Genomic DNA, 72,089 nt, shown 5'->3' on the forward strand with positions numbered 1-72,089 from the left:
CAGAAGATAAAACTTTACAGATCGGTGAGCATGTGACGGTTCCATGCGAAGGTGTGCTGTATCCCAGAAGCGGGTTCTCAACTTTTGGTGGAACTCTGAAATCGGAGAATGCTGTAAAGATTGCTTCCAGGCCAGAAGGCGCAGTCAGCGAAATAGAAACCGATCTGGATACAAGCAGTTACGCCGTACTTATGAATACATGGTTCATCAAACGATTGTCTCATCATCTCATACATTTTATAGTGGGAACAGTAAAACGCGAATCGACTATATTCTCATAAGACGCCGATATTTTACCATTGTCACTGATTGCAAAGCCGTTCCCTATGAGACCATCGCACCTCAACATCGGCCATTGATTGCACATAAATAAAACCGCGTAAGGAACGCACTGGCCCGCGGCGCATTAAATGGTGGCGATTTGGTGAGAAGAAAAAAGAAACGATTTCACTCATACGATTGCCGACCATTACGAATGTGGAAGAATCATGGAACCAAATGAAACACACGATCCACAAAGCGGCCTCTGCAGCCCTCGGGGTCATCAAGCCGGGTAAGCGGTACATCAATCGAGATACTTGGCTTTCGAATGATTATGTTAAAATGAAGGTCCGTGAAAGGAAACGCCTCCACCGCATATTTCTCGACGATAAACCCTTGCTAAATGGTAAATTCATAAGAATGCCAACCGGGAAGCAAAGAAAGCCGTCGCTGTCACCCGAGCGAACCATTACAAAAATCTTTACGATAAACTGGACACTCGGGATGGCGAGAGAGATCTGTATCGACTTGCTAAAAGCCGTAATGAACGTACACAGGATATCGAACACTTCTGTTGCGTTAATGACAACAACGGTACTTACCAACCGTCGAGCAGCAACGGATAGATGGCGACAATACTTCGAGCAGATTTCACCTGAAGAATTTGCTCATCCTCACTTCCGCAATCATTGCCGATATTTGGAGCAGTTCCACTTGTCAGCGCAACTGGTGCTCAGAGGTGGCGGCGAGGAAGATGGGGCGACAACCCTATCGGCCAAACCAAAACCAAGTGGCCGAGGAGAACCTCCATAGTGGTAGCACCGGGAGACGCTGTAATCACTTTGGTTTGCCGGCCGTGATTCAGTAGGCGAATACTCCAAAGGCCCAATCAGGGCGATCAGACCCGAGTCTGCACGGGGACTCATCGGAAGTGGCAAATTGGTCACGAAACCTTACCAGGGGTATACTGGTACCATGAGAACCGGGAAAGCCCCTGGACTCACATACTTAGGGTGAACTCCTGTTGTATGTGAGGACAGCTCGGTTATTTGCGGTTGCGTATCTCGTCCAGTAGTCCAGTAGAATGTTCAGATTACCGTCCGATCCGGTTACTTTCCCATACCATAAAGATTTTTGAACGCATTCTTGACAACCGTATTCGCGAAATCGTTAAAATAACTGTGAATTAAGCCGGATTTGTCAAAAACTGCGGAACTACTGACGCAATACACACTGCGCGGTTACTCATCCGAAAAGTAAAGTTCAAAGTATGGCGGGTGTATCAAAACCGCTTCGTGTCTCTGCTGGTGTTCATCAAGGAAGCGCCCTCTCACCACTCCTCTTTGTTCTTGTTATGGACACCGTCACACGGGATATCCAATGTCCAGCGCCCTACACACTGCTTTATGTAGATGATGTTTTCCTAGCATCTGATAGCAAAAATGATCTCGAGCAACTTGTCCAAAAATGGAATGATCGCCTCATGCAACACGGTCTCAGATTGAATTTAAACAAAACTGAATTTTTGACGACCGATCCCCATAAAACAGGCACAATCACTGTCAGCGGCTGTGATTTGCCCAGAACTGAGCGATTTAAATACCTCGGGTCAACGCTATCAGCCAATGGAGAAATGCGTTATGAAATTGCTTCACACATTAACGCAACCTGGATGAAGTTGCGTTCCACAACTCGTGTTCTTTGTGATCGACGTATCAACGAACGTCTTAAATCTAAAATTTACCGCAACGTCGTCCGTCCTGTCGCTCTCTATGGTTCTGAGTGTTGGCCAACTATCATCATCAACGGCGCAACAACCGGTATCCGGTCTAGGCCTGCCTTAATAAGGAACTCCAGACATCCCGGTTTTGCGCCGAGGTCCACCAATTCGATATCCCTAAAAGCTGTCTGGCGTCCTGGCCCACGCCATCGCTCCATCTTAGGCAGGGTCTGCCTCGTCTTCTTTTCCTACCATAGATATTGCCCTTATAGACTTTCCGGGTGGGATCATCTTCATCCATACGGATTAAGTGACCCGCCCACCGTAACCTATTGAGCCGGATTTTATCCACAACCGGACGGTCATGGTATCGCTCATAGATTTCGTCATTGTGTAGGCTACGGAATCGTCCATCCTCATGTAGGGGGCCAAAAATTCTTCGGAGGATTCTTCTCTCTAACGCGGCCAAGAGTTCGCAATTTTTCTTGCTAAGAACCCAAGTTTCCGAGGAATACATGAGGACTGGCAAGATCATAGTCTTGTACAGTAAGAGCTTTGACCCTATGGTGAGACGTTTCGAGCGGAACAGTCTTTGTAAGCTGAAGTAGGCTCTGTTGGCTGACAACAACCGTGCGCGGATTTCATCATCGTAGTTGTTATCGGTTGTGATTTTCGACCCTAGATAGGAGAAATTGTCAACGGTCTCAAAGTTGTATTCTCCTATCCTTATTCTTGTTCGTGTTTGTGTTTGACCAGTGCGGTTTGATGTTGTTGGTTGATTCGTCTTCGGTGCTGACGTTGCCACCATGTATTTTGTCTTGCCTTCATTGATGTGCAGCCCAAGATCTCGCGCCGCCTGCTCGATCTGGATGAAGGCAGTTTGAACGTCTCGGGTGGTTCTTCCCATGATGTCGATATCGTCAGCATAGGCCAGTAGTTGGGTGGACTTGAAGAGGATCGTACCTCTCGCATTCACCTCAGCATCACGGATCACTTTCTCGAGGGCCAGGTTAAAGAGGACGCATGATAGCGCATCCCCTTGTCGTAGACCGTTGTTGATGTCGAATGGTCTTGAGAGTGATCCTGCTGCTTTTATCTGGCCTCGCACATTGGTCAGGGTCAGCCTAGTCAGTCTTATTAATTTCGTCGGGATACCGAATGTACAGTTTTACCCTGGCTATGCTATCATAGGCGGCTTTAAAGTCGATGAACAGATGGTGCAACTGTTGTCCATATTCCAACAGTTTTTCCATCGCCTGCCGCAGAGAGAAAATCTGATCTGTTGCTGATTTGCCTGGAGTGAAGCCTCTTTGGTATGGGCCAATGATGTTCTGGGCGTATGGGGCTATCCGGCCTAGCAAGATAGTGGAGAATATCTTATAGATGGTACTCAGCAACGTGATACCTCTATAATTGCTGCACTGTGTGATATCTCCCTTTTTATGTATGAGACAGATTATGCCTCGCTGCCAATCGTCAGGCATTGATTCGCTGTCCCATACCTTGAGCACAAGTTGATGAACCACTTGGTGTAACTGGTCGCCTCAATATTTAACCAATTCGGCTGTAATTCCATCGGCTCCTGGCGACTTATGATTTTTTAGCCGATGAATTGCACGGACTGTTTCTCCTAAACTTGGTGGTGGCAGTATTTGTCCGTCGTCTTCAGTTGGCGGGACCTCCAACTCGCCGATGTTCTGGTTGTTCAGTAGCTCATCAAAGTACTCAACCCATCGCTCTAATATGCCCATTCTGTCGGAAATCAGATTTCCCTCTTTGTCTCGGCAGGATGAGCATCGAGGTGTATAAGGCTTCATCCTGCTGACTTGTTGGTAAAACTTCCGCGCCTGGTGCGGTTGCTCCCTGTACTTTTCTAGTTCACGGACTTGTTGGTTCTCCCAGGCTTCCTTTTTCCGTCTGTGAAGTCGCTTCTCCGCTCGACGGAGTTCGTGATAAGTTTCTGCGCGTGCCCGCGTTCTTTGAGAATGCAATATTACTCGGTATGCGGCATTCTTCCGTTCCGTTGCTAGCTTACATTCATCGTCAAACCAGCCGTTCCGACTCCTTTTGCGGCTGGGGCCAAGTATATTTGTGGCCGTATCCATGATAACGTTCTTCAGGTGGTTGTGAAGATCATTAGTTGATGCTTCATCTCCAGGTCCTCTATTGACTGCGGTTATTGCGGCATCCATTTCCCTCTTATAGGTGTCGCGGAGGGTTGTGTTGTGGATGGCTTCAGTGTTCACTCTCACCTGATTGTCAGAGGGGATTCTAGGTGGTATTGTTATTCGAGCTCGGAGCACCATGCCAACGAGATAGTGATCCGAGTCTATATTGGCCCCCCTATATGTTCTGACATTCATCAAGGCTGAGAGGTGGCGGCGTTCGATCAACACGTGGTCAATTTGGTTGAAAGTGGTCCCGTCTGGAGAGGCCCACGTATGTTTGTGGACCGCTTTCCGCGCAAACCAGGTACTTCCAACAACCATTTCGTGTGACCCTGCTAATTGAATAGTCCGCAGTCCGTTATCATTTGTTTTTTCGTGTAAGCTATGGGAGCCAACGTATCGCCTGAATACGGGCTCCTTCCCTACTTGGCTGTTAAAATCCCCAAGTATGATTTTGATATCATATCTGGGACAGGCTTCGAGGGTTCTTTCTACTGCCTCGTAGAAGGTATCCTTCTCCGACTCTGCAGTCTCCTCTGTAGGGGCGTGAACGTTTATGACCAACTATATGGCCAACTATAAAAGACAATAAACGGCGTTTTGCGGTAATGGGGACGAAGATGTTACGTTGGACTAGTGGTGTCACACGTTTTGATCACATCCGAAATGAGCATATCCGCAATCGTTATGGGCTTGTACCGATCGTGGAAAACTTGCCAGAGAGGCATCTTCGATGGTATGGTCACGCAATTCGTGCTAACGAGAATTCACTTGCCAAGATTGGTCTGAACATCGAAGTCGATGGTAAACGACCAAAAGACAGGCCTAAAAAACGGTAGCTGAATACGCTGGATCATCATCATCATCAACGGCGCAACAACCGGTATCCGGTCTAGGCCTGCCTTAATAAGGAACTCCAGACATCCCGGTTTTGCGCCGAGGTCCACCAATTCGATATCCCTAAAAGCTGTCTGGCGTCCTGGCCCACGCCATCGCTCCATCTTAGGCAGGGTCTGCCTCGTCTTCTTTTCCTACCATAGATGGGAATTTAAAAACCTCGAGATTGCACCCAGATCAGGCATTCGATAGAGTCAAATGTGAATGGGACAAAGATTGAAGAAAAAGGAAAAGACTTGGGTTCTTAGCAAGAAAAGAAAGATTGTGGATAAAATCCGGCTCAATAGGTTACGGTGGGTGGGTCATTTAATTCGTATGGATGAAGATGATCCAGCCCGGAAAATCTATAAAAACAATATCTATGGTAGAAAAAGAAGACTAGGTGGACCTTGCCTGAGATGGAGCGATGGCACAGGTCACGACACCAGACAGCTTTTAGGGATATCGAATTAGTGGACCTCGGCGCAAAACTGGGATGTCTGGAGTTCCTTATTAAGGCAGGCATAGACCGGATATCGGTTGTTGCGCCGTTGATGATGATGGTGTAAAGAAGCTGACACGGACCCCTGGGGTAGAGGGGGTCCTCTAAATTGCGGAAAAAATAGTTGAAAATAAAGCACCTGGCTTGCATAGCATCCCCAATAAAGCCCTCAAGGCAGCAATGAAAATAGCTCCAAATATGTTTACCGAACCACATGCCTTAAAAAAGGAGCATTCCCTATACAATGGAAAAAGCAGAAATTAATATTAATCCCCAAGCCAAACAAACCCTTGGGTGAAGTTCTGTCCTACAAGCCGATATAACTTCCAAATAATACTGGCAAACTATTCGAACGAGTAATCTATAACAAATTACTTCTAATTGCCGAAAATGACGGCGGTTTCTCCTGAAATCGGTTCCGTTTTCGAAAGGGGAGGTCTACAACGGAGGCAGTTGTTCTGGTGGCAGCTAAGGCCGCACTTGACGAGGACAAATGTTGTCCAGTGATCACACTCGACGTGAAGAACGTTTTCAATTTCGGCAAATGGGCCAAGATACTTGAGTCCCTAATCAACTTAAGCGTGCCAAGTTACCTGCTGCGTATCGTTGCCGACTTCCTATATCGATAGACTTCTGTGCTGCGAATCAGATGAAGGAATGAAATTATACCAAATGACATGCCGAGTTCCACAAGGGTCTGTCCTAGGGCTACTCTTGTGGATTATTATGTATAATGGAGTACTGACACTAGACGTTCCTACTGATGTGGCCTCCATTGGTTTCGCGGATGATATTGGTGTGACAGTTGTTATACGCCTCCTCGAAGAAGTCGAACTTTATGCAAATGAAGCAGTCTATGAGATTAAATCCTGGTTAGAGAATGTTGGTCTATAGCTTGCAGAACATAAGACGGAAGTAGTACTTATTACCGAGCACAGAAAGTGCCCTTCCATGATCAAAGTTGGAACACAAACAATTCATTCCCAGCCTACGCTTAAGTACTTAGGCGTTATGATTGAGCAGAGGCTAAACTTCACATAGCGTATGGAGGGTGCAGCAACCAAGGCATATAATATCGGAGCACTGATTGCGAGAATGTTACCAAATATAGGTAGCCGAAGGCCGAGCCGTCGACTCCTTATTTCGAAAGTGTCAGTTCGATCCTACTGTATGCAGCCCCAATATGGGTAGATGTACTGAAAAGTACAGCAAATAAGAGAAAGATTGGAGCTTCGTATCGCATAAGTGTACTCCAAACATGTTGCGCTTACAGAACAATATCTAATGAAGCAGCTTACGTGATAGCAAGAATGGACCCGATTGAGATTCTGGCGAAAAAAAGACAACGACTTTATGACCGAACGTACCTCATCGGAGAATCTCCTGTCCATCGGCGACAGTTTTCACGAAGTGAAACTGTCGCGGAATGGCAAGGGACGAGACGAGTCAGAAAAAGACCGCTGGAGTCACAAAATCAAATGGGATATCCGGAAATGGGTCGAGCGACCCCACGGCGAAGTAGGTTTCGACCTAACCCAATTTTTGAGCGGACACGAAGGCTATCGAGGTTGTCTGTATCGATTTAGAATATATGGTGAAAGCAAAGGGGATATTGACCGAAGTTGAAAAGGTGATTGCAGCCATCGCTAAGAAGCTTAGGCAGGAAGAACACAATAAACACACAAAACCTTAAAAATGTAGATATCACACAATGTAGCAATTATAGAGGTACAATGTTGCTGAGCACCATTTATAAGAGATGTTCTCTGCTATCTTGCTGGGCCGGATAACACCATACGCTCAAAGAGGCTTCACTCGAAGCAAACTAGGAACAATTCAAATTTTCATCCTGCGGCAAGCGGCGGAAAATTGTTGAAATATGGACCAGTTGCACCATCTTTTCATCGATTTCTAAGCCGCGGATAGCATATCCAGGGTAAAAGTGCACACGGAAATGAGAGAATTCGGTATCCCGATGAAATTGGTAAAACTGAATAGTGATACATCGATGGAATTTTCTTGCTCGCATCCAAGTTTGAAAGTTCAAATTTCAAATTTGGGTCGTCAAACTTCGGCCACGAAGGGGAAATTTATCGAAGTGGCTGCACTGCACCGCTTTGCCTCGCAACGTGGCATGGGATTTTGAAGAGGGAGGGAGTAAGGAAAAAGGGGAAAGAGGAAGGACCAGACAAGAGTTGCAAAATAAAGTGTATAGGCAAATAAAGTGGTCGAATAAATGTAGGGTTCTTAATCTCGCGTCGTAAACCCATACCGTCCTTTTATAAGATGTGTACGCGATTTTGCAATATGATCTATAACATTTGGCCGTCGCTGAAGTTGTGCAAAGTACGCAATAAAGCACCGCGGTTAAAGGAGCTGAGCACTTATTTGGCGAAGCGTTCAAAGGCTTTTGGACGACCTGCTCGATCTTCGTTCATCCTATGGATACGGTATTAATTAATTATTGAAATCATATTACTTCTATCGAGCAATCGCGTATCACAAGACCCATGCAAGGGGCGCAACTATAAACTGGAGCTTTCCTAATGGCGGATGCTTAAAAAAACGGTCTTCAGCAATTTAATTAATTTCAATCTAGCTTTAAGTTGTAATGATCACCTTTCAGAGATTTTTTTTTCAATAAAAATGATTTTCAAGACGAAAAACGTCAAAGAAGCGACAACATCAAATGGCATTGGTCAAATGAGAACCACAGTTAGATACTAGACAGATACCTCACTCCCCCATGCCCCTCAAGGGGGGAAATCAGTACGAGTACACACGATTTCAAATTGTTTTACCCTTGAGCATGAGCGAGATGTACCGAAAACCCGATCAGCTGTGTTTGACATACCGCCCGGACTTGCCAATGTATTGGTGAGATTGGCAGGTTTTTGTTTATGTATAAGTGAATACGTGAAACAACTTTTTGATATGTGGGTGAGCACGCCGTACTACCAGAATAGCAAAAGCTCACCGATCTCTCTCTTACCAATACGATTTGACGAAGATTATGCCTTTTCCTTGTTTAGCGTCTCTGATGTGTACAGATAAGCTTCTGCAAGCACATTTGCAAGTGGGGTCATTTTTGTAAGGGTACTGCCTATAGTAGATCTACTGTGATGAGAACAACAAAGATAGTGGATAAAATCCCGTTCAATAGGTTGTGGTGGGCGGGCATTTAATCCGTATAAGTGGGGATGATCCTGTCCGGAAAGTTTATAAGGACAATATCTATCTTCTTGCCCTTGTTCTGGGAAGGTTGTTACCACAGTACATCTAATTATGTAGATATACTGTGGTTGTAACAGGAGTTTCTCAACTAATGTGCACCCTTTGCTTTTTCTTCCGTGCGTAGATCTATTGTGGAAAAGAGAATTGAATATATTAAAATTGGCTTTCGAGTTTTTCGAAACAGATCCGATAATAACGATTTGCTCGAACTTCAATGTTCCTATGACGGTACCGGCCAACTCCCGATCCAGCATAAACATCAACTTGAAACCTTAGCGACTGCGAACACAACTAGTCACGCCGTTATTTCTAAACAAATAATGTGTTCCTGTAAATGAACTGATAGTTATACTCGAATACAATAATTGTGGAATTTCTAGGGTGAATTTATGTGGTTGACGGGCGATGTGTGTGGGCCATTGAACGCAACAACTTTCTCCTAGATTGTTTCCAATCGGAGAAGCATAACCGGCTATTACATTTTCATGACTAAGCAACTACTACCCCAGAGTCAGCTGTTTGTACCAAATTCGACGTAAACAGAAGTGTCTGGTCGAATTTGCGTAGTACCGGGCAGTTTGAGTGGAAGCTAATTGAGTGATTGCTCGTAGTGCTGCTTGTCGCGGACTTGAGTGAAAAATTGGTCGTCGCCGTGGTCGCCGTGGAGTGCGTGTCAGTGCCCGTGAAAATAATTTTTTAGGTTTGCCACGCGAGATACTGGCGTATCCTCACACGGAAAATTTGCTGCACGCACTAATCGCAACACTGAAGTATGGCGCAGTGAAGAGTGCGAAGAAAGTTGCGAGAAATTTGTATAACGTGACGTCCCGCAAGTGGGTTTCAGGTCGAGAGTGAAGTTGTGCAGTGAAAGAAAATTTTTGCAGCACATCGCATTTTCTCAAAAAGGTCATAAGCAGACTTCCTCGAGGCCCCGAACGACTTGAAAGCGCAATAAAAATGGATTACGAGCATAGGGAATTATCGCGGAAGACTTAGGTGAGTTCTTGCGGAGCAAAATCACGTCAGGCCCCATCGATTAAACCCTTGGGGCTTCGTTTTGTGTGGGTTGTTAGATTTTCTCCCGTTGCCAGGTGATTTTGGCAGATCAAGCTGTAAATGGTTGAATTGTTTCGGTTGGCATCGTGGAGTGTTTTTTCGGATAGTTTATGCAAGGAGTCGATCAAGCTGTAGCCGCGACTCGGATGCCCTAGTGAAGTTCTGATGGGAATGGCGGCCACCTTTCGAGTGGACAATGGGCCTTTATATATCAACAGTTGACCGAAGACGATGCGAATGTCATTTGCCAGTGATATCATGCGATGCGTTGCATAAGCGCCTACCTCTGCATTTCCATGACAGAAAGCGGATAGAAATTCCTTTTCTTGTTTGGCCTAGCGGCACTTCAAGGTTCCGTGTGCCATTTGCTTGCCACTTTGTGCATTTGTATCTGCGCCGTTGCGCCTTGAAATCTTCGTTGTTCACCTGAATTTGTGGCGTAGATGTCTGGCAGTTATGAAACAGGACTTTCGACGTGCACTCCGAGGAAGCGTTTCCTTGTTTGTCTTTGACTTTGTCTTTGAGGCCATTTCACAATTGGTTACTTGGAAGTTGCCAAAGAGAAATGAACCGCTGTTCGAAAGTATTTAGGGAAATGCATCGTTCAAGGCAAGTGAAGAAAAAAAGAAAAAGTAAAGGAAAACAAAAGGCTTGGAGGCAAGATACAAAGTCTCGCCACATTGCAAAGTGTGCTGGCCCATGCAGATCCCCGATTGCCCGTAACCTCGGTCCAAAACCACAGTGTGATTAAGTTGCTGAACTAAGTGAAGAATAAAGCGAACAGATTAGGCCTTTAGATGGTCTTTATACAAATTCCCTGGTATTGAAACCCTACGATAAAATGATAACGAGGACAATTTGAATATTTCGAAGTCCCTATGTCTGTTTTCAATCTTGCGCCAAGGTGTGAGGTCTTTCCCTCCGGTTGTCCATTGATCATTCTTCCTTGGGAAACAATTAGATCATACTTATGGTGATGAATTCTAGTAATCGAGTTAGCCTAACTAGCAATAGCAAAAGCTATCGCTATCTCTCTCTTACCAATACGATTCGGCAAAGATTATGCCTTGTCTTTGTTTAGCGTCTCTGATCTGTACAGATAAGCTTCTGCAACACATTCGCAAGTCGGGGCATTTTAGTGTGGATACTGCCTATTAGATATAGTGTGGCCACCTTGAGGCTGCGCGCCAATCTCAATCTTTTTGCTCCGGATACCATTTCCGGTCGTTATGGATGTTGGAAACCTTTGGATTTCCTGTACTCCACAAATGAATAAACACGGGACACAATTCAGAAGGTGTTAACGGCCAATGTCGTCTTTGGTATACACTTTAATGTCGTTTTTCGAAACCCTATTTGCATGTTAAAAATAAGAAAACGGATTCAATGCCAAAAAAGTCGACCGCACGCTAAAAGAATCCGTTTCCTATATAACGTGATCAAAAAAGGAAATGAAAAATACAGGTCTCATCAAAATCAATAGGGTCGCTTTTAAAGTGCTCCCTGGGAACATTTTCCATATTCTATTCCCGGTATCAGAGTTTTCTTCTTTTTCAAGTTTTTTTTCTCGACTGTTAAATAGTTTTTGGTCACGGGAAGTGACGGAAACGTCTCATATAGTTCAAATAATATTCCTTGCTAATTGGTTGATTGTTTGCCAGGACCCATTGGTATATTACTCTGGAAATCTTGCATGTTCTTTTAGTTTCATTCGGTGCCTTTGTTCGTTCAACTGATATTTAGTTTGAGTGCACCAGGTCTCGTCTCAAGAAGATTACAGGAGATTCGTCTCACCGCTCATTGATTGAATTTGTACGGTAGAAGAAAAGTATTGCACGTGCTCGACGTTCTTCAATTACTTGCGCATGAAGAGTTCTACGCATCGTTTTGACGGTGTTGGTGTCGTGTATTTGATGCATGGAATGAGGAAACATATACAAGAAAACCATCTCGACATACGCACCACCGCCAAGAAACTCCATTTGTGCCTCCTGTATATAGTCTTCTTGTTTCGTCTCTATTTATGATGCGCTTGATATTTGTTGGGTGGAATTCAGCCTCGAAAATCACATCGATCTAATTAAAGATTAGTAGTATGGAATTAAAAAAATTCTATAGTTCGCTACAACATAACAATGGACAAAACTAGTCGAGAAGGGTTGTTGGGTTGAGGCTGTTGTAATGAGGGACATCGAGATTTCGTATGAAATTCTAAAATGTCCAACGTATACAGTCTCAGCGGCTATTTATTACACGATTATTCGGTTTACCTGTTTCGTATCTATTTGTATTATGACTATCAGCGCCAAGCAAATGGGTGGAGCAAATTGCTATTTACCCATGCTTATCATTCCAGCTGATTACGAGATACTACATATTTTGGTTAGAGTGCTGCACGATTCCATGTTGTGTATGCTTTTATTTATCGTTCTGAGTGTCATGGTCTATTTAATTGTTTCTCAAGGCATTCACGAAGCTATTGCCTGTAGCTGTTTGTAAACACACATTTTCTTGCTATCAATGGTTCCCTGTTGAGTGATTTGACGATTTAAAAAATGTCAGGCGATGACGGCTTTACGGTTTCTTACCAGGGCAGAGGCAAATTGTCAGACGCTGCTTCACCTCTGCCCTCATAGCAGCGTGACTGAAGCGGCTCGCGGATGTTTAGCGCTCCTTTATATAATGCGCAGAAGACAACATCCGCCTTATTGACCAAAGCTTGGCTGGGTGCTAAGCCCTAAACGAGGGGTCCGTGAACCAAAAACAGAAGGAGTAAGTTGCTCCCCATTTGGTCCGGCCCGGGATTAAGTTAATGTGGACTTAGTACCCCACAATTCTCAAAAAAAATATTCAAAATAGTTTGCAAATGAAATGATACTGGAAGAATGGCATTTAATGAAAAATTAAGAATTTAAATAAGTCGGACATCGGAAGCTCGGCGCTTTAGGTATTTTGTGACTTTTTCATGTAAGAAAATTTGGGTGCTCGACGGTTTCGTTTGTACATAGCCCAAAGTGTATAAGCATCGAGTATGCCTGACTTATTCACTTCAATGTGATACTTGTCATTTCAGGTGTTAGGTCATCATCATCATCATCAACGGCGCAACAACCGGTATCCGGTCTAGGCCTGCCTTAATAAGGAACTCCAGACATCCCGGTTTTGCGCCGAGGTCCACCAATTCGATATCCCTAAAAGCTGTCTGGCGTCCTGGCCCACGCCATCGCTCCATCTTAGGCAGGGTCTGCCTCGTCTTCTTTTCCTACCATAGATATTGCCCTTATAGACTTTCCGGGTGGGATCATCTTCATCCATACGGATTAAGTGACCCGCCCACCGTAACCTATTGAGCCGGATTTTATCCACAACCGGACGGTCATGGTATCGCTCATAGATTTCGTCATTGTGTAGGCTACGGAATCGTCCATCCTCATGTAGGGGGCCAAAAATTCTTCGGAGGATTCTTCTCTCGAACGCGGCCAAGAGTTCGCAATTTTTCTTGCTAAGAACCCAAGTTTCCGAGGAATACATGAGGACTGGCAAGATCATAGTCTTGTACAGTAAGAGCTTTGACCCTATGGTGAGACGTTTCGAGCGGAACAGTCTTTGTAAGCTGAAGTAGGCTCTGTTGGCTGACAACAACCGTGCGCGGATTTCATCATCGTAGTTGTTATCGGTTGTGATTTTCGACCCTAGATAGGAGAAATTGTCAACGGTCTCAAAGTTGTATTCCCCTATCCTTATCCTTGTTCGTGCTTGTGTTTGACCAGTGCGGTTTGATGTTGTTGGTTGATTCGTCTTCGGTGCTGACGTTGCCACCATGTATTTTGTCTTGCCTTCATTGATGTGCAGCCCAAGATCTCGCGCCGCCTGCTCGATCTGGATGAAGGCAGTTTGAACGTCTCGGGTGGTTCTTCCCATGATGTCGATATCGTCAGCATAGGCCAGTAGTTGGGTGGACTTGAAGAGGATCGTACCTCTTGCATTCACCTCAGCATCACGGATCACCTTCTCGAGGGCCAGGTTAAAGAGGACGCATGATAGCGCATCCCCTTGTCGTAGACCGTTGTTGATGTCAAATGGTCTTGAGAGTGATCCTGCTGCTTTTATCTGGCCTCGCACATTGGTCAGGGTCAGCCTAGTCAGTCTTATTAGTTTCGTCGGGATACCGAATTCCCTCATGGCCGTGTACAGTTTTACCCTGGCTATGCTATCATAGGCGGCTTTAAAGTCGATGAACAGATGGTGCAACTGTTGTCCATATTCCAACAGTTTTTCCATCGCCTGCCGCAGAGAGAAAATCTGATCTGTTGCTGATTTGCCTGGAGTGAAGCCTCTTTGGTATGGGCCAATGATGTTCTGGGCGTATGGGGCTATCCGGCCTAGCAAGATAGTGGAGAATATCTTATAGATGGTACTCAGCAACGTGATACCTCTATAATTGCTGCACTGTGTGATATCTCCCTTTTTATGTATGAGACAGATTATGCCTCGCTGCCAATCGTCAGGCATTGATTCGCTGTCCCATACCTTGAGCACAAGTTGATGAACCACTTGGTGTAACTGGTCGCCTCCATATTTAACCAATTCGGCTGTAATTCCATCGGCTCCTGGCGACTTATGATTTTTTAGCCGATGAATTGCACGGACTGTTTCTCCTAAACTTGGTGGTGGCAGTATTTGTCCGTCGTCTTCAGTTGGCGGGACCTCCAACTCGCCGATGTTCTGGTTGTTCAGTAGCTCATCAAAGTACTCAACCCATCGCTCTAATATGCCCATTCTGTCGGAAATCAGATTTCCCTCTTTGTCTCGGCAGGATGAGCATCGAGGTGTATAAGGCTTCATCCTGCTGACTTGTTGGTAAAACTTCCGCGCCTGGTGCGGTTGCTCCCTGTACTTTTCTAGTTCACAGACTTGTTGGTTCTCCCAGGCTTCCTTTTTCCGTCTGTGAAGTCGCTTCTCCGCTCGACGGAGTTCGTGATAAGTCTCTGCGCGTGCCCGCGTTCTTTGAGAATGCAACATTACTCGGTATGCGGCATTCTTACGTTCCGTTGCTAGCTTACATTCATCGTCAAACCAGCCGTTCCGACTCCTTTTGCGGCTGGGGCCAAGTATATTTGTGGCCGTATCCATGATAACGTTCTTCAGGTGGTTGTGAAGATCATTAGTTGATGCTTCATCTCCAGGTCCTCTATTGACTGTGGTTATTGCGGCATCCATTTCCCTCTTATAGGTGTCGCGGAGGGTTGTGTTGTGGATGGCTTCAGTGTTCACTCTCACCTGATTGTCAGAGGGGATTCTAGGTGGTATTGTTATTCGAGCTCGGAGCACCATGCCAACGAGATAGTGATCCGAGTCTATATTGGCCCCCCTATATGTTCTGACATTCATCAAGGCTGAGAGGTGGCGGCGTTCGATCAGCACGTGGTCAATTTGGTTGAAAGTGGTCCCGTCTGGAGAGGCCCACGTATGTTTGTGGACCGCTTTCCGCGCAAACCAGGTACTTCCAACAACCATTTCGTGTGACCCTGCTAATTGAATAGTCCGCAGTCCGTTATCATTTGTTTTTTCGTGTAAGCTATGGGAGCCAACGTACCGCCTGAATACGGGCTCCTTCCCTACTTGGCTGTTAAAATCCCCAAGTATGATTTTGATATCATATCTGGGACAGGCTTCGAGGGTTCTTTCTACTGCCTCGTAGAAGGTATCCTTCTCCCACTCTGCAGTCTCCTCTGTAGGGGCGTGAACGTTTATGAGGCTTATATTTCTAAACTTGCCTCGCAAGCGCAGAGTGCATAGCCGTTCGCTTATACTTTCAAAGCCGATAACAGCAGGTTTCATTTTTTGGCTGACTAAGAAACCTACTCCGAGCACATGGTTTACTGGATGGCCGCTATAATATATGGTGTAGTGGCTCTTCTCCAGGAAACCGGTCCCTGTCCATCGCATCTCTTGCAACGCTGTTACATCAGCCCTATATTGGGACAGGGTATCGGCTAGCTGCTTATCAGCTTCATCTCTGTACAGGGAGCGCACGTTCCATGAGAAAATGCGCAAATCGTTGTTCCTTTTTCGTTGCCGGGTCCGTCGTTTCCATCCTATCCGAGGCTCCTGTTGTGGCTTCGTAACGGTTGTTTTCCGTGTAGGGTTGTCAGCCCTACCCAACCCCCAACCTGGAGGACCAGTTGGTACAATTTGTCCCGTTTTTAGGCGCGGGAGACTCACCTTCATCCTTCTCCGTCTGCAGCTTTTCGTCAAGAAAGAGCTCCCAGCGGTCACCACGTGGAGGTGGAGATAGGGTTTGGTAGTAGAGCTGTTGGTGTTGGTTCAGCAGGCATTTCCCAGGTTTTATGCTCCATCGTGGGTACCAATCCACGTTTCGCCCCGGGACCTATACTACCCTTTGTGCCTATTACAAATTTTTAATAAAATTCGGATTTCTACTTAAGTTGGCAGTATGGCGCCCTATATTATTGTTCATTTTCTTGTTTTTCATAGGAAGGAATACAGTAGTATTCTATTATTAACTTTATTCGAATAGACTTCAAGGTGAACTGTTTTTAGGTCTAGGTGTGGTATACAGGTACCACCCTGTTTTTTTCGAAAGTTTTAAGATTGGAGCGTTGGGCTGTCGTGGCTCAAGTGGTTAGAGCGTTCACTGGTGACAGAGGGCTTTGTTACTTTGACGGGATGTCGGATACCAGTCGACTCAGTTGTGAATGAGTACCTGAGTCAAATCAGGGTAAAAATCTCTGGCAAGACCACATTGCCTCCTACAGGATACTGTAATCCTGTAGTGTATCTTTACGGTCTTGAATGAAGTGTTTCAACACACTTCAAGGCCCTGATCCAATATGGATTTTTGCGCCAACGATTATGATTAACTCCTGAAAATGATTCCTTGAAATAGATGACCCTTTCTAAATATGGCGCTCCTTCCTTTTAGAACTAGTCAAAAGAAAGACTTGATTCATAGAGAACTTCTATTCAAAATCCCACATGACTATATTTGACGAAGAAAAATCTTATATACTTGTTGAAAATTTTGTATATTTCGGATAACCGGGAAGGCGTAAATTACCAACGCCAACAATATACTTTTTTAAAGCTTTAACTCAAATAAATTTATATTTAATGCAGCAAACAGTTTTCCTGTTTCATCTTAGAAGGAAGAAAAAGCTTGGGCCGATAGCTGCATCACATTTTACAAAAAGAGATACATATATTGAAAATAGTTCGTTTTCCAAGCAGTCATAAAAAAAATCCCCGTAAGAATATTTTTTTAAAATTTGCGGACATGGTTATTTGGGCTTCTATTATATTGAATCAAAAATCAACCATTGGTATAAGTTATATCTCCGAAAATCGTAATATTTGATCTGAGTCTATTTGAGTATAGGGCGCAAGACTCAGGACCACTCTATCCTCAGGGGTCGTTTACACTCCTCATCTCTTACGGAACACGAAGAATGGAACAAAATAAAAAACTCCGGGTTAGAACACTCGGAGGATTCGTCGGTATCGATGTGATATAAATATTTCCCATAACCAACATGTTCCGTAAGGAGTTGTGTTTTCGTGATTTCGATTAATCCATTTATTAATACATTTCATCAATGTGTACGTCTAGCGGCCATTTCCGGAGTTATGGCTGCCAACTTCTCTCTAATTACTTACTAACGACTTTTCGAAAGTTTGTAATCACTTCAAATACAGTTGCCTTCTTCCGCAGAGATGTTGACAGTGTTTTTCCTGGAACGGTAATGAGGATCGTCTCCGTCTTTTCGATGGAATGTGTTTTCATTTCCATAATTTGGCTAACAATAACTTTGATCTCCTTAAACAAGTTATTAATAATCATAGTAACGGAACTGATTATTACAATTTTTGATTTATTGCTTAGTTCCTCTGTTTTATTGATAAAAACTTGAATTTCTAATAGTGAGGTTATAATTATGAAACGGTTAAAATTTCGTTTTTCCTATTTTATTTTATATTATACTTTTTTAAAAATTGTTTTCTTCTATTTTTGGCGATTCTGAGGCCTGCAATCGAGAAATTATCTACTATTGCAAGTATTTTTACCAGTTCAATTTTGTGAAAAGGCACTGTAAGTATTTTTACCGGTTCAATTCTCTTCGGCGAAAAGGCGTTTTACTTCTTGTTAGCTTGCTGGGATCCGAAGTACTCACCATTTCTACTTCGTTTATCCGCCTCCCTGCCTACCTTATCTTGAGGACGTGTCACCTCCCAATGTATCTAATGGAAAATCTTTATTATTTCTTTCTCAAACAGATATGAATGAAGATTTTGATTTGAAAATAGTGTAGTAAAGCTTGAAAAAGTGCAAGATTACAGTGAGTGAGGACACAGTTTCAGAAAACAATCCGTCGCTTATCTCTTTTAATTGGACTGCATAATAATGTTCGTATCTAACAGTGAAGTCAGACTCATAATTGCATTTTCAATTTCAAACCCGCCTGTCGTGCACCTTTAAGTGTTTTTCACATAAGAAAACACAAAAGCCTTCGAACTTGATGCCTTCAGTTTCCGGTTTCTTGATATATTCAATTTCTTAATTTATTTCATTAAATAAATTAATATTATATTACGCACCAAGAAAACCATACAAAAAACTTTTTTCAGATCATCAGTCGAAATCATGTAATCTTCTATAGTAAGTTTTGTTACGCTCGCAGATTTTTTCCTTTTAATACGAATTTAGAGTTTCTTATATTCATTTCGGTTGCAAATCATCTCGGCCGACATGAGATTACTGCTGATATTAATTTTTTTGTGGCCGACGGAACAGGAAATAGCTTATACAAGCCTATTCGGTTTCTATGCCAAAAATATTAAAACTCTAGGTAAATTTATATGATTTATTTACTAAGGAATAAACGATTGAAGGGTGAAAAACAATATACCTGGCTGGTCGTTTCAAGCATAACGGCTTTTTCCTTAAAAAATTCCGGGGTAATCTGCATATAGAATCTAGCTGTATACTATATTTGGAATGTAATCATGCCTATCTTAAGTAGTTAAATATGAAGTAGTTGGAAAGTGGAAGTAAATTGTCTTCCTATTATTATATTCTTACTAACTGGCCGACATTCAAGGGGCTTACAAACCAGGATGGTGGTATGAATTTTATTTATTGATTTGCAATATATAGGAGCATCTCTGATTTGACTAATTTAACCTTTCGCTGTAATAATTTAAGACGACTTTACATGCTGTCAGTAACTTGTACCAGACACTGGGCGAGTAATGGGAGCTTGTGTTTGACGGAGTCGTAAAAAATGGAGCCTACACGATAAAATTGATTATGAATGGCTTAGCGCCAAATTCATGCGGTGGACTTTCCACTCTTATTTTTTTGCAAAAATGGGCACTAGATGCAAAAATTCGTTAATCAAAAACTGTTTAAGGGTAGGTGTTGTAAAATAATTATAAATTGTAAATTTTAAATTAAAAATTTAAATATCTTAGCTCCTGTCCCTTTACAATTACAGCTTATTTTGCTTTACAACCTGAACAAAATAACAGCAGTGCAGGCTTGATAATAAGTTCATTTGCAATATTCTTATTATAAATTAAGAAAACAACTAGGTATTGTTCCTTATACTGTACATGTTTTTATTTTCCTTCCGCATACAATTTTTTCGGAGACCACCTGCCTCCTTCCTCAGTGCTAGTACCTAATTAGTTAATCTGTCTTAAACTACCTCTATTTATACCGTAACTTTTAAGGATTTTTTAATGAATGGAAGAAAAAAAATAACTGAATGAATCGCATTTATCCTAGTTTGCGGACCGTAGAAATATGTTCTGAATAAGTCGACAAAATTTCAAAGAATATCGTTGGATCCATTTTGGGCTATGGTGGCAGCAGGTTTCCAATATGCAGTTTTGAGAAAAACGCATTTAAAAAGTAGAATGAAATAAAATCATAACTGCCCATTAATCTGCTATACGTAGTCCATAAACCTTAGGTTTTGTCGAGAAACACATGTACAGCCTTGGCTTCAATTCTTGTCCTTTTAGTGAAGTCATTCGGACCGATAAATACGCGCTTTATTACGGTGATCGACACAAATCTGGCATGTGGCTTATTACATATTTAACACTATAATTCCCGAACGACTACGAATATCAAAAAATCACTTGGCCCATATATTGTACACTATATCTAAATACAATTGATGCAACAAAAAAAATTCTATTCCTCGGATCCGACACACGGGATGACCCCCTTAAGGTTTTTTGTGAAACAAAACCTTATTAGAATCGAGTCGGTGTTTGTCTGTCTGTCACACCCGATTTATTCGGAAGCGGCTAGACGGATTGTGCCGTGTATGTTGTGTACACATACACCGCAACATAACTTTATAAGCAACAAAAACCGCAACATAACTTTCACAATGGAAAAGAAAGATGACCAACGAATAGCGTTTCTGGACCTATCAATAATAAGAAACAACAATAAACTCGAGTTCGACAAATTCAGAAAGAAAAATCACACACAGCGTACCATACCGAGGATGTCAAAACACACATATGGGCAGAAAAAGACGGCTTACTACAGTATGATACATAGATTGCTAGTGACACCATTGACGGAAGAGTGCTTCAAAAAGGAAATAACTTAAGCTTCAAAAAGGAAATAAGTTAAAATTCAAAAGACACAGCGGTGAAAAATGGATAGTAGTAGTAAGGAGGAAATAGACAGAATATTATGTAAAAAGCAAAATAGAATGAATAGGGACCAACTTACAACACTTTACAAACAGGAAAAAAGGGATAATCCACATATCAGAGCGAGCATTACATTTTCATCGTTAACGAGCAAAATGAGAAATACGCTTTCAAAGCACAACATCGAAGTAGTAAGTACAAGCGCTAACAGACAGCTGACGACTAAGCTAGGTTTAACCAAAGACAAATTGAAAAAAGAAGAGATGAGTGGAAGTTATAAGGTCAGCTGCCCAGAATGTGAAAAAGTATATTTTGGTCAGACTAAAAGGCTAGTGACCACAAGATTCGAAGAACACATAAGAGAGTACACCAAACGAAAAAGCGACGACCCTCGAAACATAAAGTCAATGATAGCAAGGCATATGGTGGAAGAGGGACATAGCGTAACGATGGACAATGTGTTTGTTATAAAGCAAGTGCGGAAAACACACCTTTTGGATGCAGCGGAAAGTGTAAGTATATATAAGAAGGGAGCGTGTAACCTTAAATCACGATGAAGGAAACTGCGCAACGACCTTTGTAAAAAAGGTATGCAGCAAGTAATAAAAAATAGGGGAAAAAATGAGAAGGATGGAAAAAATAAACAAGTCGGGAAACCGGAAGCTGGACGCTTCAGGTACGAAAGGTTTTGTGTATTTCTTAGTACGCAGCACGTAATATATCCATATATTATGTGAGAGTATCCACTTTCGGGTGATATTGACTTTGAAGTCTTCAATTTTCAAAGAAGCAACAAATTTGAGGTATAACTTTGTTAGTAATAGTGCGATTTCCACCAAACTTGGTAAGATCATGCTCTATATTATAGCCTATATCACTACCAAATTTCATGGTACTAGGACGAACTTAAGGGGGGTTTCTGACCAATTACAAAAAATTGTAGTAATATATTATTATTAACTTTATTTAAACAGATATCGGCATGGAAGGTATTTCGGAGCCCAGGCACCATATAGTGGCAGCCTCCTGATTTTTTTCAGATTTTTGGGTTTGGTAGTTTCTGAGAATGGCCCCCTTAAAGAAGTGATCACTTTCAACCCCCCGCGCTCCCCACCCTTCCAACGAATGTCAAAACTAAGATCGGCTTTGAAAAGTGCTAATTGAGACCTTTAATTTGATACCCCACATGACTATATTGGGTGAAAAAAAATTTTACACCCCCCTTTTGCATGTATGGGGACCCCCCCTTAAATTCGACGTAAAAGGATGTCATTCACTGTATGCGTGAGCGTTCACAGTTCCCACCTATCTACCAAATTTGGTGTCAATCGCTATAACCGTCTCCGAGAAAAATGCGTGTGACGGACAGACAGACAGATGGACAGAAAGACAGACAGTAAACCGATTTTAATAAGGTTTTGTGTTTACACAAAACCTTAAAAACAATTACAGAGTAATTAGTAGAGTTAATAGTTACGGTATAAATAGGGGTAGTTTAAGATAGATTAACTAATTAGGTACTAGCACTGAGGAAGGAGGCACATGGTCTCTGAAACAATTGTATGCGGAAGGAAAATAAAAACATGTACAGTATAAGGAATAATACCTAGTTCTTTTCTTAATTTATATATTAACTGTAAAAAACATGGACATTAATTTCAAATTAATATTGTTATTGCTGAGCCTATTTTATCCCTATATATTACGTGAGAGTATCCTCTTTCGGATGATAGTGACATTCATAGTCTTCAATTTTCAAAGAAGCAACAACTTTGACATATTATAACTTTGTTAGTAATAGTGTGATTTCCACCAAACTTAGTAAGGTCATGTTCATATTATAGCCTTCATCACTGCAAAATTTCGTGGAGCTAGGATGAACCTGGGGGGGGGGGGGGTTAGCAGCCAATTACTAAAAATTATAGTAATGTACTATTATTAACTTTATTTGAACAGATATCGGTATGGAAAGTATTTCGGAGCCTAGGCACTATATAGTGCCAGCCTCCTGAGATTTAGATTTTTCGGTTTGGTAGTTTCTGAGAATGCCCCCCTTAAAGAAATTATCACTTTCAACTCCCCGCACTCCTCACCTTTCCAACAAATGTCAAAACTAAGACCGGCTTCGGAAAGTACTAACCTAATTTGATACCCTACATGACTATATTTGATGAAAAAAAAATTTACACTACCCCCTCCCTTTTTCATGTATGGGGACCCTCCTTAAATTCAACGTAAAAGGATGTAATTCACCGCATGCGTGAGCGTTCACAGTCCCCACCTTTCAACCAAATTTGGTGCCAATCGCTATAACCACCACCGAGCAAAATGCGTGTGACGGACAGACAGACAGACAGTAAATCGAGCCGTATGTATCTTCAACATCCACACTAAAACGATACATTAACGGCAAGAAGCGTATCTGGTGACAGACAGATCATTTTATTGTTTACAAATGTGCTAAACGAGTTGCGTTTAGTGAGAAGAGAAAATTTCCGTGATGGAATTCAAAGCGATGGTGTGATTGCTTTATATTTGGCTGGAAAATCACAAGTAGCGATTGTTAGAGCCCTACATGTTGTACGTTAATAAATAATTTGTATCTTGAACCATCCATTTGTATCCACCACTATGGAGGTGGTTAGAAAAAATCAGCAACATCGTCAGAAATAGTTCGGAAAGTGAAGAAGCGAATTGAATTAAATCCACGTCACAATGGCAGAAAAATGGCTACTGAGCTTAACATTTTTGCTCGAAGTGTGCCAAGAATATTTCATGACCTTAAACTGGAGCGTTTGAAATTCTAAAAAGCACACAATCTTACACCGCAACAGAAAATAGTAAGAGTGGAACGAGCCAAGGAATTGCGTCGGGCTGAACTACCGAAATTATTTTTTTTCCGATGAAGCGCCATTAACGATTGAGTAGTTTTTGAACAAACAAAATGACCGAGTTTCTTGCCAGAGAGATCTTTCCAAAATTGACACCTTTCAGCCACCAGAAAGCAAGCAGCACCGATGGCGGTGGTGTGGGCTACCGTAACCGCTGATGGACGCTCCCCGCTCGTATTTTTGGACCGTAGTGTCAAGATAAATGCAAAGATCTATCGCGAAACTCGTGTTGGAGGCAGTATGGGGCAGACAAACATTTCGACCGTAGACCGTGGACATTTTAACAAGACTCAGCACCGTCTAACAAAGCACGCGTCAACCAGGCGGGCAAAATACCATAGAACCACTTGCGGACCACAGATGGTTTCATGTGTTCTCAAGGCCATTCTTCGCGCCAAAGGTGGACATATCGAAAATCACTAATGCATTGTTAAATTTCAAGTAACTCTGAAAATTTTGTTGCTTTGGCTCAGTAAAATTGATTAAAAGCGACATATCTCCCTTCTTCAGTACAAAGTTACTAAAAACAATTGCAATTATAAGATTCTTTTATACTTTTTCAGTAATTATTTAAATATTTAAATATTTTTAAATTTTATTTTAATTTTAAATTTATAAACTAATTACTGCTTATTACCACGACAACTCTTTTTAGTTTCGAGAAGCAGTTACCTGAATCCGTGTTTAATATTCGCTTCGCGTCTTCCAAAATTTCTAAACTTTCCCAAAGGTTCAAGTTTGTCGTTCGTTTTGCATGACGCAAGAGCTCTAGATTTTCCCAGTAAATTCCGCAAGGTAGACGATCGACGTGAACCTACAACTTCTAGCTGAAACTTTCAGTTGAATAGGTAGGAATATCGGGTACTTATCCGCTTCGTGGTGACTTCCTTATTTTTCGAAAATAGTGTTGTATAGGCATGCATATTGTGTTGCTTGAATTTCCTTACGATCAGCTTCTCAATAATCTGAGGATTATACCCATTCTTAATAGTACTGTCGTTCCTTATTGAAGCCGTATTCCGAAAGAGGGTATATGATCAGTCGGTGAATCATGTTAACTGTAAATGGTTTTTAAATATTAAGTATTACAATTACATTATAAAATCAGCATTGAAGAAGGACAAATGTTGTGTCCGAAACACGTGTCTGCAATTCTTAAATAAAACTTTTCCTTTTAATAGTTTCACTTAAAACGAACTATATGAAACAAAAGAAGTGCTTTTATCTTCTTCAGCCTTTGTCCCGTTCACAAGCGGGGTCGGCTCGTCGTGATCGGTTTCGCCATTTGGCTCTATCGAATGCCTGATCTGAGTATTCGTTTTGTTCGGACTAACTTGCTGACGTCCTGAAGTCGGCTATGCGTGAAAAACCCTTCCCCATTTCTCGACAGGACCGGGGCCCGTCCTGCCGCGCCGACTAAGGTGGACGCTCTAGCATTTCTCCGAGGCTTGTGCCTCAATCCGATCATCTTGTTTGTAACGACATTGTATGCATTTTCTTGGTCGCCCTGTCGCAGGACTTGTCACCAAGAGAGATCAGTTAGCAGCATAGTGGAATAACTCCCAACTATACTCTATTTATCTCTTTCCCTGATCTCAACATTTTATTTTTGTTTTACTGAGGATAGTACAGAGTACGTTGCCTCAAACCCCTCCTTTACCTGGGCTTGGGACCAGCAGAACTGCTTTTATAAAACTTCTTAAAAAGAAGTGTGCCGTGGAGCCTTATAACTCCGGACTCGAGTGACGCTATCGTGAGGAAAGGTACGGATCGCATCGTCAATCAATACTTCTCCTGTCTCAGACGTTCTTGAGGCGCGATCTTTGGGGTTCCCGCCCTGGCCATAAGACTGGAGGATACCGCTAAAATTTACGAGTGTTACGGGCTAAAGAAGAGGAAGAGAAGAGAGAGTTCTCAAATAAAAAAAAAGGTTTCGCTCCGAATTGTTTCATTATAATTCATTACTAAGGTAGAAGCATCAACTACAGTAAAAAAAAATAATAATTTTAAAAAATATACTGAAACAATAAACTAACAATAAAAGTAAGAAACCTCTCGAGTTGACGATCTGCTACGTGTGAAGCTGGTACTGAAAACGCGTCTTCCGGGAAAAATAAAACAATTATACTATCCTTTCACTGGCTTATGCAATCGGAATATTGTCGTGGATTAAGACCGATCTGGAAAACGTCTAGCGGTGGATACGGATTACTATGTCCAAATTCGTAATGTATGATTCAAACTCTGCCGTAGGGCGGATAAAATTGCCCCGCTATATCGGAGACAAGCGCGTGGCACAACATCACCGTCAAGTCGATTCGCTGCGCGCTTTTTTACAGCAAAATACACGCGAGTCCCTTGCATGCGGCTGGTCGTAAGGCAGAGTGTGGACTGACTCCATTTAACTTGAAGGATCAATCTTCCAATCCTCTGAGTGGAGTGAAGCCAGACCAAGAGCGAAGGTAATTCACGGTAAATACGTGAATTATCTCTAGCAACCATTAGTTGATTTACATTTGTCGAACAGATGGCTGTGTATTGGGAAGCTCTTTGTTGAGACGGATGGAATTATCCATCAAATGCCAAAGTATATTGGCGTTAAAAACGTTGGACCACGTCATTTCTGTCTGTAGTGTTATGGTGCCGATGTATGTAAGGTGATTTAACAAAAGCTTGCATACAAGCATCGCCTGATCATTGGAGATATGTGGAAAAGAAGGCGCACTATGCGCCACTGGCTCGACAAATAAAAGAAATTTAGCGTCCCGAGAGGGTAGTTGCCATAATATTGTTAGCTGCAGGTATTTTACCCAAATCGCTCGCGGCTTCCCTTGATGCCGTGGGAGTCTCATACAGTCTGCTTGACACGATGTAGAAATACATCATTCTGCATACGTGCTCGATGTTGCGGGGAGTTCCCGACGGACTCTCGTATTAACCTACCACCGGCCACCTCCTGTTTTAAGTAGGTAGGATCGTCCGAGCCTTGTGCTAGGTAAAATTCGGTATCTGCCGAGATTGTGACAAGTCGAAAAAAAGAAAGAAAGTTTTTTAATAAAAAACATGAGAATAAGCTTAGAACAATTCGAGAAACCGGAAGCTGGGCGCTTCAGGTATGAAAGGTTATGTGTATTCCTTATATAAAGACATTTGAGTGTGTATTTGCCCCATTAGTACGTAGCATGTAATATATGCATATATTATGTGGGAGTATCCACTTTCGGGTGATATTGACATTCATAGTCTTGAATTTGTAAAGGAGCGACAAATTTGACCTATTATAACTTTGTTAGTAATATTGTGATTTCCATCAAACTTGGTGGGTTCATGCTCTATGTTATAGTCTATATTACTGCATTTCGTGCTGCTAAGATGAACTTAACGATGGTATTGCAGCCAATTACAAAGAATAATAATAATATACTGGCATTAACTTTATTTGAAAGAATATCGGTATGGAGGCTATTTCGGAGCCTAGGCACTATATAGTGGTTGCTTCTTGATTTTTTTTTCAGATTTAGCGGTTGGGTAGTTTCTGAGAATGGGCCCGTAAAAGAAATGATCCTTTTCGATCACTTTGCAATAAATTTTCAAACTAACACGGGTTTCGGAAGGTGCTAATCGAGACCTTTCATTTGATACCCCACATGACTACATTTGGTGAAAAAAAATTGACATCGCCCTTTTGCATGTATGGGGCCCCCCTTAAATTAGATGTAAGAGGATGTAATTCACTGTATGCGTTCGCGTTTACAGTTCCCACCTTTCCACCTCGAAGTAATATGCGCGTGATGGACAGACGGACAGTAAACTGATTTTAATATGATTTTGTTTTACACAAAACCTTAAAAATGAAAGTATATATAAAGCATATTACAAGCAAAAGCTGTCAAGGGTTGGTTTATGGGCACATATCTTATTTATTGTTCATAAATCTTTCTTGCGCCAAAACAACCTACAAATAAAGTTATAAGGGCTAAGTAGCGCTTTAGTCCAAATATACCCAAAACAATGAAATTTCAGGTAATATAAAGTAGTTCGTTTCGTGTCCTAAATGGTATTGATGAAAGTAGACGTTTTTCGACATCACTAGCGAGAAATTTCTTTTTCACGTTTTCGCATTCGCATATACCTCAAATTCCTTCAATAATATACTATTATTAACTTTACTTAAACAGATATCGGCAAGGGATGTATTTTGAGGCCTAAATTTCGTATGGCAGACAGATATCATATCAATTTGAATAAGGCTTTAGTTAAAACAAAACCTTAAAAACCGTCGCTTTTGCATTTATTCCTTTGTCCGAGGGTAAATGCAACAGAGTCCAGCGAAGTTTCAGCTGAATCCGGTGCGGCTTCCTGGAGTACCCTGCTTTGATGTGCGGTCACCCCGGCAACAATAACAAAGACCTTGTGATTTCTGCACGTTCCATGGGAATTCCTATGTTATTCGGCCAAATTTTTCCTCAGAAGAGACGACGTGTTTCTGGCAGATGAAAGATTTCTGGAACCCTTATGTACTCTTATGCGACCCTCACCGGGGGTGGAATTCTAGCATGTTGACCTATTTAACACCACAGCCACCTCGAGTCTAACTTCACCGTTGAGTGCATACGAAGCATGCCTAGACTATTGCTCAACCTCCTAACTCGGTGTAATCGTCCGTTCAATTCCTTTAGGGGCTGAATTCGAAATGCACCTCCAAGCTTGAACAGCTTATACCGTCTCCCGGTAAACTGGTGAAGCGTTCTCCAATCAATTGGAGGTTGTTGTGGCATGCACACATGTGTTGGTGGTTACACACAACGATACCCAAGCCTTGTCAAAACTCACCTTTCTCCCTCAAACCCTCATATATCACTCAGTTAAATCGCGTTATTTTTCTAGCATGTTCGTATCAATACTTAATTTGTGTTCACAGAACCAAATGAATTCAATATGTCAAGCGTAATAGTGCATTAATCTAGCACTTGACATATTACCAACAGCCTCAGCCAGAACATTCGCCTACTGCATCACGGCCAGCAAACCATAGTGAATACAGCGTTTCCCGGTGGCAGCTCGTGGAGGTTTCCTTTTAGGCACTTTGGTGTTGACTCAGCCAACAGGGTTGCTGCCCCGTCTGCCTCATCGCCACCTTAAAGCACCCAGGTAACCGTCATAGTCATATTTCGGGCTGTTAAGTTGCCAGTGGAATGTATTAAACTCTTATGGCTTAGTCTAGGCTCGATTTCTCGGGTCCCTTCTCGCGAAAGATCCCCGCCCCCAATCATGATTAAATTCTTGAATGGTGCACGTGTCAGATATTCGGGATGGTGTCACGCTTCTTGCAAACAAAATAAATCGATTGAAAGGTTGGGAATTGGATTTCACGCCAGTTCTAATAAATTTTTCAAGGAATCTTGACTGTCATCGGAGCTTACCTACACCTAATCGGGAGCGCGGCACTCAATGAGCAGGTGTTTTCGCCGGGATAATCGCGTTGTCGCTAGCAATTTGAAAACTTGTTACGACGTTTATTTCTGAACGTTCTATTCGATGAAAGTTCATGGTTACAAATTTAAAGTAATTTACGAATATATGGTAAAATATTGTTCTTCGATATAAAAACAATAATTATAAATTATAATATATTCAATTAAAGGAGCTTCTGGGCTTACACAATAGCAAAGTAATACATGACTTTGTTGATTGATTTTTGTTGAAAACTTTGGTTTTTATTGCTACTCGAAATTAAAACTGCATATTTTCTTGGCGTTCATAATTCAATGGACAGATACAGTAAAAATGTTGGACGAACCACCCTAGCTACACATAATCTGAGGCTGTATGGCTCTTTGGATGTTGGATATCATCCACCCTAGCGATGCGTTAGTCTTACGGTAGACATAATTTAGATGACCCTTGGAATTGAGCTTCCGGTTTTAAAGTGATGGTACCGCTACCAACCGAAATATTAAGGCTATTCTTTGTTCCATACCTGTGTCTTTTGATCCACTTGTTCGGTCATCTACAGTCACGTTTTTATGGCGGCGATGATCTTATTGCGTACACTTCAATAACTTTAGGATGTTGACGATGATAACTTTAGCAGGGGAAGGATGAGAATGCTATTGTAGATTTATGAGGGAACTCAGCATTGAACCCTGTAGAATTTCTACCATGATGGCGTGTTAATATAAATATATTATATTATATATTGAAAACAATTTTTTGTTACTTCAAAAGTTAGTCTGTTTCAAAAATGCTTAAGTTTCTTCATTTTGTTTGGAAGAATTCTTCAACATTTATTGTTTAAGCGTAGCATATCGTATGCGAAAGCTGGAAGATCCGTTTTAAATGTCCGAAACAGTATTCGCCACTACTAACATAAATGTGCGTTCAGCTCAATGTGCCATTTTGGTCGTGTGTTTCTATGATATGTATATATATATCTATAATATAAATCGAGAGTCAAAGAACATATTCAAATTGTCGATGAATATGAAATATGGTTGTTTGGATAGATATCGCTTAATTAAAAGTAAATTACGTCTTATGAACAAAAAGCTATAATTGATTATAGTGTAGAGAATGAGGATGGCAACATATCGATATATTAATGACGACTTTATATACTTTGGAATTTGTTAAAGTTTGAAATTTTATTATTGATGAAAGCGGAAAGTTAGTGGTGTGGATATGTATAGAGATCAAGTTTTGTAATGTTTGCAAAATGGATAGGTAATATCAGGTATATATCTAAAGCTGAAATTTTTTTTAACAATATCATTCGTTGATAACAATAAGAATTTCCATGTTAAACCGAAATCAGCTTCCCTCACAGTGGGGAAAATCTAAGGCGTTTAACTTCATTTGTGAATATGGATATAATAGGAAAAGGATACCCGAAACTTATTAAATAGTGTTCTTCACAAAAGGCAGTACTATTTGGTCCAATAGAAAGTTTAGCCCGTAAAAAACGGATTACAGAGTTGGTGGAGCTTGGTGTTTCAGCTGCTCATTTCACTCAAATAAAACCCGACAACTTTTAACAGTTCATCTTTACAGTCGCTGTGAAGTCAAAACCTAAACTGAACTATGCGTGTGTGGCAGCCTTGATTGTTTTTAATGTTTTGTACTCCCAATACATGTGAAAAGGAAGTGTATTTTGTTTTCACAAAATATGATCAGGTGGGGTATCAAATGGAAGGGTTGCATTAGTACTTTCCGAAACTGCTGCTTATTTCTGCAATGGTGTCTACCAATTCGATATCCCTAAAAGCTGTCTGTCGTCCTGACCTACGCCATCGCTTCATTGCCATTATAAGCTTTCCGGGCTGGATTATCTACACCCATACGAATAAGATGACGCCCCGCTCACTGCAAACTATTGAGCCAGATTTTATCCACAACCAGACGGTCGTGGTATCGTATTTGTAGTCTATAGTCTCTATTGTCCTATTTTTATTGCTTTGGTTTGATCAGTGAATCAATGCTGTTCGTTCTTTGGCTTTTGGCGCTGACGATGGCACCATATAATTCGTCTGGCTTTCATTAATGTGTAGCTGGAGATCTCGCACCCCTGCTCGATCGTTGAAGGTAGACTGTTCATCTGGGGTTATTCTTCCCATAATATTAATATCGTGAGCGTATGCCAGTAGTTGGGTGAACTTAAAGAGGATGGTACTTCTCGCATTCACATCTGCATAGCGAATCATTTTCTTCAGGACCAGGCTAAAGAGGATGCATTATAGGGTATCCCCTTGACTTAGACGGTTGTTGAAGTTGAATGGTCTTGAGAGTGATCCTCCTGCTTTTATCTGGCCTCGCATAGTCTTATCAATTTCGTCGGGATACTGAATGTTCTCATGGCCGTGTACAGTTTTACAGTGGCTATCCTGTCATAGGCGGCTTTAAAGTCGATGAAAAGACGGTGAAACTGATGGCCATACAGTTTTTCCATTGCATGCCGCAGAGAGAAAATCTGATCTGTTGCTGATCTGACTGGACTGAAGCCTCTTTGATATGGGCCAATGATATTCTGAGCGTATGGAGCTATCCGTCCTAGCAAGATAGCGGAAAATATCTTATAGATTGTACTCAGCAGCGTGATACCTCTATAATTGCTGCACTATGTGATATCTCCCTTTTCTTGTATGGGATAGATAATGCCTCGTTGCCAATCGACAGACATTAATTCGCTGTCCCACACCTTGAGCATCAGTTGATGAACCGCCTGGTGGAGTTGGTCGCCTCCATATTTAAGCAATTAGGCTGTAATTCTATCGGCTCCTGGTGACTTATGGTTTTTAAACCGGTAGATTATACGGACTGTTTCTTCTATCCTTGGCAGTGGCAGCATTTTTCTGTCGTCTTCAGTTTGCGGGACCTCCAATTCGCCGATATTTTGGTTGTTGAGCAGTTCATCAAAATACTCAACCCACCGCTCCAATATGCCCATTCTGTCGGAAATCAAATTTCCTTCTTTGTCTCCGCAGGATGAGAATCGAGGTATATAAGGCTCCATCCTACAGACCCGTTGGTAAATTTTGCGCGCCTGATGCGGTTGCTCCCTGCACTTTGCGTGTTCACAGACCTGTTGGTTCTCCCAGGCTTCCTTTTTCCGTCTGTGAAGTCGCTTCTTCGCTCGCCGGAGTTCGTTATAGGTCTCCGCGCGTGCCCGCATTCTTTGAAAATGCAACATTACTCAGTATGCAGCATTCTTCCGTTCCGTTGCTAGCTTACATCCATCGTCGAACTAGCCGTTCCGACTTTTTTGCATCTGGGATAATGCCCTTCAGGTGGTTGTGAAAATCGTTTGTTGATGCTCCAACTCCTGAACATCTGTTAGCTACGGTTATTGCGGTATTCATTTCCCTCTTATAGGTGTTACGGAGGGCTGTGTTGGGAATGGCTTCGGTATTCTCTCTCATCTGATTGTCCGAGGGAATCAGGTGGTGTTGTAATTCGAGCCCGGAGCACTATCCCAACGAGATAGTGATCCGAGTCTATATTGGCTATTGTCTTCTGACATTCATCAAGGCCGAGAGGTGGCGGCGTTCAATCAGCACGTGGTCAATTTGCTTGAAAGTGGTCCTTATAGAAGCTCAAAAGGCATAGAAGGTCAAAATTGTATTTCACGTAAATGTATTGCACTCTAAGTGGTGTATGACGTCATCATCATATAATATGAACAGCGAAGTTGGAGCTTGGAAATACATCTGCCATTGTCAAATTCTTCTCTTTCTTGCCACACTAATGACACTGTGCTTTTGAATTCTCCTAAGGCAAAGTGTGCTGTCAGAAGCTGATCCGCTTGAGAATATCGATGAGCATTGAGCCACCAGTCTCCGGATAGTTGAGTGGTTAGAACGCAAGGCTGTCGTACGGAAGGTCGCGGTTCAAATCTCACTGGTGGCAGTGGAATTTGTATCGTGATTTGACGTCGGATACCAGCCGATTCAGCTGTGAATGAGTACCTGAGTCAAATCAGGGTAATAATCTCGGGCGAGCGCAATGCTGACCACATTGCCTCCTGCAGTGTACCGTTACGGTCTTGAATGAAGTGCTCTAACACACTTCAAGGCCCTGATCCAACATGGATTGTTGCGCCAACGATTATTATTATTATTGAGCCACCAACAAAACTGCTCTTTTCTCGGGTGCAATTCAGGTAGTCGGCCTCGTCTCGAAGAGGCGCTACATGATCTGGCTAATTGCGGCATCGGTCAATGGAAGGGGTTCTATTGATCGCTACGAGTGATGGCGGGCACGACGTACTCGAATTCCGATACCGTAATGCGGACCGTGACAGAAAGCAATTTGTTATTGCGCTGGTCAGAAAAGCGTCATGTCATGCAATGATTTCAGAAGTGTATACCGTATTAAAAAAGACTGCATGCGGTCGCAAACTTTTTGATGGTCATGTGAATCCCCGATGACGAGCAGCTGGAAGGAACACTTTACCATGGTTCTTAACCGATCGGTGAAGTTCTGCCTCTTGTGGATGAAATGGATAATCACCGTGACACCCAGAAACAGGCTGTACATGTAAACAGAAGGGAAATCATCTCGGCCATCAATGAACTCAAATAAAGTAAAACCACTGAGCTCCCCGCATAGTACCATTGCACCTTCAGTTACTACAGATCTGTCAGTTTTACTTATGTGGAAATGCTGGGAATTCGAGACATTTCCTATAGAGTGCAAGAGGGGAATGATCGTTAAGATTCCGAAGAAGGGAACCCGTCTTGAATGCGATAATTGGAGGTTTTTTACGTACTTCCTGTTGCCTTTACGGGAATAGCTAAAATTATTCTGCAATGCATTAAAGAATATCTCGAAAGCTTAGTCCGCAGAGAGCTAGTTGGTTTCCGCTTTGAATTTCGGAGTTTAGATCTTCGCTTCACCTGCTCTTCGTCGAGTTCGAGAAACCTTTCGACAGCATAAACAGGGAGTGTATCCGACGTGTTCTACGCAGGAGGCACATTCCGAAGAAATTACTATCAATTAGAGAGAGCGACTTATGTTGACGGTTGGCGGAGTATTGTTGCCGATAGTATTTCTTCTTGTTATAGGTGGTTTTAGTGCTGTCTAGCTCGGAGGTCGTGGATGAGTTCAACGGATTATGACATCTTTCGTCAAAGAACTCGAAGTCGGGTCATGGACCTTGGTCAACTGGCTCTGGATTTGGAAAGAGAGGCAAGTAAACACCAACAAAACTAAGGTCTCTAACTGGCTTCCTATTGTAAGTGCCTTGGTATTCAGTTTTTGTTCCGATTCGTTATAAGCATTTTGTGTGTTTATCTGTGTTTGGTGGGGGAGAAGCTATAGCTTCTGAACACTCAGGCCGTGGTGGCCCATTGTACTCGACACCCCCATCTAATGGAATATCCCGGATTCGTTAACATATCGCGGGATTTCCATTATTGGATGTGATGCTACCCGTCGCAACTGGAGAACATCGGCACCGAAAATTTAATATCTGATGTGTCCATAGACGGGGCATTCACATAGAAAATGCTTCGTGAATTCCGCTTCCTCATTACACTTTTCTCATTCCCATCGGCCTTAGCCGATGCTACTGATGTTCCAATTGCTGGTTCTGGTCCTGGCATGGGGGAGATTGAATGCTCGTTTGTAGCAAGCATCCGAGATTTAATTTCCCTCTACACCAGAGTGACCAGGCACCCGGAGTAGTTCCACGGTATTGAATCTAGAGATAGAGTTCAAATGGTTTCTGCATTCTACTCAACGTCTTTAATGCAGTGTGACTCTCACTGCAGATTGCGGTGCGCCTGCCCTTTAACCGCTTGTCACGCACATAGTTTGACACCCTTAGGATTGCATAAACTTCGGCTTGAAAAACCGTTGCATATTGTCCCAAAGGAAAAGCTCAATTCTCGTTTTTGTTCCAGAAGTAGACCCCGGCTCCAGAGCCCTGTTCCGTTTTTGAGCCATTGGTATAAAAGACTTCCGTATATTCCGCCACGCGTTCTTCTGGGATTTGCCAGTTCTCTCGAAGTTTGATGGTAACTTCATATCTTCTACCAAATAGATGAGAATCAGAAGGCATTGTAAGAACTGTATTCAGTACTCCCTATAACTCTTCCAATACTGCGAATATAATGCGCAATACGATTCCAGCTGCCGGCGCTCTTCAGCAACTCTCTGGCAATGTGGCCTGGAGAGAGCTCTCCTGTGTCTGCATAAAGCTGCTGACGAAAGCCGTCCCACCTCTCGCAAGAGAAAAAGGTGTGTTCAGCGTCGCCCGCCACTCCATTGCAGAACACACAATCAGGAGATTGCGCCTTCCCAATCCTGTGCAGGTAAGACTGAAAACCTCCATTCCCGCTTAGAAGTTAGGTAAGGAAGTAGTTAATCTCACCGTGCGTTCGGTTCAACCACGGGTCTAAATTGTCAATGAGCCGCGCAGTCCATCTGCTCCTTGGCTCATTTTGCCAAGAAAGTCACCACTCGGTAAGGGTGCGTTTACGTTCTTCACGGGCTCTTGTCCTTACGGTGGTAGATAACTGCGCTTCTTGGCAAGGATGACAGCGAGGATTACTCCCGTGATCACCGTCACAGCCGGTTCGGAGACGGTGTGGTAAGCAGACGCCACTCGCAAAGCTCTCCGCCTCTGCACTTGAGCAAGGCGCTTACAATGCACCTCCTTGTCAAGGGCATCAGCCCATACCTCCGCGCCATAGAGCAGAACCGACTGTGTTGCTCCCATAAGGAGACGTTTCTTAGTAGATATAGGGCCCCCGACATTCGCCATTAGCCGACTCAAGGCCACGACTTCAGCTGTAGCCCTGTCCGCTGCTGCTTTGATTTGCTCCAAGAAGTTCATCTTCGAGTCGAGCATTAAACCAAGGTGTTTAACCGCTGGTGTTGACTCTATAGTCAAACCGCCGATCAATATGAGACGCAGGGTCGGGATTCTCCTTCTGGTCAAGATTACTACTTCGGTTACCATCCGCTTACCAGTCGCATCAATATGCCAAGTCTGCTTTGTGCCTGTTCAAAAGTGCGTCCGGCAACAAGTGCCGGAACATCGTCTGCATAACCGACCAGGCGCGACTCTTCAAGCATATCGAGCCTCAGCAGACTATCATAAGAAGCGTTCCAGAGCTCCGCCCCTAGGATGGATCCCTGTGCTACTCCCGACGTAATTTTCATCCTCCTTTGGCCCTCTAGCATCTCATAGGGCAGGGAGCGGTCTTTCAGATAATCCTTCAATATCCACAAGAGATAGCTTGGCACGTAAAATGAGTTTTCTAGTGTGCATCCGATTTCTCTGGACATTACCGCATCAAGTATTACAGCCACGTCCATGTCCTCATTCCCAAGGTACTTCATCTTCCTTCGCATTGCCTTTTCTGCCACTGGCTTGAGGCCTTCTCATTTCCACATACCGGCGTTAAACCAGTAACGTCAACGTAAACAGCTTCCCTTTCTTCCGCTCCTCCCGGTAAGGGTGAAGGAGAAGGTTCTGACAGGCAGGATTCAGCCTGTAGTCCTCCCTCCTTAGTGGCTCAAGTTCCCTTCTGCCGGTCCTTTCTTTCCGTTTGCGGGTAGATTTGGGCGGTAGTAATAGAGACGGGCCAGCTTTAGACGAATTTCCAGTTTCTCCCAGGTTTAGAGTTTCCGTAATTTCCTTTCTAGGTGGCTTCGCCGTAGACAGCAAATGCAGAAATCAATCTACAACTTATTTTTTTCTTTGCCATAATTTCAAAATGTTATTAAATATGATTTCCATTTTTATTTGCAGAATGTTGCACGAGATGCAGTTAGCCAGCACATGCGATGGACTGATGATGGGAGCTACTTATTTTAATCGCATCAGTTTGAAAAAATGGAAGCTCTACTTACGTTTTTCTTGATATCGATTTTGCTAAGTACTAAGGTGACGTGGGGCGAATTCCAGCAGAGGGACACCCCATTGATGTCAGTACCATCATGTACCATTACGTTAGCGACATCTGCCGTCAATGCTGTACAGTTTGATTCTAGCAGAAACTTGAAAATCACATGCATAAATACAACATTATCTCAAGTTAATTTTAAATTAGGGACTCTTAGGGATAAAGAAATCTCAGAGTATTCCCTAGACGGGTTGTATAGAAACGAAAATGATCCTACAAAAAAATTAGTGATACATGGAGCGAACATAACGGAGATCCTAGAATGGAGAAATAGTATGGTTGATAGCGGTCAATTAGATCTGCTGGCAGACTACAGTGGAAAATTTATACGTCTTCATATGCTAGATTTGAGTGGAAACTCGATCTCAGTTTTGAAAGCCACTACATTTGAACCACTGGTACGGCTGAAAATACTTAAATTGTCACGTAACCAGCTGAAAAAATGCCAACTAGATGATTTTAGCATGCTAACGAATCTCCAGGAATTAGACTTAGGCGAAAATGAAATCCGAACTTTGGTTGGTTACGATCCAAAGCGAATTGGCGCCGACGCACTTATTACTCATAGTTTAAATGAGTTAGTTAAGTTAAATTTATCTAAGAATCATATTAATGATCTTCCAAGAAGCGCTTTTTTGGGTCTGGAGAGATTGAAAGAGCTTTACCTGGCTCAGAATGAGCTATTTGTTATCCCATTTCAAATATTTAAGAATTTAAAAAATGTTGAAATCTTAGATCTATCACATAATTCTTTAATTTCGTTCCTGGATAATTTTTTCAAAGAAAACAAAAGACTTAGTATTTTACGTTTGAATCACAACAAAATTGAAACTCTATCAAAGCATGCTCTCTTTGGATTAAAGCAATTGAGCCTCTTGGATTTATCCCACAATAATTTAATGTCTATCGATCGGAATGCCTTTGAATCGCTGGTCAATCTGCGTGATCTGAATCTGTTCGGGAATCGACTTTCTGTCTTACCGTCGACTATATTTAACCCACTGGTGAATCTGGAACGACTGAATTTGGGCCAGAATCTATTCAAACGCTTGCCAAACGGAATATTCAGCAATCAACACAGTTTGACTGAGTTACTCATTCAAGAGACTGAAATCGAATCGATTGGAAATTGGATATCTCGCAACAATGAAACTGTGAATAAAGCCACTCTGAAAAACTTAGTAAATGTGACTTTGACTGATAATAAAAGTCTAAGAGAGATCGAGTCTAGCACTTTCAAGAGCACCCCATCAATCCGTAGATTGGATTTGTCTGGCAATGGCTTCAGTCAACTTCCGAAAGAGATTGGCGAATTAACTGAATTGAAATGGCTTGATATATCAAGGAACAGGTTGACATATGTTCCGGAGCAATTAAAACATTTGAAGAAGCTCTTATTCGTAAATTTAGTTGAAAATGACTACGCATGTGATTGTCGCATGTACTGGATCTCGGACTGGCTCGACTCGACTGTAGAGAAGTTGAAGCAATCATCTGAGATGTCGTTAGACAGAGAAATTTTTCTGCATAATCTCTCCATTCTGAAATGCCGCTATGGCTATCCCGGTGATTTAGTAGCGGTTCTCAAGATTCTGCAATGCATCAAGCCTGTCATTATAAAGTCATCTGATAGTAAAATGCATTTGCTCAAGTCAACTGCCACGTTGGAATGCGTGTTTACCGGAAATCCACCACCAGATATTCTATGGATTACACCCTCGAATGAGATTCTTCGTCACAGTGCCGATCCAGATAAGCGGGTTCAATTACTTCCACCTCAAAAGTTCGAAGAGAGAATTGAAAAAGACTTGCTTAGTGATGAAACACGTGAAGAATTGAACTTGAGTGGGATGTTACCGGAAAAACTAAGAGGCGGAGTGTCCTTATTAGAGAACGGATCGTTGCAAGTTCACAACGTGCAACGGAATGATAGCGGATTGTATACATGTTATGCTTTCAATGTAATGGGCAATGCGACAGCTAATATAAGGTATAGTGAATTTATTTTTTAAATGATCTTGCATTTATTTCCTTTCATTTCAGGTTATACATAGATCCCATTGTTTTCTACAGAGTGAAAATGGGTAGCATTATCTGCGGAATACTTGCTGCAACTGGGTTTCTGTTGTTAACGCTCATAGTGCAAGGAATACGGCGAATACTACAGCGGTATGTATTTGGAGGTTTAATACCTGAAAATTGCTTCAAAAGTATGGAAATATGTAGGTTGAAATCGGAATGTATTGGTTCATGGGCTTGATCTTCAAGGAAATTCGTCATTTGCGCTAATTTCTACTTTTCTACTCTTTCTTCGCCACATTTGTTTGTCATAAAATTGAAATGCGTACTATTTTGCAATACGCATTCAAGAAAGTTGAGGGTTGGGAGCCAACAAAGATCATTTCATCTTGTGAAATTTTCCACTGAGGTTGTTTCTTTAAAGAAGGTATACAGAAATTAGGACAAATAATTATGTATGTGTGAGAACATGTGGCCCGTGTGTCCCTCGACATGCAGTGAGTGAAATCATTTCGCGTCCCCATATAGCGGAAGAGTAAAATGGTGCATTCATATATCTAGGGCTCAAAATATATCCCGTTCCGATATATGCGCAAATAAAATTAATAATAGTACATTGCCATATTTTAGAAATTTACCTGAGAACCCCGTTGACTCCACCCCTGAAGTACCAAATTTGGTAGCGATATAGGCGATAATATAAGACATGGTTTTGCAAAGTTTGAATTCGACCCAAGTATAGAAGTTGATAGAGAAAGACATAGAAGGTCACCATTTCGCATTTCACGTAAATTTATTTCTCTCTAAGGCGCCATAGCCACATAAAATGAACGGCGGATTCCACGGAGACACTTTAGTTTTCCTTTAAAATCGATTCACTATCTGTCTGTGTGTCACATGCACTTTTCTCCAAAACGGCTAAAGCAATCCGAATGAAATTTGGTGGACTCATGGGAACTATGAAATCCCGGACGGTCATGGTATCGCTCATAGATTTCGTCATTGTGTAGGCTACGGAATCGTCCATCCATTGGTGGACTCATGGGAACTATGAAATCCCGGACGGTCATGGTATCGCTCATAGATTTCGTCATTGTGTAGGCTACGGAATCGTCCATCCTCATGTAGGGGGCCAAAAATTCTTCGGAGGATTCTTCTCTCGAACGCCTCCAAGAGTTCGCAATTTTTCTTGCTAAGAACCCAAGTTTCCGAGGAATACATGATGACTGGCAAGATCATAGTCTTGTACAGTAAGAGCTTTGACCCTATGGTGAGACGTTTCGAGCGGAACAGTCTTTGTAAGCTGAAATAGCCTCTGTTGGCTGACAACAACCGTGCGCGGATTTCATCATCGTAGTTGTTATCGGTTGTGATTTTCGACCCTAGATAGGAGAAATTGTCAACGGTCTCAAAGTTGTATTCTCCTATCCTTATTCTTCTTCGTGTTTGACCAGTGCGGTTTGATGTTGTTGGTTGATTCGTCTTCGGTGCTGACGTTGCCACCATATATTTTGTTTTGCATTCATTGATGTGCAGCCCAAGATATCGCGCCGCCTGCTCGATCTGGATGAAGGCAGTTTGTACGTCTCGGGTGGTTCTTCCCATGATGTCGATATCGTCAGCATAGGCCAGTAGTTGGGTGGACTTGAAGAGGATCGTACCTCTTGCATTTACCTCAACATCACGGATCACTTTCTCGAGGGCCAGGTTAAAGAGGACGCATGATAGCGCATCCCCTTGTCGTAGACCGTTGTTGATGTCGAATGGTCTTGAGAGTGATCCTGCTGCTTTTATCTGGCCTCGCACATTGGTTAGGGTCAGCCTAGTCAGTCTTATTAATTTCGTCGGGATACCAAATTCTCTCATGGCCGTGTACAGTTTTACCCTGGGTATGCTATGATAGGCGGCTTTAAAGCCGATGAACAGATGGTGCAACTGTTATCCATATTCCAACAGTTTTTCCATCGCTTGCCGCAGAGAGAAAATCTGATCTGTTGCTGATTTGCCTGGAGTGAAGCCTCTTTGGTATGGGCCAATGATGTTCTGAGCATATGTGGCTATCCGGCCTAGCAAAATAGTGGAGAATATCTTATAGATGGTACTCAGCAACGTGATACCTCTATAATTGCTGCACTGTGTGATATCTCCCTTTTTATGTGTGAGACAGATAATGCCTCGTTGCCAATCGTCAGGCATTGATTCGCTGTCCCATACCTTGAGCACAAGTTGATGAACCACTTGGTGTAATTGGTCGCCTCCATATTTAACCAATTCGGCTGTAATTCCATCGGCTCCTGGCGACTTTTTTAGCCGATGAATTGCACGGACTGTTTCTCCTAAACTTGGTGGTGGCAGTATTTGTCCGTCGTCTTCAGTTGCCGGGACCTCCAACTTGCCGATGATCTGGTTGTTCAGTAGCTCATCAAAGTACTCAACCCATCGCTCTAATATGCCCATTCTGTCGGAAATCAGATTTCCCTCTTTTTCTCGGCAGGATGAGCGTCGAGGTGTATAAGGCTTTATCCTGCTGAGCGATACAGGCGATAATATAAGACATGGTTTTGCAAAGTTTGAATTCGACCCAATTATTATTAACAAAGCTATAGAAGGTCACCATTTCGCATTTCACGTAAATTTATTTCTCTCTAAGGCGCCATAGCCACATAAAGTGAACGGCGGATTCCACGGAGACACTTTAGTTTTCCTTTCTTAGTTTTTTAAGGTTTTGTGTAAAACAAAACCTTATTAAAATCGATTCACTATTTGTCTGTGTGTCACATGCACTTTTCTCCAAAACGGCTAAAGCAATCCGAATGAAATTTGGTGGACTCATGGGAACTATGAAATCCCACGCATACAGCGAGTGATATAAATTTAGCTACATGTAAAGGGTGGTGAATTGTAAAGTGCACGAGTAAAGAGGCAAAATGTACACACTTGAAGTGAAACAGAACTAATTTTTGGAAACTACCCAACCCAAAAATCCGAAGGAACGTGCGCTTAGATGAGATCTAGCCCTCAAAATATGTCCCATTCCGATATCTGCTCGTTAACCTCGTCAAGTTCATCCTGGAAATTTCCCATCACATCTTAACTAGCATAGTATTTACTATTCCTTGGAAATGTTTCATCTCCCCATAATTTTAGAATGAGTAAATGTAGTGTTTGTCCCGCTTCTTAAGCAGTCTACCGCCATGAGCCGATATGCAGCACCAATGCCGATATGCCGTTACCAAAATTCTTTCTCCTTTGTACAGTATCGATGCAGGATTTGTCATGGGCATAATTTTAGCTTGATGTTGAGACAAAACAGTCTTCAATGGAACCTAGCCTCACTGCAAATAACTGTATGTCTAGGCATTATCAGCACCATGAGCACGACATCGTACACAGCTCCAGATGAACTACTCGAAGCACTGCAATTAGAGCAGCACATAGATTAATTCGTGGAGGTCTGTGGGGAAACAGCGGGCATTGGAAGGCATAGTAGAAACCGAATTCAGTTCTTGTGATGCTCCTGATTCATACAACCGTTTGGTAAGAGATACAAAGTTAGCCTGAAGTTCAAAGAAAACTGGAGCAAACCAGACGAATGCGTATTAGGGAATGCCGAAGTCTTCTGCAGCGATGACTAAAAAACAACAGGGTTGTGGAGTAGACCCCTACTTTCGGATAAAAACAAGAAGTGAGGCTTTTCTTTGCGACAACATACATGATTGAACTACTCTGCCATTGACAAAATGATACGTGTCCATCCTGAATCCAAGGAGCATTTCCCATATAAGTGTCCTGCCTATAGAGCTGATGTACCCCAGTTGCACTAACGGAAATCTCACGATACATAAACGAATCTTGTATGTTCCACTAGATGTGGCGTCGAGTACATAGGACCAATAGAGCAGCAATGCTTCCTGGATTTAATATTGACTATTATCGGCAGCAAGTGATAGCGCAACAATCCAACGATATACCAAGAAGCATCAACTTTGATGAATAACTTTGCGCTCACTCGTGATTATTACCCAGATTTGACGCAGGTATATTTACAACTAAAGGCCCAAACACAATTACGATGCGTGCGGAATGCGGACGAGAGAAGCTGCGGACTGCACGTAGCTTCAATGTACAATGAAGGTTTCAGGTCGGCAAAGTTCGCCCCACGTCGGCAAGGTAGCGCACCTTAACAGATTACAACCATTTGCAATATGGCGGCGTTTTTTGTTTTCGCCTGTTACTTTTTAATGTAAATAATTTGATCGAATTCGTTTTGAGAACGGTGTTTGTGTTGCAAATACTAATTATTAATGCCACTTGCACTCGTCACTTCCGTTCATAAAAAATAAATTTAAGCCGGAGTTATGTGCACTCTTAGTTGTATTTAATTTTATGATTTTCATAAAATGAAGTATGCACGCAGGTCGATTGTCCGCGCACAAAATTGTGGCATTGCACATAATCTTCAAGTTTCTACAATTAGCGTATGAATCTTCCTATATTGTATGTTATGAAATTCATACAATTAAATGCCACTAATAGTGCACATAACTCCGGTTTAAATTTATTTTTTATGAATGGAAGCGAGAGAACTAATGCAAAAGACATTAATAATTAGCACTTGCAACACAAATAATTCAATCAAATTAATTATATTCAAAAGAAGCAGCCGAAAACTAAAAGCGCCGCCATATTGCAAATAAAGCAACAAACTTATCTGTCACGCATCGCAAAAGTTCAATTTTCTGAACTTTGTTGCGTGCGGACTTGTTGTATATTGCCTCATATAAGTCCGTGTAATGAACTTCATTTGACAGTTCTCTCACTCCGCACGCACGCAGTCACTCGGCTGTTGTGTTTGAGCTTAAAGTCGGCTGGTAACGGACGTCCAGTCATGGTATAATAATGAGATTTGAACCGCGATCTTCTGTTCTGGCAGTCTAGTGCTCTAACCATCCGGACACTGACACTTCATCTAGGCGCATAAATATTATATGGTCGTTGAGTTTAGTGTTTGTCATCGTCCTTGGTATCTCAGAGTTTCTGATATTTTGTCATATGTCCCTTAATAACAATGATAATCGTAATCGCGACAATCCAATTGGATCAGGATCTTAAGTTTTTTAAGCCAAATTTTTCAAGACGGTAGCGATACACTACAGTGCACTGTAGGAGGCAATGTGTTTAGCATTGGATTCGCACGTGATTATTACTCTGCCTCTGCCCTGGGAGTAACGTGGCCGAAATGCCCACTGCGTGTTGTTTGCCCCCTTATACATAATTCATAACACGTCATGGGTATAAATTATATTCATGTTAACAACCTATAAGTTCAGGCCTAAGCCGGCTGAAACTGATCCACTTTTTTTTTTAAATATAAGGAAGTTGTGGACGTTTTTTTTTTTAACTGGAACTTGTTACTTACTTACTTAATCTACAAGGTTCACTAACTATATCAGAATACTTTCAACACAATAGTTGGAAATGTTTCGTATTTAATGACATCTTATATGAATTTTGTTTGCAGACTTGGAGTTTGTGACAGATTTTGCAATACTTGTTGCTCATGTTGTTCCACTGAAAAGTCATCACCTAGAGGCCGACAAATATATGCTATGCTTGATAGTATTGAGCACTACAAAAGTCAGCAGCTGGAACGATTACGTGAAAATTACACACAACAGGTACTTTTACTGCATTATGAGAGCATTAAATATTTTATAATTATCTTCCCTTCTTAGGTAAATCGAATCCGCGAAAACTGCACTCAGCAAGTCGAATGGATCCAGAGCAGTTACAATTCGCAAGCTAAGTATTTGAAAGAAATTCGCAACATTGGAACTCATCATATCACGTCTTTACGAGATCAGTATTATGATCAAGTATGTAGGAAAAGTTTAGATTTTTCATATTTATGAATGTTATTGGAAAAATGAGACGAGATTTGTGAGTTGTGTAGACACTGAAACATGGTTTCTCGATTTTTTTCTTTTAGGTAAAACGAGCACGAGATTACTCAACAGGTCAATTAAATTGGGTACGCGAGAACTATGTATTCCAGCGTAACAAAATACGAAAGTTTAGTGCTCATCAAGTGCTTCGTCTTAGAGAAAGTTATAAATACCAACAACAAACTTTGAATAAAGTTTTGGAGAACCTTCCCAGTTTTTACTTCGAGAATTGTCGTGGGCGCTGTGATGAAAATATGGACAAAGGTAAAGAAATTATTTTGTACCAATTAATACCTTTTACATAAATGGCGTTCGGAATCCTTTATTTTAAAATCTTATTGTTTAGTTTTTAATACGTTACGCATGATTTAATAATTTTAATTTGTTTGGAACTTTAGACAAGTGGATCGAAGAATATTTAAACAATTGTGAGTCAAAATACAGAATTAATTTTAGTTTAAAGAAAGTGCAGTGTAGAAATAGAGGCTAGTCATCATTTGACACTCAGTCAATCATACTATTTGTTTGTCATTGATTGATAGCTAGCTTGAAGAGACCATTCACTAATTTTCTTACTCATTAGGCACATTCATGATCATTGAATATTGCTTCATATTTGATGACTAATTACTTATTTTCCTATGAATACACCTGAAAATGATACGTAACCAATGAAATGTTAAATCATTGAAAAGGAATCCCGCTGGATGTTGGCGTTGCGCAAAGGTTGAGCCTCGTACTCACACATATCTTCTAATTAGCTCATAACGAAGCATTGACACAAAGGTTGATTGCAATGCAGGAACAATCAAACTTGATATCAGCAACATTTGTTGGTTGTGTAGAAATATTAACATGAAAACTGAATAATGCAAGTTAATATTCCCACTTTACGTCACATTGAGCAGAGATTTTTTTACGTGAAGATAAAGCGGTTTTATAAAAACATTACACTCTTGTGATATGCAATGTATTTCTTAAAAGGTATAATAGCAAACGTCGTTTTGGTTTTTAAAAAAACCCTGTTACCTATGGAAAGTGCAAAATCACGCTTACTTACTAATAACCCCCCGCGTTCTTTAACTAATAAGTATGAGCAGCTGCGATATGGGCTTATCCCGTGATCTTGTCATGGGAGACACCTGCTCCTTGAACTTGGAGAAACAATTGATTCGAAAGCAAGCTTCATTCCCGGCTAGTCAATATAGGTTTACCAATATGATGTGGAAGAAAAGTCTTCACTTTTAGCGGTATATTTCTCTTCGCGTTATTTTGAGCTTGGTTCCCTTGTTAATTGCCTTATTGAAATCTTTACCAGGTAAGCGGAGAGATATCCGCAAATGTCTATGAATAAATTAGATTGATGTTCGAAAGGTTCTCATTTATATGATTCAAAATGCTAGATAGCTCCATTGAAATCTCTAGAATTACAGTGTTAGTTAAAAAAACTTTAACTTACGAAACAACTACACAAAAGTTTATTTCGTCGAAACACTTTAATAAAAAATGTTGTTATTCTATTTCAGACCTAAAGCTCCACTCTGTTCTTTTATTTGTCTCTCCACTTCTTCAGTGGTGTAGGTCTGCTGATAATTACGTTTTTTATAAGTTGTATAGTATTTTATTCTAATTAGCACTACTTGCAACTAGATTTGCATTGTACTGATTATTATATACTAATTCTATAGTCCGGATAGCTGAGTGGTTAGAGCACAAGGATGTTGTACAGAAGGTGGCGGTTCAAATTTCACTGGCGGCAATGGGATTTGTATCATGATTTGACATCGGATACCAGTCGACTCACCTGTAAATGAGTACCTGAGTGAAATCGGAGTAATCATTTCGAGTGAACGCAATGCTGACCACATTGTCTCCTACTGGGTACTGTAACTCTGTTGTGTACCGTTTCAATCTTGAATGAAGTGCTCTAATATACTTCAAAGCACTGATTCAATTGGATTGTTGCGCCAACGATTAGTATTATCATTATTAATTCTATAGGGGCAGTGGGTTTTTAAGGAATCATTACAATTATCCATGTGAGAATTTAGTTTAGTGTGCATGGATTGCCTGCTGATGCATAAACTTTCGTACGAGTTGCTTGAATAACCGCGATTTTGGAACTTTGTATTGTTTAACGAAAAATGTTCAAGCGATTGTGTTTCGATGATGGTAGGCTTTTCGTCCACTATGATAAGCAATCTAGTGCACAGAGCAGAAGGATAAAGGAATGAAAGTGAAAGCGCCTCGACAATCAATGCCGTCAAGCGGAGTAGAGCCATCGAGAGTGGTAGTGTTCTCATGAAATTCTGCTTTAGATTCTCCTTTATTGACCACATCCGCATCTATCAGATTATAATGAAGGATCAAGCATTTTAGCGATCAGAATCTCAATATTTGATTAGCTATAGTTTCTTTGGAGGTTACCTGCAACATATATTTCCGCCTGAAATTATACTTGCCCTCTCACTGAGACATATATATTGGCACTGGTTTTGGATGGGTCAGATTGAAGATAAATATGAACCAAACCATGGTTTTGAGTCTAATGAATCGTATTTTTCCTATATACACCAATGGACAGCGTATTGAGCGTTTGCATGAGAAGTGCTGTTTCTACTGACGGTCGCACCGAATTCGGTGTTGCTCGATGCATTAACACCGCTAGTTGGGGCTGGTCTGCAACAATTTTCTCCCTGTTCTGGTACATGTATATAGTTAACACGGTATGATTCACACTGCTTTGTGTTGTTGGATTCTGGGCAAAGACTTGACTTCGGACCAACAGGTTGGTTCGAATAACAAGAGATTTGTCGACATCGCAAACCGCAGCGTCTCTAATGAGATACTGATCAATGATCGAGTTGCGGTAGGTTCGTATCGTATCTGCAAAAAAGTTTTTAGGAAATCGCAAATAACACCTTGCTCTTACAAAAGTCATGCATTTTATAAAAATCTCAACAAATGCAGTCGAGAAAGAAATCTCGATTTAGATCAGGTAGCAGACTTCTGGAGAAGTGTTGAAATTCTACAGTTTCCAAATCGACAAATCGACGCGCGATAAGAGCATGGCGAAATTGCACGTGGTTGAGTTGGCCTTTGCGACTCCTGTCAATAATTCGATTTCCATAAAATTTTTCTGGTTGCCGTAATTCCAAAATTTTTTCAGTTTGCGAAGAATTCAGTATTTTAGCTAGCACTATTTCGCTCAATATTGAAATCTGTTGTTCATTCTGTCCTGAATGTCTATGTCGTTCATTTGTAGAATATTTTACTGAGCTGCATTCAGTAGTTTAGAAAATAGTGAATAATTTTCAGGTGAACTATCTTTCTTGCGTGCACTGCATACTCGTTGAAATGAGATTGGAAAATGACTATACAATTGCTATCAACCAGCCCTAGTTGTCCCATTTCATTTTGGTTTTGGGGTTTTTAATTTTCTAATCCAAAACTAAGACGCATAGCTTCTCTACGTATGTGCCATCATCCCACTAGGAGGAAAAGAAATAGATACATTTCCAGTTGTTTTGGTGTTATTTTTGTTTTGATAAGTACGATTTCCGAGAAATTTATAATTTCTTGGATGACTTACTTTCGAAATTTCTATATTGTTGCCTCCACTTCTATAATTATAGTATGGTTTGGAGATTAAAGTCACTTCGACATTTATCTAACAGATTGTTTTTGAGAGCAGGTCCTACGGTTCTTCTTTATTAATCGTTATCCCGTTTGTTAGTGGTTGGCTCGTTTAGAACGAGTTCCTTAGTTTTCTCTGTCATAAGCTTAATCCGGGTGGTATCAAGTCATCGCTGTCTTGATCGGTTCATCGACTTAGATGTTCGGGCCCATCTTAGCTGGCCAATTCTCATTATCCCGGATAACACGACCATCAAATTTAAGATGTCTTCTTTGCAAGTTCTACATAATAGACAGATCGCGCATTATGCTCCTGATCCGACGCAACATGTTTACCTCCATTATCACAAGGAGGAATTTATTGTTTTTGGTAGCTGATTAGTACTTGAAACTATGTACGTATATAATATGATAGGTCGAACAATGCTATGAGAGATTTTGATTTGAGAGATTCGTTGTTGCGTTGATCATAATAGACGTTAGTTGTCTGGCGTAACTTTATAGGAGTTGTGCTAATGCGTGAAGCAATTTCATGAAGATGTTCACAATTAGCTAGAGTATCGATGTAAGATACTTTCTAATTAATATTGCTAGAAATAGAATACACATTTTATGTACTCTTATATTCTTTTTCTTTGGCGGGGTAAGTCAAAACGAGACTCGTCATTTATTATTCAGAACCGTTTTAAATGGAATCGTGTATATTTTTCAGATGTTTAGATTGCCTATATTGAAACAAATGTTCTTTTACTTTGTGAACTTACCATTCTGTGCAGGGGCAAAATTTTGTACTGGTTCATCTCTGTGTCCTTTGTTGCTTATACTTATTAAATCCATTTAATTGGCTTTCTATATATGTGTTTGACTAATACTAATGCCTATATTTTTATAGTAAATAGCAAAACTCAATTTTTATAACTTTTTTCACAGATTTCGACGTTTACTTAAAATCAAAGATCAACGAACTTTCTGAAAATATTGATTTGGAAACAAAAAACAAAATCCTAGAGCGCTTTTCTGCGAAGAGCGTCGAAGACAGCAAAGCTTCCGTCTATTACACACCACCTGACGTACAGTTCAGCCCTGAACTATTGCAAACGTCGCCGATTCATATAAATTATATCAATGAAAATCTCGACCAACAATCGGGAGACTTTAAAATTAGCTTGGATCCGTTGAAACTCGAGATAGATTTGGATACACTAGAGTACGATATTTGTAAACTTTCTGTAAATGGTATTAACTTTTTGAATTGTAACAGAAATACGAATTGTGCCGAAACAAAGTTGAATGGAAACAGCGGTAGCAACGAGGACAATTGCTGCGCTCTCTATGATGACGAAGACGACGACGACGAGGAAAACAAGCGGCGAGGTGGAAAAGTCAGCAAGTTTTTATTCCGGAAAGGTAAATCACGACAACCTAGTTTACCATTTGAAAACGAAACACTTCTTCTTAAAGAAGTGAACAGATCTGTGAATATCCCTCCGTCTAAATTAGATGAATCGACGGAAAAACTAGCCCTTTTCACAGATCAGCTGAAATCAAGATCAGGTTGTGCGACTGGCTTCAGCAGCAAGAAGGAGAAATATTATTCATTAGAGAATATTTTTGAAAATCGTACTCTGACGAACAACAACATGGTTCCATCTGATAGTAGTGCTACTCTCTATAAGAACACTAACTCTTGTAGTGAAACTAAACCTAGTACTGATAAGCTAAACATTATACTAGACGAAACCGGGAAATCGGTCGTGCTAACATCGAACAGTGTAGTTGATCCTATTATTAATAATTTTAATGAATTGCCAACGCTATTGGCATATAGTTCAAGTCTGCCTGAGATCGCTTCTGCATCATTGTCAACAACGAATGCGAGTAGAAAAGGTAACCGTGCAGAATTGAGGCGTCAGAAGTCGGCAAAGGCTAATATTGATAGCAGTGGGTCATCATCTCTATCATCCAACTTGAATGATGCTACTCATCATGGAACCCACGTGATTCTGAAAATTAAGGAAAGCCTAGCCAAGAATTCTTCAAAGAAGATTTCGGAATCGGTCTCTTCTCTCGAATGTAAGGAAGCGGATTGCAAAGTGGGGAATACAAATTGTAACAAAAGGGACATTGATGCTGAATAAATTTTATTTCAAAGAACAAGTTATGGCAGAGTGATATGGAGGGTAAAACTGGGTGGCTATCAGAAAACGTTATCAAAAAATTGTGATTAACGTTAATTGCAGGAATCACGATCTTTGAGTCGAGTACATTTTTCCTCTTTATACGATTACGTACATATATGTGTATGACAGAAAATGTTTCAAGTAACGTCCGGCTTACGATGAAATCATTAGATGCTGCACTCCAGTCTGGGAAGGCGCAGTTACTATTATATGTATAGCTTATATATTGGTGTGAAAAGAGGAAGCAATAACGATAGAAAACTTGTTGAGTCATAAGCACAGTCTTTTTTTCTCTCACACAAGCTTTTGTTAAAAATGTCATTTCAACACTTCGTGCCATGGATTTCCTGTTATCCGCATCCAGAAGTTTATACGCTACCATAGAAACGATTATTTCTTTATAAAGCGATTAATTGATATTTGGGTAGAAGCTAGAGAAACTAGCAATATTTTACCATATGAGAAGCTGATCTGTGTTTATAGGCATTTGAAAATAATTTTAGTATTTTTTTCATTCTCTGCATTTTTCCGTATAAAAAATTGGGTATTATAAGTAGGCGTCATAAGTGCAGTAATATTCATGAATGAGTGAATGTGTAGATTTTGTTAGTTCGAGTATATTGAAATCTTCCACGAAATCACTTTTGTTTGGCGCTCGTGATCCTCGCGAAGTGTTCCGTCTAACCGCGATTGTTATTCATTACATCAGTTTTTGATGGCATTTCGCGTTGTTACTTCAAAACATTGAGAGAAAATGTCAAATCAGCTCAGAAACAGAAAATTTTCCATTAAATCACATTACATACAATTGCATAAAATACTTCCTAAATAATTACCGCCTCCAAACGAAACGCAGCTTATTTAGTTATTATTGCGTATTCAGTATTTTTTTACATTTCATTCTTCACTCAATAATTTTGAATATTGTGCTGGTTTTTGACCTCTTCTAGTTAGATTCTATTACGCGACTTTCCCAATTGTTGCATTCTGAGAGTTAATATGGGACGAAAAGTAATTCTAAACAGCACTAATATCGCATAGAAGCATGTCTGAGCTAAATTGGCAATCGAATTCAAAGTGCTGTTGTTCAGGTAGATCGAATTCCGACCTGAATTTTTAATCATGCAGCTGGATATTTTAAACGTTAGTAGTTCAAGAAGGAAAAAGGAGGGAAAATAGAGGAGGAAGAACTTTTAAGGGATTGCTACTCGAGATTCCTGCCATAAATTGATTCTAAATGGGGTTTTGTCCAATTGGAGAAGCTAACATCTTCTGTGCAATTTAGCAAAATAAAAGCAAAAGCAAATTATGTATCTCTGAATATCGTTTCAAGTTCAAATGTGATGATTTTTTGTTTTGTAAACCTTACATAGGGAAGATACGCCTCTGTAGCTAACTTGTTTTCTTTCTTGAGTTTCTTGAGCTGGAAAAATTGAAAGCAATTTACAGATAAACGGCCTGGATTGTGTTTGACACTACCTTCCTGGTAATTTCAGCGGTGTGGATAATCATCCTCTTTCTTGTGTATTCAACTCTGAAGTCCTGGATCATATATTATTGTTCAGCTTTACAGGCCTGTCATTAAATTTTTGCTTGTTTTGGCAGCATATTTTCTTGTCTTGTCTTTGGAGGTGATTATAGTTTTATTCTTTAGCTTGGTTAGGTTTTTCGCTGTACTCTAGCTTATGGGAACAGAAAACTCTTCATCAAACTAGTAATTTTAGGGCTTGTGTTGCCGCCCTCTAATAAATTTTCGACCTATAACCTGGCATTTTCAAAACTGTTTCATTTGTATTGTGATATTAACATTTGGATTTCTTATTTTCACCCTCCGTATTACGTCCTAATTTTGTAATGATTCAAACCACTCGGATTCGAATGGAGAAATTTGGAATGGTGTCACCACCGCCTTTGTTCTTTTATGTATGTCCAAATGTGGGAAGAACGTTGAAGTTGCGGCTAAGTTTTTACCTGTTTGTAGTCTATGTGTGAGCCTGTTATCAAAAAAATGGAAATCCAGACGTTTCGCAAGGTTTCTTACTGGTTAAGTGAGCGTGCCATTATTTCATCGCTGAGCTATATTGTTTCCCACAGGATAAAGTGTTTAGTATTAATCCCTCATTTAAAAGAGCATAGTGCACCTAAAAATGAAAATTTTGTTTGGGATGAGCTTGTCCTGAGCCCACCATCTACTTGATGGCGGGCTGCACATATTTGAGAAGCAACTTACTTCTGCTATTCAGTGCGCGGACTACACTTTCGTGGGCAAGCGCCCAGTACTTTTAAAAATTTATAATATTGGCTATGCGGTTTCGATCGCAGGACAAGCTCATCCCAAACAAAATTTTCATTTTGTCATCGGTCGTTATAATTCATACCGTTGGCGGGTTTTGAATTCAATATAAACGCGCCAAATGCCACCTGTTGCCGCTTTCGGTTAGGTCACGCTACTCCGCAGCGTAGAGGCGCTGAGGCAGCGTCTGATGAGATCGCCTCTACCCTGCGATCGAAACCGCCAGAGCCAATATTATAAATTTTTGATAGTGCACCTGTCCTGTGATTAGTTTGAGTTTCCCATATTCGACTATTTCCGTTAATTGTGTCATTGTCCTTAAATCAGAAAATCAGGGCAAAAAAGGAGTCTGATAAAAGAAAATATTAATTTGTTCATTTGTTGTGGTTTGCTTCTTACATTTTTTTATTTGTTAATGTTTTATTTTGCTTTATAGGTAACGCTGACGGTCGGTGACAAATTTGATGATTCCTTCGCGTTTTTTAAATAAGCAAAAATTCTTTGGAAGATAGGTTTACGATAGTCGTTTTTAAGTTGAATGTTAATGTTTTCATGATATAAGTTTATTTATATGTGACAGTCTATAGAAAGTAATTCTGTACAACAGAGCTGACACAGCCACGATGAAGGAAGGACCTACGCGTGTCGCTGAATTTGGCCAAGCTGACTGAATATGACATGCCATCGAATTATATATTAATCTTTCGAAAGGCTAGTTATCATTGACTTTCTATCATCGAAACTTACCTAGAAATGCCGAAACTTATTGTCACGAAATTGCATAGGCGCGCAGGAATAATGTACCAGTGAAGGTTTTTTTATTAGTCATATTTTGAACTGCACTTTCGAAGTTTTTTTGAAAATAGGAAAGTTTAGTGTGCGGAATAGGTCTGGTCGTGAATCCTGTGTTTAAAACAGGGGAAACCGCCTTCAAGTATACAATATGATAGGCTAAAGAAACGTTTGCATATGCACTCCTGGGTTCACGTGGATCAAGAGAATCTCTATAACACATCCACACAGTCCCTGGCTTCGGGTGGGTTATCCCGTCTTGTTATGGAAGCAGCTTCAAAACGTTTTACAATTATAGCTTGATATTTGTTTAGTGGCACTATATGATAATTGAATTATTTGGTCACGAATATTTGACAGTACATGCGATTTGGAACAGTATAATGGAGGAGGGTAATCTGCAGTGTGCGTGCTTTCGTCATCCTAAATATGCAAGTTTTTTAGATTACTCTTAATTATGCGAACGTGTTGGGGATTTACCTAAAATTTTCGTATGCTTTTGGGTTTTGGAATGTAGCAGGTTCCATAATATAAAGATTGTGCAAGGAAAAGACCAGGACAGGTAGTACAAGAACGTTTGAATGTTAAAGAATAAATATTTTGTCAACATCGTAGGAATAGTTGCTAAATAATACGAGATATTTTTCATTTATTCACCAAAATCCATGTCGCTTTGAAAGTAGGCTTCATTGAAGCAATGCACATATGCCAACATTTTTTCCATTTTGGAAACGTAGACCCTTTCCGGGCTGCCCTCCAGTTCATGTTTCGATTTTTATTTAATAACTTCAATCGACTCAAACCCGCTGGCTTGTTTGGATCATCATAAATTATAATTCGCCTATGAATGTGGGATCGGAATTACAGATATACCTGTTCGCGGTAGCATTTTTGAAAAAAAATCAGATGTTTTGGAACAAATGGCCCATGGGACATGGTAGGAAAAAAAAATCATACCTTCAACTAGTACAGTCAGTTTAAATGGACAAGGAGAATGGTTCTCAAATTGATGGCAATATAGATGAAATTATTATTAAATAAGGCGCTAATTATCGCGTTCTAAAAAACTATTTTCGATGGTTTTATTATGCTTATGTCAACTATAGTACGCCATAAAGTCCTACTATCGACAGAAATCTTTGAATGTCATCTACTTTTAAGTGTTTAAGTAAATCCCTTCCTATTTAGTAGACTCCCAGATGTGCGTAAATCTAAACAATGCCTTCCCGCAAAATTTGTAGATAATTTCTCAGTTTCGGTGGATGGTAGTCTAACTAACAGGGACCTGTGAGTATACCCTCTAATCTGTAAGATGTTTCTTTTGGTTAGGTTTAGGCAATTAATGATAGCTTCGTTTCTCATATTTCTTCTTCCTGCCTCTTAATTATTGGCTCCTTCCCAATTCCACAGAAAGTAACTGGCCCAGCCAGCGTCGCTCCACTTTTTTTTTAGTCAAAAATGGAGGGTACTTCTTTTTATCTTTTTCAATTATTTCTAATAATAGAAGTTCATAGCCACTTTGATTTAGTATTGTTACCCCGAATTTCCCAGGTTTTTATATTAATTCCTAGTCGCCAAATCAGCTTTTCACTTAGATGCGATGTACGAGTTGTGAATTAAGGTTTGAGATTTAAATATTTCATCTGTTCCAACTGGTCCGATACTGAAGGAAAATTGTGCAGCTCTTGCTGTATTGGATAGTACGCTATTTTTTTTTTTTCCTTTTTTGAAACTGCCATGAGAACATTTATTTTCAATCTGCTCATTAAACTGGGAAAAATTGCAAGGGTTTTGAAGGGAAGTGCAATAGCTATTTAGGTACGAATTCATGGCTTCTTAATTTGAAAACTATGTAATAAAAAAAAGTCAAAAATTGTGTTGGAAACATGAGAAATCGATGTAATTTTTTTTAAATAATTGTTCACGGTTTTCCCTAAAAATAAGACATTTCAAGTGCAAAGAGTAGCAGATAGTGGACAATTTCTAAGGCACCGTTTAGTATCACACAACAGTTTATAGACCTAGCCATAAAACTGCGGTTCTTCACAATTCTTTTATGCTAGCGTTAGATGATTAGATACAAATTTATATTACAGTGTGTTGAGTTACATTCTTTGATTCGAAATGGAAGTACATAGATCGCCGTAGACTATAAGGTAGAAGAACTAAAGTTTGTGAAATTGAGGATATCCAATTAATTGCATATAGTTATTGCTAAAAGAGAAAAGTTTACCCTACATATGCGTTTGATGATGGTATTGGAGATGAAGCTGGAAAGAATGTATATAAGTAGGGCAATTTTAAATAACGTAAATGTTTTACCTAATGCAATTTATCGTTTGATTTTACTGATAAGAATAAAGTAAATGTGATATATTCTGTCATCTCGATAAAAAAGATAAAAGAATAAAAGTACAGAAAGTAATAAGCAAAAATTATATACAATAATCATTAATATATTGAATGGAACTTTATACAAGATAATGAAAAGGCATTTTTAACGATAAAGAAGTTATATTATTCTATATATTGACAGACTGAGGAGAAAAACGTGTAAATCATTCATATTGCATTAATGCCTCTGTATCATGGAATGAATAAAATGAGCAAGGCGGCTATTACGTATATGTATGAATACAACTTCTATGCATAACTGAATTTTTGTTTGTAACAAATTTATTTTCATATAAGTGAAAAATGGTCAATGTGTAAAAATAAAGTGAAATTGTTACAACAAAGCAATTTGTGTTTGTAAGGTCAATGATTATTTCTGTGTAAATTGGAATTTTTCGATTGGTTATTTATGAATCATTATAGAAAACAGTCAAGTGTACTTAAAGTGGTTCTAGACTTGAGCAAAAACATTTCTTATTTTATGGAATTATACATACATACGTTAGGCATTCGTATTAAAAAAAAGTTAAAAGAGTAAAGAACATACATACAAGTACCCTAGACAGGCGAGAATGAAACAATCTTTGGCGAGGCTGAAAAGTGGATTTTTTTTTTTGCATGTTCATTTACGAAGGCCAGTATTATGGGCCGTCTGTTTTATAAAGAAATGAAAAGCACTTATGAAGTATATTGTATGTACCTCTTGGTGGGTGTAGCACGTCAACCACAACTACGCATCATGGTTCGCGGTTCCCGAGACCCTCGCACTCCTTCCCTGCTGTTCTGCGCCAAGTGCTCTTGGGGCGATCCACTCGCCGGCTATCTTGGGAGAGCGGGTTCCATTGCAAGGTATAGCGGCACTGCAATTGGCGTTCCATCTTCCGATCACAGTGCGTACGAGTGGCAGACCTGTGCACCGACCAAGTTGTTCGTTTGAGGTAGTGTCAGGCCAGCGTATTAAGATGGTGCGACGCAATATTGACGAAAGTTTAGACCCTGTGCTATTCCCAAATAGAAACACAGAAAGAACGTTAGCACAGAACCGTTTCAACTTGATCTTAGTGCTGAGATAACCGCATTTCCAAATTTTAGACAGGGGAGCGAAAGCGGTCGTCGCAAGAAACCAAGCTTCCTTAGTTATACAGATTGATCAACGCCTTCGATACTGTGCCCATTAATGCAGATGCGAGTACGATGACTTATCAGATTCAGGCCCCTTAGTTTTGTTGGTGTTTATTTTCAGTCCAACTCTATTTGGCCCTCTTTCCGAATCCAGAATCATTTGGCCAAAGTCCATGACTCGGTGAAAGCTCAAACAGATTTTATCAGCTTGATCGAGGTGTTTGAGGAAAGATGTCATCGTCCATGGAATTCTTCCACGTCCTCCAGGCATGGCAGCATGAAGAAGGTCATCATCAACAAAAAGAAATAATATTGGTGACAGGATCCCCTGAGATTTTGCTTCGATGCAGTACGTGACATTTTGTGCTATCATATGTCACTCTGATAATGGTTATTAGTTTTTTCGGAATGTTCCTCATGATATACTTCCGGTTCACACTATTGAAAGCTCTCTCGAAATCAACGAAAAGCATCTGCGGCGAAGATCTAAACTCCGTCCACGGTTCCAAAATGATCCGAAGGGTGTTAATGTGGTCAACGCAGGAGGATCCAGAGTAGAAACCAGCGTGCTCTCTGCCGATCAAGTTTTCGAGATGCTTTTTGATGCGTTCCAGGATTATTTAGCTATTATCTTTACGACGGCAGAGAGCACGCAGATATCCCTCAAATTGTCTGCTTCTTCCACTCTCCCGTACGAGTGGAAGCAGCAGATCTGCAGTAACTGCAGTTACAGTGGTAAATAAATGTGCGAAGAGACCATCAAGCTCAGTTAAGAAACTTGGAGAAGTATTCTTTCCATCTCGTCAGTTGTTTATGAGAAGTCAATCGTCGACATCCTGCACAGGACCATCGAAAAATTTGCGACCACATGTAGGTTCTTTCGTGATATGGTACACAATCCTGAAATCATTCCAATCTGCGGTACCTTCCACTTCCCTGATTAGCGCAATAGCAAATTCTCTCTTGTCAGATCGATCGATTGATATTCTTAAGCGGGTTACTACGTATATTTGCCGTCCGATCAGCGAGATAACTCTCCTTCTGTCTGGCAACCGCTGGCTCATACAAGCGGTCGATGTTGAACTTGGGGGTCGCAGCTTTCCAATCCTGCAAGACGTGGTAGGTGCAACACGCAATCGAACGTAAGTGAGGCTGATGTCATTGCAAAGTGGTCAATCTGATTGCTCGTACGGGGTCGGAAGTTGACACCCAACTGATCAGGCTCTGTGCTCGAACAATCTAAGTTGCAGAAATCCACGAACCTGCCAACATTACCGTTGCGGTCGTCAAGACCAGGTTTTCCCATCACAAGGTGTTGTCAAATTCCACCCTGGCATTCAGATCACCCGTCACGATGATAATGTCACCTTTAGGAAGACTCCCCTGAACCCTGTTTAATTGCTCGTAGAAAGCATCGTTCTACAATATATTGGAAGTCTCCGTTGGTGCATAGCATTGTACAATTGTGATGCTCCCTAACCTGGACCGGATCTTGCAGTTAGAAGTCTATCAGAAGCCGACTCCAGTGTCAAGAAAGCGCGCCTTACAGTAGTCGTCGAACGCAAGCCGACATCGGATTCGCGTGTGCTACCACTTGGCTTTCTAGACTGTAAAAACACATTCCCATTAGGGTGGCAAGAGGGAGAGAAGTACTCTCCAGACTCCCATCATCTTACTTCGGTCAGGCCCAGAATTTCCAGTTTACGCTGTAATTCCCGGTGAAGTTGCGGAAACCGCGAATACTGAGGACCCTCGATACTGTTGCTGAGGAGCATACACGCATTTCACCAACCAATCATAGACTAAAAAAATGTCAGACGATGACGACTTTACGGTTTCTTACCGGAGGAGAGGCAAATCGTCAGACGCTGCCCCACTTCTGTCTGGGAGCAGCGTGACCGCGGCTCGCAGATGTTATGTGCTCCTTTTGTAATTCGTAGAACACAACATGACTACGAATTATATTGAGCGTAAATCCGCCTTATTGAGCAGAGCTGAAAATATTCCTAAGTCTGCATCAACTTAATGCCGGACCTGGTAAGAAACCGTAAAGCCGTCATCGCCTGACATTTTTTTTTAACGTTTGGATGCTAAACCCTAAATGAGGGGTCCGTGGACGAAAAAAAGAGGGAGTAAGTTGCTCTCCATTTGGTCCGGTCCGTCATTAAGTTGATGCGGACTTAGGACCCCACAATTCCCCGAAAAAATACAGTCATATACCTTTTCCGATAGTGAAAGTTCTTTGACGTGTGTCACTATCAAAAGCGTTGTTGACGTTTCACCATCATCAACGATATCCCTAAAAGCTGTTTGGCGCCCTAACCTACGCCATCGCTCGATCTTAGGCAGGGTCTGCCTCGTCTTCTTTTTCTACCATAGATATTGCCCTTATAGACTTTCCGGGTGGAATAATCCTCATCCATACGGATTAAGTGAGCCGCCCACCGTAACCTATTGAGCCGGATTTAATCCACAACCGGACGGTCATGGTATCGCTCATAGATTTCGTCGTTATGTAGGCTACGGTATCGTCCACCTTCATGTAGGGGGCCAAAAATTCTTCGGAGGATTCTTCTCTCAAACGTGGCCAACAGTTCGCAATTCTTCTTGTTAAGAACCCAAGTCTCCGAGGAATACATGAGGACTGGCAAGATGATTGTCTTGTACAGTAAGAGCTTGGACCCTATGGTGAGACGTTTCGATCGGAACTGACAACAACCGTGCGCGGATTTCATCATCGTAGCTGTTATCGGTTGTAATTTTCGCCTGTAAACAGTGCACGGAGCTTCGATCTTCGCTTTTATCGATTTGGAGTAAACTTTCGATGGCGTGAACCGGTAGGCTATCTGGAGTGCTCTACCCAGGAGGGGCATTTGGCTGAAACCAATAGCTATTGTCAGAGCGAGATACAATGGCGGATAATGTCGCGTGCTTCATCGAGATAACATCTCAGAGGAATTCGAGTTCCAAAACGAAGTCCGCCTGCGTTGCTGATACTATTTCTTCATTTTGTCGATGACGTCCTTCATGTTGCCTTGTTCGGAGGACGTGGAGGAATTCATCCCGACTACGCTGATGACATCTGTTTGCTCTTTCACCCACTTTAGCCAAATGGCCCTAGATTTGGTAAGAGGGGGGGAATTAGAGTTGAAATGAAGATAAACACCAACAAAGCCAAGGCTCTCAGTTTGACGGGTCATCGCACTCTCCCTATTAGCATTAATGGGCTGATCATACAAAGCGTCGATCAATTAGTATATCTATGTAACACCGCCCCGCGGTAATGAGGACGAAGATGCTGCATTGAATCAGTGGCTGTATCGATCGTGGGGAAATTTCCAAAGAGGCGCCTTCGATGGTATGATCAAGTAATTGGCGCTAACGAAAATTCACTGGTTAAGATTGGTCTGAACATGAAAGTCGTTGGGAAACGACTACAAGGTGACCAATGCTTGGTACAGTAGGTGGTGATTTGAAAGCCTCTTGTCTTAACCCGATCAAGCTTATGGCAAACTTGATTTGGACGATCCGATCTCATTATCAAAGGACATTTATCCTAAATAATCTCATCAAACAAAGGGAGGGAAAGGAGGAAGAAGCAAAAGAAATTTTCCTCACTTCTCGATCCCCAGGTTTGATTTGAACCATGACAGAACCAATGCGTAGCATTGTGGAGGTTTCGTACCGGATCTGGTTGAATCTGTACATCGTGCCATTGTCGTTTTTGAATATGATAGTGCAGTGGTGGAAGAGGAAGGAGAAGGAAAGTTTGCATTTAAAAAGTAATTGTCTCCGAATATATAGATTCAAAAACCTGATATGGGTATGAATTATAACGATGGTAAAACCGCCGGTTTGAAACTTCTAATTCTACCCAACCCAACCGTGGTAATTCTATAAACCGTATTCATCTTTTGAGCATTTCATGCGGTATGCAATGCAGTTGACCAAATTGGCGTTGCGTAGAGTAGAATAGACCTCACTTTTCTAGCTATAAGCAGTCTACAAGTGTATCGCGGGCCCTCAACATGTGGCATCCTCGCCAGTTCCATGCTAACATTCAATGTCTTGGTGCAAACATTGTGTTAGAGCTACTTGAAATTCAGCTTCACATTTACCATCACTCAAGTATTTAATCGCTGGTTTTGAAGTGATGATATGATTTCCCATTCTGATACGGGCAGTGGTTACCTTACGCCGCTTTGTGATAACCACCGCCTCTGTTTTATCCATCACGAGTGCAAGACCTACATCTTTCAGCCACTTCTTTATAGCAACAGTTGCTTCGGATGAATATAATTCCACATCCGTCAGATCTTTTGCAACAACAATCACACACATTTATGTAAGGGCGCCCCACCTTTAGGATCGATTACCCATACATTATTGTTAGGGTTTCTATAGAGTTCGCTTATTATAGCCACTTGAACCTCTGATTCGTGGGTGATTTGCGAGAGCAGGTCTTGAGCGACTCTACAGTGTTTGATTGATTTGAATCAACCTCATTTTCTCACTACATTTGGCGCCCTTTTGAACTCGGGGCACTTGCCGCTTTCGGCAATTTGCCCAGGCCCTCCTTTTCATCATACAACATGCCTTTGGTATCCACAATGCCGAACAATGTCACCCGTTTCTCTACAACGCCTGCATCAGTCTCTCCAGATGTCCGTACAAGAGACATTAGAATCTTCAATGAGATTTGCTCTCTAAGGTGGCAGACTACTCATCCAATACGGACCTTCCCGATATCTAGCAGCTTCCGCGCTTCTTCCGCTGTTAGCCCGATGGTCGCCGTCTGTGTACCTTGATACGCCTTTCTGATGCTGCACCTTGAACTGCTCCGTTAAAACAGAGCAGATTTCAGCCCTAGAAGTGACCTCATCTTGGTCCTTGCACTGTATAGTGATCTGAATCTTTTGAGCACGTGCGGCAGCATTTTACCCAAATACATTTTTTACGTGGCTGCGGAAGCCTTCGGCTTTGCCCCCTTCAGACCTTTTCAATTCCGACAATTCAACAGTTTTCGCGGTACTGAGATTCCGAGCCACTGCATTGTAAATTTATACACCTTCCCTTCTTCCATATTGGTTTATTTTTCTGGGTGACCTTCCCATAGCCACTTATCAGCCAAGGTTGGGCATTTTTTTCACCTACTCGACTTGCGCATAAACGTGCCCATGAACGCATACCTTCGACAAGTACATACATACGCATCGGGCATACAACAATATAGAACTCACCACCCTAGCCACAGTAGATCTACTATAGGCAGTACCCTTATAAAAATGACCCCACTTGCAAATGTGCTTGCAGAAGCTTATCTGTACACATCAGAGACGCTAAACAAGGAAAAGGCATAATCTTCGTCAAATCGTTTTGGTAAGAGAGAGATCGGTGGGCTTTTGCTATTCTGGTACTACGGCGTGCTCACCCATTTAGCAAAAAGTTGTTTCACGTATTCACTTATACATAAGCAAAAACTTGCCAATCTCACCAATTCATTGGCAAGTCCGGGCGGTATGTCAAACACAGCTGATCGGGTTTTCGGTACATCTCGCTCATACTCAAGAGCAAAACAATTTGAAATCGTGTGTACTCGCACTGATTTCCCCCCTTGAGGGGCAAGGGGGAGTGAGGTAGCTGTCTAGTATCTAACTGTGACCCTAGCTATGAGCAGACTGCAAGTATGTCGTGGCCCTCATATGTTCGGCATCATCTCTGCCAGAGCCATACTAGTGGTGGATGCTTTTTCGCGCTTATGTTTTCTGTGCTGCTTAAAATTGAGTTTCCCCTCTATCATCAACCCAAGTATTTGATGGCCGGGTTGCAAGTGATCATACGATTCCGCACGCGTAATTTCTCTTGCGGCGTTTAGTGCTGAGGACCGCTTCCATCTTCCCCCATAACATCAACATAGGCGATAATATAGGACATAATTTTGACAAGTTTGAAGGCAATCCAACTATTATTAACAAAGTTATAATACAATCGTTGGCGCAACAACCCATATTGGATCAGGGCCTTGAAGCGTGTTAGAGTGCTTCATTCAAGTCCGTAACGGTACACTACAGTACACTGTAGGAGGCAATGTATTTAGCATTGAGCTCGCCCGAGATTATTACCCTGATTTGACTAAGGGAATCATTCACAGCTGAGTCGAATGATGTCCGATAGCCTTTCGGGTAAAGCGAGAAAAGACAAAAAAATAAAAATTTGCGTTTTCTTCTATTTGTAGTAAAATCGTATCCTTCATAATATGAATAGCAGCGAAAAAGGAGCCATCTTTGCTCTCATTCGTGGTAAACGGCATAATTACCTAGAAATTGTTGTTGTTAAGTGACCTACCAAGTTTCCGATCGAACATCATCATCATCATCAACCGCGCAACAACCGGTATCTGGTTTAGGCCTGCTTTAATAAATAACTCCAGACACGCCGGTTTTGCGCCGATGTCCACCAATTCGATATCCCTAAAGGCTGTCTGGCGTCCTGACCTACGCCATCGCTCCATCTTGGGCAGGGTCTGCCTCGTCTTCTTTTTCTACCATAGATATTGGCCTTATAGACTTTCCGGGTGGGATCATCCTCATCCATACGGATTAAGTGACCCGTCCATCGTAACCTATTGAGCCGGATTTTATCCACAACGGGACGATCATGGTATCGCTCATAGATTTCGTCATTGTGTAGGCTACGGAATCGTCCATCCTCATGTAGGGGGCCAACAATTCTTCGGTGGATTCTTCTCTCGAGCGCGGCCAAGATTTCGCAGTTTTTTTTTGCTAAGAACCCAAGTCTCCGAGGAATACATGAAGACTAGCAAGATTATTGTCTTGTGCAGTAAGAGCTTTGACCCTATGGTGAGACATTTCGAGCGAAATAGTTTTTGTAAGCTGAAATAGACTCTGTTGGCTCTGTTGGCAATAACCGTGCGTGGATTTCATCGTCATGGCTGTTATCGGTTGTGATTTTCGGCCCTAGATAGGAGAAATTTTCAACGGTCTCAAAATTGTAGTCTCCTATCTTCATTGTTTTCGTTTGACCAGTGCGTTTCGATGTTGTTCGTTTTCTTAGTTTTGGCGCTGACGTTGTACTTCGTCTTGCCTTCATTAATCCGCAGCCCAAGATCTCGCGTCGCCTGCCCGATCTGGATGAAGGTAGACTGTACATCTCTGGTTGTTCTTCCCATGATGTCGATATCGTCAGCATAGGCCAGTAAAATAGTTAGGTAGCTTAAGTACTGAGGAAGAGAGTAAGTAGCTTTCGAAATACGTATTTACTAACTATTAAAATATATTGTAGTAGGAGCAAGCTACCTAGTTTTATTTTTATATAGGCCAGTAGTTGGGTGGACTTGAAGAGGATAGTGCCTCTGGCATTTACATCTGCTTTCTCCAGGGCCGGGTTGAAGAGAACGCATGATAGGGTATCCCCTTGTTGTAGACCGTTGTTGATGTTGAATTGTCTCGAGAGTGATCCTGCTGTTTTTATCTGAGCTTACACATTGGCCAGGGTCAGCCTGGTCAGTGTTATCAATTTCGTCGGGATATCGAATTCTTTCACGGCCGTGTACAGTTTTACCCTAGCTATGGTGTCATACGCAGCTTTAAAGTCGACGAAAAGATGGTGCAACTGATGTTCATATTCTAACATTTTTCCGTCGCTTGCTGCAGAGAAAAAATCTGATCTGTTGCTGATTTGTCTGAAGTGAAGCCTCTTTGGTATGAGCCAATGATGTTCTGGGCGTATGGGGCTATCCGGCCTAGCAAGATAGCGGAGAATATCTTATAGATGGTACTCAGCAAAGTGATACCTCAATAATTCCTGCACTGCGTGATATCCCCCTTTTTGTGTATGGAGCAGATAATGCCTCGTTATCAGTCGTCAGGCTTTGATTCGCTCCCATACTTTGAGCATAAGTTGATGAACACCTTAGTGTAATTTGTCACCTTCATATTTAACGAATTCGGCTGTAATTTCATCGGCTTCTGACGATTTATGGTTTTTAAGCCGATGAATTGCACGGACTGTTTGTTCTATGCTTGGTTGTGGCAGCATTTTTCTGTCGTCTTCAGTTGGCGGGACCTCCAACTCGCCGACATTTTGGTTGTTGAGCAGTTCATAAAAATACTCAACATATCGCTCCAATATGCCCATTCTGTCGGAAATCAGATTTCCCTCTTTGTCTCGGTCTTTTTGGGGGATCATCGAGGTATATAAGGCTTCATCCTGTTAACTTGTTGGTAAAATTTCCGCGCTTGGTGCGGTTGTTCCCTGTACTTTTCGAGTTCACAGACTTGTTGGCTCTCCCAGGCTATCTTTTTCCGTCTGTGAAGTCGTTTCTCCGCTCGACGGAGTTCGTGATAAGTCTCTGCGCGTGCCCACGTTCTTTGATAATGCAAGATTAGTCGGCATGCAGCATTCTTCCGTTCCGTTGCTAGCTTACATTCATCGTTAAACCAGCCGTTCCGACTGAAGATCATTTTTTGATGTTTCATGGGATTGTAGCTGGTGTCGTAATTGGAGCTCGGAGCACCATGCCAACGAGATGGTGATCCGAATCTATATTGGCCCCCCTATATGTTCTGACATTCATCAAGGCTGAGAGGTGGCGGCGTTCAATCAGCACGTGGTCAATTTGGTTGAAAGTGGTCCCATCTGGAGAGGCCCACGTATGTTTGTGCACCGCTTTCCGCACAAACTAGGTATTTCCAACCACCATTTCGTGTGATACTGCTAACTGAATAATGCGCAATCCGTTATCATTGGTATCCCAATGTAAGCTATGGGAGCCGACGTATCGCCTGAATACGGGGTCCGTCCCTACTTGACTGTTGAAATCTCCAAGTATGATTTTGATATCATACTTGGGACAGGCTTCGAGGGCCTCCTCAACTGTCTCGTAGGGACATGGACGTTTATGAGGCTTATATTTCTAAACTTGCCTTGCAAACGCAGAGTACATAGCCTTTCGCTTATATTTTCAAAGCCGCTACTCCGAGCACATGGTTTGCTGGATGTCCGCTATAGTATATGGTGTAGTAGCTCTTCTCCAGGAAACCGGCCCCTGTCCCTCGCATCTCTTACAACGCTGTTACATTAGCCTTATATTGGGACAGGGTATCGCCTAGCTGCTCAGCAGCATTCAATCTGTACAGGGAGTGCACGTTCCATGAGAGAATGCGCAAATCGTTAATCCGTTGTCGTTGCCGGGTTCTTCGTTATAGAATCCATCCTGCCTGAGGTTTCTTCCGTGCGTTGGTAACATCGGTTTTCCGTGTAGGGTTGTCAGCCTTACCCAACCCCCAACCTGGAGAGTCAGTTGGCCCGTCTGGGCAAAGAAAGTGCATAAAAAATGGAGGCTTGTTTAGTCTTTTTGTCCATTCAGACATTAAAGCGTTGACGTGCTGAAACTGGTTTAAAATCATACCGTCCCACAAACAAAATAGAGATTCTATAGTTGTTATGCAAGGCAATGCATCCCACCAGGCCGCGGAAAATATCAACAGGTTTTTGCCCAGTCGAAACATAGCCGCTCTTTTTTGGCCACCAAAGTCTCCTGATATCAACTCAGAGTCAAAAACCTGCGAAGCAAGTTTTAACACAAAATATTTGCGTGTGCCTGGGCAACCCACTTATTTCTTAATGCATTGAAAGTTGTGTACATAGCATGCTGCGCAAAATTGAAAGTTTAATTTGAAACAAAGCTGGATGGACAAAATGTTATGTCCATTTTAATAAACTCATTAGCCTTTTATCCTTTTTGAAGTATAATTTATTTTATTTCAAAGTTCAAAAGGCAACACACTAAAATTTTCTTAGTGTTCATAATTCGATGGCGGTACACTGTATACAGTCCATCGATGATCATGCCAAACTATTCCTTCTTATCAGGAAACAAGTCAGAATTCAGGAAGCTCGCGCTTCGGGTATAAAGGTTTTGTGTTCATCTTATGTATATAGCTACAAATCAAACACATTCCTTCTTATTTTCCCAAATTACAAAGCATACGTACATATTAAAGCCATAGATATTATCCTCACCTTAAACAAACAAACTGCCTATTTCCGAATACTGTACATATGCGCGTACATAAATTGATCGTATCCACATTTCCGATGCACAAAAGCATACATACGTACATATATAGCACATATATTAAATACGGTTGGTTTAATGTACAAATATATCTATCTGAATTAGACACTATCCGCAAACTTCATTGGCACGCATACACCTTATACTTACATACACACATGCCTGTTTAGAGTTGATATGCATATACAAATGACTAAAAAACAAAAACAATATAATTGCTTCCGGCCCCATTTTTATGAACTTACTTCGTTGTGGTATTGACGAATTGATATATGGTGTTTACGTCAAACACACTGTAGAATGCACGAAATTCACAAAAAATGGCAAAGGTTCACCCCCTATAACTTTGTTAATAATAGTTGGATTTTCTTCACACTTGACCAGATTGTGTATTATGTTATCCGTTATCCTCATGCCTTCTGAGATGGACATAAGGGGAGTTGCCGGGTAAATTTCTAAAATGTGGAAATATAGTATTATTGACTTTATTTGTGAAGATATCGGAACCGGATGTATTTTGAGGCCTAGATTTCGTAGAGATGCACTACTTTGATTTTTTTTTTAGATTTTTCGGTTGGATATGTTCTGAGAACGAGTCCTGTTCTACTTTTTGGGGGTCACATTTTGAGCCCCCACTCCCCTACGTTTCACCAGATATCAAATATGGAACCAGTTTCAAAAAGTACTAATTGAGCTCTTTCATTCGATACCACGCATAACCACATTTTATGAAAAAAAAATTTGCATCCTCCATTCACATGTATGGGGAGCCTCCCTAAACTTAATACAAAATGACGCCATTTGCTGTATGTAAGGGGAACAATAGGTCACATGCTCTCATCAATTTTCGTGACAATCGGTTTGGCCGCTTCCGAATAAACCGGCTGCGACGGACAGACAGACAGACGGACAGACAGCTATCGACTCGATTCTAATATCGTGAAACAATCACACAAAACCTTAAAAAGGATTAACCACCTCAATAAGTATCTTTTTTTTTTTTTATTTTTATTTTTTTTTTTTTTTTTTTTTATGGATGGAGGTGGAAATCTTAGAAAGACGCTGCTGCGCCAGGTTGCAGCAGTGTGTGGGATTCACACCCACTAAAACCACCCCCACTCTTCCGCCCCTCCCCGCGGGACCACCGTGAAGTATTACTTCGCGGGGGAGGCTCTGGTCCGCTATACCAGCTCGTCCATGTCACGTCTTCGTCGCGCCGCCTTCCGAGCTCGATCCAACTCCAGGAGTTTTGCCTGCACCACGGCTACTGCCTCATTTACCGCCATCCAGTTTTCCTCCGACTTCAACATCTCTTCCACCAGGTTGGAGGGCTCGATGTCCGCCCCTAAGATGCTGTTCAACCTCCTTTTCTGCTGTAGAAATCTGGGACAATAGAACATAACGTGCTCCGGGTCCTCGAGTGTAGCACCGCATTCAGGACAGTTGGGAGACTCGTCCAACTCGAAGCGATGCAAGTACTTCCTATAGCCACCGTGTCCCGTAAGGAACTGTGTCAGGTGGTAATTCAATTCTCCGTGCTTTCGGTTGACCCATTTCTCGATGCACGGGATCAATATATGGGTCCACCTGCCCTTGTCGGAGTTATCCCATCGTTGTTGCCACTTGCCACACAACTCTCTCCTGATGGCTTTTCGGAAATCCGCATTCACCTCGGCTGGATTTGCCTTCCGTTTTTCGTAGAGCCAGTGTGCCTCGCTCGCTAGAAGATCTATAGGGATCATTCCTGCGATAACACACACTGCCTCCGTCGACGCCGTCCTAAATGCGCTGCACACCCTTAGCGCAATTGGCCGGTATGCCGAACATATCTTCCTCCGGTTGACCGCGTGGTTCAACGCTCCCGCCCAGACAGGGGCCGCGTATAGCAGGATCGACCTCACCACTCTCGCGATGAGTAGCCTGCGACTACGGTTGGTAATGAGGACCGCCTCCGTCTTTTCGTCCGCCAGGTCCAGCTTGGCCATTCGTAACCATGACTTGATGGTATGAATGGCTTCATTTGCATAAAGCTCCACGTCCTCGGGATGCTTTGCAATTGCAATTACCGCCAAGTCGTCCGCAAAACCAATCAGCGTTGTCTCCTCCGGCACGCGAAGGCCAAGCACTCCGTCGTACATTATGTTCCACAGCAGCGGTCCCAATACAGAACCTTGAGGCACACCTGCTGTCACAATGTACTCCTTCGGCCCGTCGTCCGTCTCGTACCAGAGAAGTCTATCCGAAAAGTAACTCTCGATGAGCCGAGCCAAGTAGCTAGGAACACCCAGTTTGGCCAAAACGCCCTTAATCCAGCCCCAGTTGGCTGAGTTAAAAGCATTTTTGACGTCCAGCGTCACCAGAGCACAGCATTTGCCCATGGCCATCGCATTTCGAGCCAATTCCACGACCTTTGCTACCGCATCGACCGTAGAACGGGCTCGCCGAAACCCATATTGCCGCTCTGAAAGACCACCCGCAAGCTCGATGAACGGGAGCAGCCTGTTGTATATCACCCTCTCCAACATCTTCCCCATGGTGTCTAAGAGACAAATAGGGCGATATGAAGAGGGCACGCCGGGTGGTTTTCGAGGCTTCGGTAGCAAGACCAGTTTCTGCCTCTTCCACTGGGCGGGAAACACTCCTTCCGCCATGCGCGATTCGAACGTGCTTGCGAACCACCTTGGTCTGGCCTTGACCGCCACCTTCAGAGCCCTGTTCGGAATTCCGTCCAATCCCGGAGCCTTGCTGTCCCCAATACGTCTGCAGATTTCCCAAAGTTCCTCTTCGGTAACATCAGGGATCGAGAAGACGTCCTGCTGAGCTGCCAGTTGGGGTTCTCTTTCGTCCTGCTCCTGCTGCGGGAAAAGAGTTGCAATTATTTGCAACAAGAGCCGTGGGCATGTCACCGGAGGTGATTTTCGCCCGCGGATCTTCTTCATTACAATTTGGTAGGCTGTACCCCACGGATTCGTATTAGCCTCCATGCAGAGCTTCTGGTAGCATTCCCGCTTGCTTCTCCGAATGGCCTTCTTAAGGTTGCTTCGCAGATCCCTGTATTCTTCCTCACGCTCCTGGTGCTCCGGCCTTCCTCTTGTCCTGTGGGAAAGTCTCCTCGCTCGGAGGCAAGAGGATCTCAAGGCAGCGATCTCCGTGTTCCACCAGTAGTTTGGCCTCTTGCCGTGGTGCAAACGTCGTCGTGGCATCGTAGCGTCGCATGCTTCGGTTACACGCTGAGACAGCTGTGTGACCCTTTCCACCGCTGTTCCATCCGGATCATGGGCTCCCTCCAATGCGGCCAGGAATATCTCCTCGTCGAAAGCTCCGATAGACCAGCCAACCGCCTTAGCCTTTCCACCTCCAGAGCGTCGTTGACTGCTTCCCCGGTTCCCAATGTGGAGGAAGATGGCCTGGTGGTCACTGTGGGTGTAGTGCTCACTCACTTGCCAAGCCATCCCCCTCACCAGTGAAGTGCTAACAAATGTTAGGTCAACGATCGAACCCGACCCTCTTCCTCGAAAGGTGGGCACGCATCCAACGTTGGCCAGCACGATGTCCAGCTCCGCAAATGACTCCAACAGAATTTGACCTCTGGTGTTCGTCGATCGGCTTCCCCAGTCCAGGGCCCACGCGTTGAAATCGCCCGCAATGATTTTAGGGCTGCGGTCTCTAGCATCCAACACCAGACTGTCTAACATCTCCTCATATTGTGCTAAGGTTGCACTAGGAGGAGCGTAGCAGCTGTAAATATGGACACCGTTGACCTTCGTCCTTATAAAACCGGCTGCCGGGGGGGCCATGACTTCCTGAATGGCCTGTCTTCCGCACGCCCAGATTGCGGCGTTGCCAGACGCATCCACCGCCCAAGTCGCACCGCCGTAGTTTCTGTATGGCTCACAAATAACCGCGACATCGACATTCGACTCTCGAATGGTTTGCGAGAGCAGGTCCTGAGCTGCCTCACAGTGATTGAGATTGATTTGTATCAATCTCATTTTCCTGTGCGGTTCAGCTCCCTCCTATATACCGGACATCTGCTGCTTCCCGCAATATGCCGGCCGTCCACGCCCTCTTTCCCACTGCATAACATACACCGTGGATCTCCGGTGCAATCTTTGATGAGGTGGCCCTCTTCCCCACACTTCCTGCAACTCCTCGACCTATCATGCTGGCTAGTGCATGCCGCCGCGAAATGGCCGAAATCGAGGCATCTGAAGCATCTCTTTAGAGAGATTTGTTCCCTGAGCCTGCACACGACCCAACCTACTCTTACCTTGCCCGCGGTAATCAACTTAATAGCTGATTCCGCCGGCAAACTAATAATAGCGGTCTGTGTGCCACCATATGCCTTCTTCATCCTTTTTATGGCACTCTGGTCTATATCGCCAAGGTTGAACTGCTGCTTTAGCGCAGCACAGATGTCCTCCCGTGAGGTGACTTCATCTAGGTCCTTGCACTCAACCACTATCTCCTGTTTCCGAGCTCTTACCTCAGCTTCCTCTCCAAGTACACTTTCCACCTTCCCGCGGAAGTTATCGGCCGACTTGTCGGCGGATTTACTTAACTCCAGCATCAGATCCCCTTTCTGTGTTCGCCTAATACGGCTCACATTATCCCCCAAATCCTTCAATTCCGGGTCTGACTTCACCTTTCGCAGGATGTCGGCATAGGACATATTTCCCTTCTTGGAAATAATTATTATTTCCGGGCGGAGCTTCTTTTTGTCCTTTTTCCTCTTGTTGCTCACCTTAGTCCATTGTTCGGGCCTCCGGGCGTTGGTTTCTTCCACTTTTGTAG

The 72,089-nt window shown here is 42.0% G+C and overlaps 1 protein-coding gene across 3 annotated transcripts; it reads left to right on the forward strand.

Annotated features, from left to right (window-relative positions):
- The first annotated feature begins 9,372 nt into the window (after positions 1-9,372).
- LOC119655912 (immunoglobulin domain and leucine-rich repeat-containing protein 2) lies at positions 9,373-56,418 on the forward strand. 3 transcript variants are annotated; one of them, XM_038062076.1, is made up of 10 exons: positions 9,376-9,757; positions 36,662-38,805; positions 38,859-38,984; positions 44,356-44,512; positions 44,570-44,710; positions 44,824-45,043; positions 45,178-45,207; positions 49,346-49,622; positions 49,677-49,822; positions 53,325-56,418. In XM_038062076.1, the coding sequence occupies exons 2-10, from the start codon at positions 36,746-36,748 to the stop codon at positions 53,342-53,344; spliced, it is 3,177 nt and encodes a 1,058-aa protein (XP_037918004.1). In that variant the 5' UTR covers positions 9,376-9,757; positions 36,662-36,745; the 3' UTR covers positions 53,345-56,418. The 3 variants fall into 3 exon arrangements, with proteins under 3 accessions (XP_037918002.1, XP_037918003.1, XP_037918004.1); XM_038062074.1 differs by having other exon boundaries at positions 9,373-9,757; positions 49,677-56,418; XM_038062075.1 differs by lacking the exon at positions 45,178-45,207 and having other exon boundaries at positions 9,374-9,757; positions 49,677-56,418.
- Positions 56,419-72,089: the final 15,671 nt, after the last annotated feature.

This window comes from Hermetia illucens, chromosome 4 (assembly GCF_905115235.1).
Source record: "Hermetia illucens chromosome 4, iHerIll2.2.curated.20191125, whole genome shotgun sequence".
NCBI lineage: Eukaryota > Metazoa > Arthropoda > Insecta > Diptera > Stratiomyidae > Hermetia > Hermetia illucens.

Coding starts and splice junctions, on each gene's coding strand:
- LOC119655912 (XM_038062074.1), top strand. CDS start 36,746: ATGGAAGCTCTACTTACGTTTTTCTTGATATCGATTTTGCTAAGTACT. Junction 44,711..44,823: donor GAGATCAGTATTATGATCAA/GTATGTAGGAAA, acceptor TTTTTCTTTTAG/GTAAAACGAGCACGAGATTA. Junction 45,044..45,177: donor TGATGAAAATATGGACAAAG/GTAAAGAAATTA, acceptor TTGGAACTTTAG/ACAAGTGGATCGAAGAATAT.